The sequence below is a fragment of the Trachurus trachurus genome (assembly GCF_905171665.1).
Source record: "Trachurus trachurus genome assembly, chromosome: 6".
NCBI lineage: Eukaryota > Metazoa > Chordata > Actinopteri > Carangiformes > Carangidae > Trachurus > Trachurus trachurus.
In genome coordinates, this window is record NC_139897.1 from 28,827,033 (window position 1) to 28,887,980 (window position 60,948).

The 60,948-nt window shown below is 39.4% G+C and overlaps 7 protein-coding genes and 1 long non-coding RNA gene across 11 annotated transcripts in view; all 8 read left to right on the top strand.

The window, feature by feature from the left end:
- The window catches only part of LOC310987608 (troponin I, fast skeletal muscle-like), a 10,478-nt gene extending 4,936 nt beyond the window's left edge, over positions 1 to 5,542 (top strand). Inside the window, exons 2-7 of the mRNA XM_083973940.1 lie at positions 1,672 to 1,707; positions 2,689 to 2,725; positions 2,810 to 2,938; positions 3,274 to 3,363; positions 4,209 to 4,385; positions 4,510 to 5,542. Coding sequence (XP_083830066.1) covers positions 1,697 to 1,707; positions 2,689 to 2,725; positions 2,810 to 2,938; positions 3,274 to 3,363; positions 4,209 to 4,385; positions 4,510 to 4,590 — 525 coding nt within the window. The 5' untranslated portion in view covers positions 1,672 to 1,696 and the 3' untranslated portion in view covers positions 4,591 to 5,542. The remainder of the gene's footprint in view (positions 1 to 1,671; positions 1,708 to 2,688; positions 2,726 to 2,809; positions 2,939 to 3,273; positions 3,364 to 4,208; positions 4,386 to 4,509) is intronic.
- A 9,176-nt stretch (positions 5,543 to 14,718) lies between these two features.
- LOC310987609 (troponin I, fast skeletal muscle-like) lies at positions 14,719 to 21,947 on the top strand. Its single transcript, XM_083973941.1, has 7 exons — positions 14,719 to 14,898; positions 16,092 to 16,127; positions 16,678 to 16,714; positions 17,580 to 17,708; positions 18,765 to 18,854; positions 21,324 to 21,497; positions 21,592 to 21,947. The coding sequence occupies exons 2-7, from the start codon at positions 16,117 to 16,119 to the stop codon at positions 21,667 to 21,669; spliced, it is 519 nt and encodes a 172-aa protein (XP_083830067.1). The 5' UTR covers positions 14,719 to 14,898; positions 16,092 to 16,116; the 3' UTR covers positions 21,670 to 21,947.
- A 4,172-nt stretch (positions 21,948 to 26,119) lies between these two features.
- LOC310987615 (troponin I, fast skeletal muscle-like) lies at positions 26,120 to 29,120 on the top strand. Its single transcript, XM_083973950.1, has 6 exons — positions 26,120 to 26,142; positions 26,592 to 26,631; positions 26,866 to 26,994; positions 27,115 to 27,204; positions 28,595 to 28,768; positions 28,851 to 29,120. The coding sequence occupies exons 1-6, from the start codon at positions 26,135 to 26,137 to the stop codon at positions 28,923 to 28,925; spliced, it is 516 nt and encodes a 171-aa protein (XP_083830076.1). The 5' UTR covers positions 26,120 to 26,134; the 3' UTR covers positions 28,926 to 29,120.
- Positions 29,121 to 29,313: 193 nt separating this feature from the next.
- LOC310987639 lies at positions 29,314 to 35,996 on the top strand. Its single transcript, XR_014595459.1, has 2 exons — positions 29,314 to 29,535; positions 35,618 to 35,996. It is a non-coding gene; the product is annotated as an uncharacterized lncRNA (long non-coding RNA).
- On the top strand, positions 31,020 to 35,184 carry LOC310987612 (troponin I, fast skeletal muscle-like). The gene is made up of 7 exons (XM_083973945.1): positions 31,020 to 31,205; positions 32,053 to 32,088; positions 33,592 to 33,628; positions 33,735 to 33,863; positions 34,455 to 34,544; positions 34,721 to 34,894; positions 34,977 to 35,184. Exons 2-7 carry the CDS (start codon positions 32,078 to 32,080, stop codon positions 35,049 to 35,051), a joined length of 516 nt encoding a protein of 171 aa, XP_083830071.1. The 5' UTR covers positions 31,020 to 31,205; positions 32,053 to 32,077; the 3' UTR covers positions 35,052 to 35,184.
- A 919-nt stretch (positions 35,997 to 36,915) lies between the features above and the next one.
- LOC310987610 (troponin I, fast skeletal muscle-like) lies at positions 36,916 to 43,604 on the top strand. Of its 2 annotated transcripts, none has more exons than XM_083973942.1 (7): positions 36,916 to 37,102; positions 38,097 to 38,129; positions 39,628 to 39,664; positions 39,771 to 39,899; positions 42,896 to 42,985; positions 43,139 to 43,312; positions 43,395 to 43,604. In XM_083973942.1, the coding sequence occupies exons 2-7, from the start codon at positions 38,122 to 38,124 to the stop codon at positions 43,470 to 43,472; spliced, it is 516 nt and encodes a 171-aa protein (XP_083830068.1). In that variant the 5' UTR covers positions 36,916 to 37,102; positions 38,097 to 38,121; the 3' UTR covers positions 43,473 to 43,604. The 2 variants fall into 2 exon arrangements, with proteins under 2 accessions (XP_083830068.1, XP_083830069.1); XM_083973943.1 differs by having other exon boundaries at positions 37,011 to 37,147.
- Positions 43,605 to 44,949: 1,345 nt separating this feature from the next.
- LOC310987614 (troponin I, fast skeletal muscle-like) lies at positions 44,950 to 52,402 on the top strand. Of its 3 annotated transcripts, none has more exons than XM_083973949.1 (7): positions 44,950 to 45,125; positions 47,151 to 47,183; positions 49,181 to 49,217; positions 49,311 to 49,439; positions 50,023 to 50,112; positions 50,846 to 51,019; positions 52,051 to 52,402. In XM_083973949.1, the coding sequence occupies exons 2-7, from the start codon at positions 47,176 to 47,178 to the stop codon at positions 52,123 to 52,125; spliced, it is 513 nt and encodes a 170-aa protein (XP_083830075.1). In that variant the 5' UTR covers positions 44,950 to 45,125; positions 47,151 to 47,175; the 3' UTR covers positions 52,126 to 52,402. The 3 variants fall into 3 exon arrangements, with proteins under 3 accessions (XP_083830075.1, XP_083830074.1, XP_083830073.1); XM_083973948.1 differs by lacking the exon at positions 44,950 to 45,125 and adding an exon at positions 45,144 to 45,694; XM_083973947.1 differs by lacking the exon at positions 44,950 to 45,125 and adding an exon at positions 45,147 to 45,651.
- Positions 52,403 to 53,542: 1,140 nt separating this feature from the next.
- Positions 53,543 to 58,149, top strand: LOC310987613 (troponin I, fast skeletal muscle-like). The gene is made up of 7 exons (XM_083973946.1): positions 53,543 to 53,814; positions 55,069 to 55,101; positions 55,349 to 55,385; positions 55,495 to 55,623; positions 56,552 to 56,641; positions 56,725 to 56,898; positions 57,695 to 58,149. Exons 2-7 carry the CDS (start codon positions 55,094 to 55,096, stop codon positions 57,770 to 57,772), a joined length of 516 nt encoding a protein of 171 aa, XP_083830072.1. The 5' UTR covers positions 53,543 to 53,814; positions 55,069 to 55,093; the 3' UTR covers positions 57,773 to 58,149.
- Positions 58,150 to 60,948: the final 2,799 nt, after the last annotated feature.

The window sequence follows — 60,948 nt, forward strand, 5'->3', positions numbered from 1 at the left end:
ACTTCAGTACCACTAACCGCCACACACCCTCACTTCTCCTTACTGGTACCTCGTGACTGTGACTATACCCGCTTACCTGCGGACCTCCGTTACATTTGCATAGGTGGTCCTTCTTAAATGGCAACCTGTGCATGTTTCTTGGTGTAGGTAGAGTGATGTACACTGGTTGGGGCAAGAGAGGGAGATGAAAGGGCTTCAGCTTCTACAGTTGAGGCCATGCGATCTTGGGCAGGTCCCACTTTGTTTCGGCACCATGTGAACTGAGTTCCGCACCTCTGGACCTGCAGATGTTGGACTTCAGCTTGGATCAGATCTCTCATCTGCCTTGGGCTTGCTTTTACCCACTGATGGATGCTGGTTGTTCAAATTCTCTGTCTTCCTATGTAGGGCTTCCCAATGATGTTAATCAGCTTCAGTATGTATCACTGATCAATCAGCTAACCTCTCTTGTCCTGATCTTGTTGGAGGTTTCTTATCACTGGAGTCTCTGAACATCATCATCTGGGCCTATATTTAGCATGGAAATATGCTACAATTTGGCATGTTAGAATTAGCCTCCAAAGCCATTTAACACTTACAGAAAGGTATTCAGACCTTGCTTTTAGTTTTGAGGGTCATGCTGTGTCAAAACTTGGACAAGTGTAAATTTTGACCTCTTGGTGGCACTCAAAGACAAGTAATATGGAGGCGAGTGTCTGGACCAAATTTCAAGCCAATCCATCCCATAATTGACATGTAAGAGTCTAAACCACAGTGTTGGATCTCGGTGCCCTGAGCCAAGCTGTGTGGCTAAAAATAGGGCTTCGGTCCTTAAGGCATTAACACGTCCTGGGTTACAAAGTTCAGTTCCATGAAATTTCCTGGAATTAACATGATGCCTTAAGATAGTATCAACACAGTCCAAATGTGAAATGTGAGAGAGGTGGAGTTTCTACGGTAACAGAGGAACAAACGGAGGAGACGTGACCTCAAACGAAGTGAAGGAGTTTGTTATGAGGACAGGATGGTGGACTGGGACACTGGGATGAGAGATTATGGTCAAGAGTGGTTGAACATTTAAACTGTACAGGCGTCAGAAACTCTACTAACTTGGACTTTGTAGATATTTTTACTCCCACTGTCCTAACATTAAATTGTTGAAATAAGTGAAATATCTGATATAGAGTGAATGGATTCTGTTTTATCTCATTATAAATAGTTTTTGTAAGAGATACAGTGTCTCCGCTGTTCTTAGATCTTTTCCACTGGAGTGGAAAAAATGTAAAGTTTGTCATATTGCCAGAGGAAGAGGAGAAAAAGGGAGGCGGCCATGTTGTTTACATAAGAGGATGGGCAGTGTATTTATTTTCGTCTGTTATGACATCATATTGTTATAACCACACCCTGACCAGCCACATTGCTGCTGATTCCAGAGCGGCAGCAAGTTAAAGTGGGCAGCAGATGTCAGTACACAACCATGTTCCCACTCCCTGCATGGATAGGAAGTAAAAAGCCAAAACAGCATAGTTCTTTGTCTCATGCTTTAATCCATAAGGGAGTGCGTCATTTAAGTGTATCTGTTGTGTCTGTTGTGTGAGGTGATTGACAAATCTTTCAGAAACCTTCATGTATTATCATATATCAAAAGGTAAAAACATCATTTTAATACTGTCTTTTTTGTTTTTCCACCAGATAACATCAGGATCCTGCAGCCAACATGGCCACTGAGTAAGTACATATCATTGAATATAATATAATTTATCAGTAGTAGTATTTTCACTGCATCACTTACTGTATCTGTACTAGATAGCATTGCATGTGCATAATTGTTAGTTTTGAGGCAGATCCTCATCATGTTTTAAAGGAGCATTATCGCAAATACAGCAGTAATAGCATAAAATAAGATGAAATATGCAAAAGATGGGTCGGGGAGAGCCATAACTAAATGTACAAAAAAAATCGCCAACAGTATAGTGTCCGTGGGGCAAATGCAGCATTTGTCTTTGTTATGATCCAAGCCGACCCGGCGCTTGCTGCGTTAAAATGCACTCAGAACTCGCAAATCCGACCCCCGAACCGGACAAATATGCAACAGTAAGTAATGTAGCAGTGTTAGGGTGCTCACAGTCACTGAATCGCTGGTAGAACACTTTGTCTCCACGTCCCGTGTCTTTCTTCAGCTGTCCTCTCAGCGTTATTAAGGAGGAGGAAGTTGCAGTTGCTGTTGTCATTGTTGTGGTTGTGCACGACGTAGAGCTGCCGCTTCCACTAGCGAGTTTTCTTTTTCCCGCGATTTCACGTTCATTCAGCCTGGTGAGGGGGGAGGAGGGAGGAGGAGGGGGGAGGGGGGAGGGGGAGGACTAAACGAGGCTGCTCTCTCTCTCTGACAGCTGCCCACTTGTTTATATCTGATAAACTCCGCCGGGCTCCATCTAGTGGCCGAATTAAGGATTTGGATTTGCGATAATACTCCTTTAAAATTTCATATCATGTAACTTTCTACACACTGACACCATGTTTTTGACACAAATCTAATTTCTACTAAATAATCCAATAGATTTTGAAAGCAGCAAAAAAAAACAAAATGACAAAAACGCATTTCGTAACTTTTTATAAAACAGAATTATGAACCCCATCATTTGAGATGAATGATAATATCTACTTTAAGTTCCCTCGGTCTGATGAATAATTTCATGTCTCCGTCTGCAGGAAAAGACTGTCTGCGAGGCGTAAGCATACTCTGAAGGTAAGAGAAGGACAAATAGCAGAGAGAAGCGGATTCTTGTCTTTAAAGATGTATTTTGATAATGACGATGATGATGATCCACAGAGTTGTATGCTGGTGGTGGCGACTAACTTGTTGGATGCTGAAGCAACTGTGAAGGCCGACGAGAGGCAGAAGTTCCTGGAAGATAAATGTCCTCCTATCGACCTGCCACACTCCAAGGACGAGCTGCTGGTGAGACTGTTTGTGCTGTGACAAACTACCGTCAGGGTCATTAGGTCAAAGTCAAGGTTATGTTTATATAGCACATTTAAAAACAACCTATGTTGGGGTTAGCTCAGTGGGTTGAGCAGGCGCCCCATATGCAGAGTCAAATCCCGAAAATATACAAACAACCTATGTTGACCAATGGCTTTACGTAACTTAAATGTAGTACATCGGAAATATCATGGTAAATCCACCCTTATCAGCCAGTATATTGTAATGCTAATGTCCTGATTTAAGATCAGATCAATATGGTTTCAATAATCCAGCAAACTCAATATAATCTGTCTTTCTTTCCTCTGCAGGAGCTTTGCCAGAAGCTTCATGAGGAGGTCCACGTCAGTGAAGAGGAGAGATACTGTTTAGAGTTCAAGCTAAACATGGTTCTCAACGAGGTGAGACACTGTAAAAAGTTAGTTTTACTGTTTCATTTTCATTTAATTTGTTGTTTTTAGCCTTAGTGCTGAGTCTTTCAGAGCTACTTAGCCCAAACATGTGTTTCTATTGGCTGGTTTTGGGTTAGGGGTTAGGGTTAGGGTTAGGGTTTCAAAATCAATTTCAAAATGCAGTTTTCAAAACAGAAATAAAAAACTGAATTTCAAAATCAATTTCAAAGTGCATTTTGAAAAACAAATAAATAAATGAATTTGAAAACTGAATTAGAAAATACAACTTTTAAAAGTCTTTTAAAAGGGCGATTCTTTTTTCTCTTTGGTATTTCCATTTCCTAATTGCATTTTCAAATCTGATTTGAAAATGGATTTTCGAAAACAACCTTTGAAAAGCAGTGGCCCCTCTGCAATGCAAATGAGCTCTGAGTGGAGATGTAAGAAGCTTTCTGATTGGCTGTTACACCTGTGGTCCTCCATATCCTTGTTCAAAAATGTTGGTTGGTGTTGATTTTACATGCTAAGTAAAATGTGTCCAAGCTAATTTCCATCGGTTGAATTTCATGATATATTTAACATAGAAATATTCATAATATTTTATTGAAAACTGGTGTAATTATTGAACTAAACTTATGTATTGTATCATGGGTAGGCTGTACAGTGTGGGAGTAAAGGCTGAATTTCATTTATACAAACTGTCACAACATGACTATTTATCGTACTGACGGCAATTTGCTTGGACACACTTTAAGAAGACAAATTCACCCTCGTCCCACAGAATATTCCAAAAGTGTCATTAGAGCTTTAATAAGAGTCAATAATTGTCTCTTTTGTCTCGGATCCTCTTTAAGGTCAGGGATCTCAACATAAAGATTGTGGATCTGAGGGGAAAGTTCAAGAGACCTCGGCTGAAGAAAGTGCGTATGTCTGCTGACGCCATGCTGAAGGCCCTGCTGGGCTCCAAGCACACGGTCAACATGGACCTGAGGGCCAACCTGAAGCAGGTCAAGAAGGAGGTCAAGGAGGAGGTGAGCTGCCGGCCGCTTCATCCAGTCTTCAGTGCCCTACCTGGGCCACATAGTTCTGCACCAGTTATGATTTTAAGGATCATCATCTGCTTTTTCTAAAAATAAATATCATCTGTGTTCACAGGACAAGCAGCTGCGCGATGTCGGAGACTGGCGTAAGAACATTGAAGACAAGTCTGATAGGAAGAAGATGTTCGACAGTTAAACGTCGTCCGTCGCTGACTGTCGGGGCTCCAGAGTGATTTTCAGGACAGAGTTCAGGTCTAACGTCTTTGTAACTGAAGAGTTTTATTCCAAACTGCTGCACATCCACCTGCTTTGATTGAACAAGATGGAGGCAGAACGGGACGAGGAGGTTTTACTGGTTAACAGAGTGTGTTTGTAAGTGAAAAATGGCCTTTATCTCCTCAATGGGTTCACGTGTTTGTTCAAAAGTCTTGGTGCCACTAGCTGTTCTTCACTGAGGTTATCATCAACATCAAGTTTTTTATTCAAAGCATGAGTCCAGTTGCATGGATTTCTACTGATGTGAGAGGAGATGGATCAAGCAGGGTCGGGTTGTTTTTTTTGTTTTTTTTAGTTTTCGGATGTTTCACTTTGGAAAAAAACTCTTGAGTTGAAGTTGCCTTCTTCTGCTTTTGCCTGTATTGACACTTGTACTGTGATGTATTTGTACTGTATGTGCCGATGTCAGTTTGCTAGTTAATCAAACCGGCTAATGTTCTGTAAAGGCTGAGTTATACCTCTGCATCCAAATGTCACATTTTTTAGCTTCTGCATTGAAAAAAAAATCCCCTGAGCAAAAGTTTGTAGAAAAACATTTTTATGGAGGTTTAATTGAAATTTTTTTCCCCCAATTTTATTGTGTCCAAATGTCAAAGATATTTTTCATCCCAAACAATCCCCGCTGACAGATCCTCACTAATTAGTCGCAATGTTGTTGCACAAAGCTCCAAAGGGACAGAGCTAAATCCCTGCATTAGCATGACAAGCTAATGGATCGATAAAAAGCAAAATGACAAACCTCAGACAAAACAAAAGACGTTGCAGAAGTATAACCCAGTTCACAGTCTGTACTGAACAACATCATGTCATCTTTTCTAAACTGTTCAAACTGAAATGTGATTGACTTTTTCTCGTCTTGTTGCTGTCACATTAAATACGAAAGCTTCATGTTCATCTTGTTCGGAGTCTCGTTGAATTTGTAAATGTTTTCCCTGTTTCTGGTTCACAACTTTCTGAAGTTTCTTTGTATTGTATCACTTAAAAACGCTGGTATTTTGACAAAGTTGTGACATTTAGAGTCTAGACAAATGTAGGGGATGTTAGTGATATGCTAAACATGAGGAAATACCAACAAGAGCTGCTGTAAAAGCTTTCAATCTTTCCAGGCTTGATTGAAATGTCTGATAAAGTAAATTGAAAATGTCAACTTTTCTCAATCCCTTTACAACTTTAGAGCTAATGCTACAACCTTTATCTGTTGTATTAGCTTGATAATAAACCTAAGCTAATACTACATTTATTAATGAAAATATCTATTTAAACTAAATTCCAAGGCACCAGATTCTGAACCAATACTGATTATTGATCTGTCATCTGTAACAACAAATTTATAGACAAAAGTGATTTTGGTGCAAATCCTAAAATAAAGGAACTCATCACTTTAACCTTTGCAATCAGGTATTTATTGAATTAATTCATGATCTATCTGAAACTATTTGACATCATGAATGGAGAAATCTTATCCTTGTTTCCAGTTTTAGAAGATGAGGTGAGTTAATTACACAAGCAAAAACAGTTTTTAGTTTTGGTCACGTTTTCTACAATAATCAAAGGGCTTTATGTCTTCTTTCTTCCAGATCGATGCACTCAACGAAGTCGCAGACCGGATGTTATTTGGTTCGCTGCAGAGGTGAGTTCGCTCCGTCTCCTGTCGCCGTCAGATAAACTCAGGTCATAACTTTTCAGCCATTCTTGTGGTTTGACAGGCAATAAAATCAAGAAGCAATAAAACAAGAATAACTCTTTTGAAGGGTTATTTATGTCCAAGCTGGGGGGTGGATTCAGTTACAGCTGCTCTTTTGCTCTGAGAGGGAAAGCCCCATAAAGAAAGATGTGACTTTTTTTTTTTTACTTGTCACAAAATATATCAAACCCCTGATTACATGGCAGTTATTGTTGTATACCAATAATGTATTTAAGCACATTATACGGCATTATACTGTATCTTGTGTCTTCTTCTGTAATGGTTTCATGGCACTACCGGGAGAATTAGCTCCACCACCTGTTTATCTCCATGAACTGACAGTTAGTGACTGGAAATGTCAGTTTTTTCTACAGAATATAAGAACATTTTGTTTGAATTCATGCAAAATTTAGATTTAAAAAAAAATTTGACACAACCACAACAACCTCATTCTCACATGCTGTACTTATGATGTAGTAGATAACTTTTGGTTTTTCCTTTCCCTCACTCTGAAGAAGGCCGAGCTTCTATGTGAATTATGGTTGTTTGACAAGCAAAAATTCAAAATATATGTATTACATTGCTATCTGCAGTATTTCTGCTGAGCAAACAGCCATATATCAGAGCCAGTGATGGCTGAAGATATGAAACAACTGTCAGACTGTCAGACATTCGGTCTATGGGCTCAGGTTTCCTCTGGCTCGTCCCGGTCTCAGCCGTACAGTGTTACAGCGCTGAAATCCCACGGTAATCCTGATCACGACAGCCTCTTATCTACACTGACAGCAGAGTATGAGATGGTTTTCATGACAAAAACATTGATGTGATTTATGGAGGTAGTACCTGGTTGAGTAGCTATTCTCGATGAGATGATAACAGTAATCTGTGTGTTTTACTGTACTGGTTTCATTTCATTCTGCACCAGTTCTCTTTAGCACTTAGCACCAGTGCTTGACAGTCTCAACAATGTCTTGTGTATGTGGCTGCTCATTCCCCAGAGTTACCGCAAGTTATATTTGACCTCTGCTGACGGCTGTATCATATCCTCAGATGACAGCTGTCTCTTCACTTAGTCTCACACCAGACAGAATTAGAAATGATAGAACAGAGCAGGAGATCCATCTGGAGAGAGGAACGCTACAACGGTTTACCTTATGTAATGTCCAGAGCACTGACCTATATACAGTATTTAAGTCTGGTATTTAACCTTTGGTAGAATCCATGTCTGATCTGTTTAATGATAAAGGCTTCAATTGATCTCTTCCAGGAGGTGAACTATCTCTGTCCTGCTCTCAATGAAAAATGTCCTCATGATTTACAGGTAAGAGGCTCCTGAGAAAAAAAAAAACTCATTAAAGCTCCATACAGTATAAAGGTAGATGTTTGTGTTAAAGCTCCATACAGTATAAAGGTAGATGTCCATGTGTAGTGTGATTATAAAGCAGCTCTAGGTTCTATATTAATACTGTGAAAGTATCAAAGCCTCAGTCCACAGAGAAATGCACACAGCCTGTATTCAGAAACTGAGCCTTAAAACCAGCCGTCAGGACTTCCTGTCACTTTGTGATGTCACAACAAAGCCCCGCCCCCTCACCACCTGGACCCACCATCCAACAACTTGCAGGATTTGGTTTCTCTGTGTGTTTTATTCTGAAATCTGCTTTATTTTGTATTGGAGCACTCAGAAAACAATCAGCCAATCAGAAAAGAGGCTCATGGCCTCCTCTCTTCTGATTGGCTGACACCAACCTGTTGTTACTAGAGCTGTTGGACTAACTGTGTTTGTTATTTATCAGTAAAATGCTGCAGGTAGAAGGATAGTTGTGTCTATATGACTTTTTCTAAATTTCTCTAGACTTCTGAGCTTTTTGAGATCATTCAGCAGTATTTACATCATTTAGCAGTGTTGTGTTAAAGACAGGCACAGCCATCCTCCCTGCAGATTTGTGCTACAATCAAACAGCATAGCAGCTAATGTCACTGATTAGTCCGTCCTCTCTGAACGAAGGCTGTTAATCAGTGAAATCAGCTGCTCTCAATGTCACATCCTTTAGCACCTCTAAATTAAACAAGCACTTTGCAACCAGCTCTGGCGTTAAAGCGTTACATGACGGTCATTGGGTGACACTTTTAATCACAGTTAGATATCAGTGCGGCATTTTGAACGCTGTGAGACGGGTTTGAACACAAAGACTTTGTCATGTCATGTAGAAACATAATCATCATATTCAGCATTCATTCTGTGAAGGTTCTCATTCAGGTCATATTTGTCTGAAAAAGTTGGTTCTAGGTCAACGTGACTATGTTGAGCAGGTCCAGTTGACCTAGTTTCAATTTTTTCCACATTCAATAAAGGAGCTGTATTTTTATTTCATTTAATATCTATTCTTCCCCTTCTGACCAGGTGACAGCACTGACCAGATGAAGAAGAAGGAGGTTAAATGGCAGGTGAGTCTCATGACATCAGACACATCCAGAGAAACTCTGTGGTGTCATTTAGTCTGATGTCAGCTTCTATCCTTGGGTTTTATTGTCCCAAAATGATTTGGTTCTTAGAAATAAGCCAAACAGCAGCAGCAGCAGCAATGGTCAGACGTTTGTATGGCTTTGATTGCAGTTCTTCATTTTGCCACTAGATGCTGCTCCATAACCTCCAAAATATGACAGTCTGAATGTATGGACAAAGTTTCCACTTTACCCTGCTAAGAAAAGTCAACGCATATTTTCCACAACACATTTGGCTCATAACAGGTAATGCAGTCTTTTTTAAGTAAGTCAGTTCATGCATGGGCCAATAGCGTCAGCTGCGGTGGAGGCTATTGGCCCCCAAACTGGAGACTGACTCAACATATTCAAATCCTACTACTACGCAGAGCAGAGTTTTTAGATGCTTGTAAATGTCACTCTCAGCAGAACATAAAAGTATTTTCAGGGATCATGCAGTAATAATGTATGAAAGTTATTGCGTGGTAAAAACCTGTCATCTGATATTTCTCTAATAATAGATCTTAAACTGACTTAAACCTGATAATGTGCCTAACAGACAAATGCAATTGCAAATGCACTTTTCAGTTGACTTTATGCATTTCTAAACTCTAAAAACTCACACAAACTCACAGCAAGGAGGCTCTATCATTGCCAACAACAGTTTTGCTTCACACATCTGAAAGCTTTTCATTGTCTGCCTGTGATACGGAGCACTGATGTAATTTACCTCCACAGTGAGTACCTACTGTACTGTAGGTGTTGCTGTGATCCATCAGCTGGTCATTTCTGGCATTCATCATGATTGAGAGATTAGCAATAAGAGTTCTTGGTTTGATTCAGTTGACTCAAACCTTAATGAAGCATCTTTATTTCACTGTGTCTTGATGCAAAGATATTTATATAGAAGCAGACTTCAACTTAGTTCCAAACTATCTGCACATCCACCGGAAAGGAAATCTGCCCTACAAAGGCAAAGTGCAGTATCTGTAAAAATGCCAAACTGAGAAAAACAGCTTTTTGTGTTTTTCATTATCAGGTTTAAGCTTCAAATTATGAATAATAAAAACCAATTTTGACAGTTTTATGGCAGATACTGCACTTTTGCCTTGGTTTTGGTGCAGATACTGCACTTTGCCTTGGTTCCACAGTGCTTTTTTTGGATGGACAGCAAAATAAAAAGCCCAATAACACTTTTGATTGGTCAAAAAAGAAAAAGAAAAAAGAAAAAATGCAGATACTGCACTTTGCCTTTGTAGGGCAGAAATGAAGACAGATGTTAGAGCAGTGCAAGTGTATACCCTTGTTTATGCTCATTGGCCGAGGGAATGCAGTGAGATTTATTCAATTGTGTTTTGCTGTTGCTGTTGTTTGATTTATGTCAAGTTCTGTCTGATTGTAACACAGCAGCTGCACAGAACTTTCTCGTATTGGGAAACACGACAAGTAATAAATCCATCCGCCGACCATCTCTGCGAGTGGCAACGCGGCAAACTTCGTCCACGCTTCAAACACAACCACATGATCACACACAAGGTCTAAAAACAAAACTACTCCCAGCATCAGGATATGAATCAAACTCCATGTAAATATACACATATTATTGCTTTCGCATGGTGAGGAAAGGCTACACGCTTCTCTCGCATTTCTCAGCTCTGACCTGCCGTACAGGGCATTCCTGAGGCTCGAGTTGTTCCGGGTATAAAACACCTGGCCGTCTCCCTGACAGAACCATGAACCCGACCCCCCAGCATCACCCTCTGCCGCTACATTCCCAGCATGATTCAGACTCCATCATCTCTGCTGTCTGCACCTCACTCAGATCCGTCAACACCCACACCCCCCCCCCCCCCCCCCCCCCCACCCCTCCCCTCTGCCTTCACTCCTATAGAGCTGCTAAATGCTTATAGCTCTGATGACACTTTTCACCAGTCAGTGATTAGCGAAGAAGCCTTAACAAGGAGATCTATTGCTTACAAGGATGCAAACAGGATTAACCTCCTGATTAGTTTGGCTTGATTACTGTTTTTTTTTTTCATATTGATGTCTCTGCACTTTAATATGTTAAAGGACAAAAAACTGACAGTTTCGGGTTTGTGAAAACAGCATTGTTCCTGTATATTTGCGCTGGTGCTTTATTCAATGAGTGACCACCTTCATTATCTATCTGCTGGTGTGTTAGATGATATACTGTATGCTTGTTCAAACAGAAACCTGCTGGATGAAGACCGTCTGGTCACATCTTTGTCAAAACATTCGTTCGCTCCATTTTTGGAATTTTTTTGTTGCTCCCAGCCACATCTCATAGTCGTCAGCAGTATCCTATTTATAGAGTTTTTAAAATGTGTTTTTCAAAGTGTAGCTATTTCTGAAAAGACATTGTGTTAATATTTTAATAGAATATCTAGAGTTACTTTCACTAACAAAGCAGTCTGCTGCTGTACAGTTAATCTGCACAGGTGTATGTGAGTATTATTACTGATATTGACCTATACCACAGCCAAGTGATCCTAAACATGTCTAAATTATTATCAGGATCTGCACCATATTGAAGTCATAGACTTGAATATAATTTATTATAAATTATAATTTTCCACATCAATATCTACATATATTTTTCGCCACCAAAAACAACAACAACAACAGAAACCTTACAACAAATCTATACAAATAATACAAATGTTCAGGAAAAAGATTAAAAGTCCATGATGAACCCTGTCTGCCCCAAATACATGACTCTCTGGATGAAGTACTGTACATCTACAAAGATGTCAATTGGAGTTCATGATCTCATTGTCGCTACAGAATCTTTGCTGAACCCGGTTGTTGTCATGTAAACGAACCAGACAAATGGCCAAATCGCCGCCGCTGGATACAGTTAATGAGGTCATAAAACCGGCGGACCATTTGTAGTTCAAAGTCCTTTTTTTCCAAACTGAGTGAAGAATGTCTACTGTACTGTAGCCTATGTGACCAACAGCTCGTGCACGGTGCCGCTACATTCAACAACTGAAAAACTTTCAGTAACAATTTTTTTTCCTTTCACTTCGGTTTGTGTAAAGCGCTCAAAGGTTAGGTAAAGGTATTTTTAATTTTCTGCATTGGTATCCCAGAGGATGGTAGCTTATACACTAAAAAGACAAATCTAAATAAATATCTAAGTTGAGAGGCCTACATCTTATTGTTATTATTGACAGTCAAGACTTTTATTAAGCAGTTATTGTGTTTGGACATCTCACTTAGCCTAAGTCAAAATTTCCTGGTCTGTTTACAGATAATTCAGCACATTTTGAGTAACATCTTAACAGATTTGCTTTTTATTTTTGTTCAATCAAACAGGATGAAGAAAATGGAGTGTACTGTGTTGCCAGTGGTGCCGGTGCTTTGAAGGTAAATGACAAACAGAACATGATAAAGCTGAGACTACATGCCAATGATTAGCATCTTACTTTAGAGACCTTTGCTAATTAGCAGTAAAAACCCAGAATGCAGCAAAGGTTGTTGGTGATATTGGTTTTGCAGGTATTTTGGTCATGTAAACAAGTACATTACATTTTGTGGCACTAGAGAAAACATGTGGAAGAAGTTTTGTGCCAATCCCACTATAGCTTGTAGCATTCCTAGCATTGTTTGTTTGGGAAAACGACCACAATCTTTTGTTTTCATCTCAACTGGAGGACACTACCAGTTAACCTACTTTTTGATCAATTACGTGTATTTACATAATGACATCAATGTAAGATGAACCAAATCCTACACTGTTTTTGTTCCAGCCACCTGCAAATTGCGGCTCAGGTAAATTCTCCTTGACATAGTACTGTAAATCCGAAGCAGCTGAATAAGTGTTTATGAGTCAGTCTCGAAGTAACGTTATCTTCATGGAAATCTGCCTTCTTGCCTACCTGAAATCATGCCCACATATTTTTATAGCTCAAGTGTTAATATGAGACGGTCCTCAGCAGCCAGAGAAAAATCTGGAAGCCGTTCTGAGGGCAGATTCACAGCTCAGGGCAGGTCCAATCCAAAATGAAACGCTAACCAGGGCCAGTTGGCGATTACATGATATTTATAGACGGCATAAAAGCGAGCTTGCTAAGCACTTTATTTGCAGCAATAGTTAAAGTAATATCAAAGTTTCACCTGTGGTTTCTCTCTTTTGGCGCCTGTTTCTGAAGTGGCAGGACACTGAAGGGTCGCCGCGCCTTCGGTTCTGATATTCGCAAAGATGAATTACTTATTTTTTTTAGCTGCATGACTATGTTTAATGTGTTTTTACATAAAGATATCAATAAGGAACTTTAAATACAAATTAAAAGACGTTGTAGATTAGAGATGCTTTTGCAGTTGAACGATCCCAGAAGTTTCATCTTCCAAAACCAGGTAAACACGAGTCTTGGATGAAATTACATTTTTATGCATTTGATGTACAGAACCTACCACTGTAATGGATGTCTACAGATGACCTCGTTATTCTCCTTCGACGATTTGGGATCTGTCTCCTCAACATCCTTAATAGGAACCTCAATCATCTGTTTAGAGATGTAACTTAGGATCCTTTAAGTTGCTGTATGTAACACTTAAAAGCACAAGGGACAAGCTGCCGCGTATAGAAATATTTATATATAGATCGTAAGGTAGTTTTTATTTCAAGTCCGGTTCATCCCACATGGGATTACAAGACACCATCACATCAGCAGTTTTTATAGATAGTTCTCTCATCCCCCTTTCTTTTGACAGGTGGAATAGCCAATTTAATCATATGCAGTAAGTTTTTATCTGCTTTTATTTAAACCAAAATGAAACAAAACAAAACTTCAACCATAAGTGGGAGCATCTCAGATGAGCATATAGGGATCGCTATGTATGTATGTGTGTTTATATATATATATACCTACAAGTGAGTGGTAACAGTAGAAGTAGTTATTCCATAAACACTAAGACCTGATGCACAAACAAGGCTGTAAAGAAGGTTCAAGAGTTTCTAATCTTCTCATGTATGTGTTGGGCAGTTTGAACTCTCTCCTGGTGGTTATCAGTCTGAAAACCTCACCACAGTTCAGCCGTGTCAATCAGCTGTGGAGAATGAGACTCTGCTGTTTATTTCCTCCAGGAAAACAACCTGAGTCCAAACTCCACAGCTGAGCTATGCAAGTGCAGGTGGTGGCGATGGCGATGAGACGCTGAGACCTGAGTTCCTGCCAGCTTTGAAGGACGCGTCCTTTGTGGGAACTCTGCCCCTATAATTACCTGTGAGATGTTCGTGTTTCTGACCTAAGCTGCGATCCGGCTCATTATAGGTCACACGGAGGTTTACTGTCCCATACATTCTTGAAAGGGACGCCAAAAAAAAAAAAAGCTTGCAGATCATGAAATTTGATGCTAATGAGTGCCAAGAATGATGCAAAGCCTTAGCTGGTGTCCGGTTTGTGGACTTAAATTAGATCTGTTGGAAACAAAGATGAAGGATTTTAGCAAATCTGAGACCTTTTGACCAAATCAAGACCTAAATCTCTGTTTTTTATTAAATAAAAAACGGAGATTTAGGTCTTGATTCATCTCTTGAAATCTTGTTTGTCTGTGCAAACTAAAATTTAGTGCAGACAAGATGTTGTTGTTGATGTTGTTGTTTACAAACAAGATTTCAAGAGATAAAAACAACAAATAATCCACCATTATTTCCTTCAAGATGCCTTTAACTCCTACAGTGTGGACTTATATCCATCACTTTCAGCACCAGAACAAACCAGAAACAATGTGAAGCATCATCAAACTTTCCTCCCTTTTATAGCTGCCTGCATGGTGGCACCGATCAGAGACTGAAAACGATCTCAGGCTCCTCCTCGGCGATGCCAGATTTACAGAGTGAAGCTGGCAGCACTCGATGATATTTCAGGATCTTGCCGGCCGATTGGTCTGAGGATCCTGTATTTCCATAAACAGGAGCTCCATATCCATATCTGAGCCCTCGTATATATACACCCACAGGGGCTGATTTCCTCCCATTGCCCCTGGCCACCGTCGCTGCTGCCCTCATCCTCTGGACTTTTCATCTCATCGTAGGTGAGACCACTTACCTTTCCCTCCTCCCCCCTTCTGCACCTCATCCTCCTTTCTGCATCTCTGGACGGAGCTGGTAAAGAGACAGGAAGCGGCCGCGTGGAGTCTGGTAGAGTCTTTTTTGAGGAGACCTGTTGGTTAAGTGCTAAGGTGATGAAAGTCCTGACCTCTGGGGTTTGTTAATAAGTGAAGAGAAACGTGATCCAGGACGAAGGAGATGGCTGAACACCGATGTTTACAATTCGTAGTTGACCGTTCATAATTGTTAGATCTTGGTTTTGAAGCATCTGGAGTCTGGAAAAGTTTGGAAATTTGACTTTCTCATAAAACCTTTTGAAATGTTGCGTTTGTGAAATGTGAGTTTAGACACTTGATTTCACCGCTTTGGGACTATTTTCTCTTGGATGCTTCTTTGGATTTGACAGAGGATGGAGTGATTGCATTGCTTTTTAAAAATGCACTGTAAAAAATCTTCTTATGTTAGAATCAAATTATTTTACAAAGCAAGACCAAAATCTGGCCTGGATGTTGACATATTTCCAGTCTTGTTAGATTGTGTTGAACTCCGCTGTGAGTTTTTATGTTTTTTTAAAAAAGTTTTTGTTAAAGTTTTAGAGATGTGACTACTGCACTGGCAGGTTTGGTCGTGTTTCTCATTTTCATTGATTTTCCGAAGGTTTGACCATGATCCCTTCTCTTCTCTCTCTGTTCTCTGTTGTATCTCAAGCTCCTTACGTTCCTTACCTCATTAGACTCATTAGACGAGATGGAAGAAAGTATTTCTAGTAAAAATAACTTCTGAAATCGGATTCTGCAGCTGAGCGACTTGTTTGGACAGGTTTGTTTTTGCAGCGTGTGATGGTTTGCATGTATGTTAGCGTTGGCAGCTAACGTGCTGTCGCTGCACATTCTGCCGCAGGGATTCTTCTCCGCGAAAGGAATTGAAGTGTTAACTCCCGGGGGATATTTGGTGTTGAACACCTGTAACGGAGCTTATCGCAGGCGTCAGTGGCGACACTCGACCCAAAGTCCAAACTTAGCTCTGTCACTATTCACCCACTCATCAACTGTTTGAATCGCAGATCGCGTTTCATACCAAGGAGAGCCGCTGTCTGATATTTAGGCAGAGAGCTTATTGAAACTTCTTTTATTCTCAATGAGTTTCTCATATTCTCTGTTTGTTTCTCCTCCAACAGGCTGTGAAGAAAAGAAACTGCCAACATGTCGCACGAGTAAGTTCTCTCTCCATTATCATTTAGAGAAACTCAGAAACTTAAGTGGTGGGAAATTTGTTTTCATTGTGTTTGTAGATAATAAATAGATACAATTAAAGGGTCAAGATTAGATAGAGAGAGAGAAAGAAAGACAAGTGCATTAAGGGAGGATGGATGGAAGGATGATGACAAGGAGAGTAAAATGAGAGACAGAAGAAATGAGGAAAGGATGAAGAAAGAAAAAGACATGAAAAGGGAAAAGAAAGTCAGAAAGAGAGAACAGCAGCTATTTTTGTGTCTTCTAGCTTTTCATTATGAAAAGATGGAAAGAAAGGTAGGAGAAAAAAGGAAGTAATGATTTAAATGAAAGAAAGACAAGAATACAGAACTGGAAAACAGGAGATGAAGAAAAGGGAGAAAAAAAGAGAAAGGTTAAAGAAAGAGAAAAAAGAAATTAAAATGACAGAAAGATGAGATGGAAGAAAATAAATTAGGATGAAGAAAGATCTGAAATAAAAGAGAGAGAACAACAAGCAACAGACTGAGGATGTGTTTTTACTCTTCACAGTAAGAAGATGTCATCGAGCCGCAAGCATCACCTAAAGGTACGACAGCGTCCCAGCTGCAGTTGGTCACTTTTTCAACCAGACGGATTTCATATTTGTTAATTATTCATGATGTAGAGTACAACAACAGTAGACAGCTGCATTTGTGTTTTTTCTTTCGTCTAAGAGTATATGGGCATGAGTTTGGATGATGTGTGTGTTTACAAAACAGTTTCCAGCAGGTGGTTGATACAAAAGGTTTGAGTGTTGGTTGGATAAATACAGTATTTACTGTAGTTGAAGTGTTTGTTCTTGTTTCTTTGTGTAATGATGTAGACTGACTGTCATTTGAAGGCTCTGAGGCGCCACCTGCTGGTCACATCTGTCGAACACACACAAAGTGTTGCTGCTTAGGATTACATTTGAATCTGTTGAATAAAATAGAAACTGTAACAAAAGACAACAAACAACAAACGGAACAGATATTAAAATACGATTTACCCTTCACTTAAACAAGAATGTGTCATGTTAATTCAACAAAAAAGATAAATAATCCATAATTATGATATAAAGAAATCAAAATGTTAAACAGAGCAGAAATAGCAAGAGAGTTTATATGATGCAGGCTTGTCTGATGTGCATCATCTGTGTAACTACGGTAACTGATGTGGGCACAGATGATGTGTTTGCTGCTAATTAAAGTTTATTTCCAAATGTTTTATTAATGGTCCGTGTTTAAAGCTCAAATGCAGCATAACAACAATCATGATGAGGAGATGGACATGAACCCTGTTTGTTTGGACTTTTTTTTAAGTTAATTAAATTAAACCCACACATTTGATTGTGAGTTTAATCACATGAAAGCAACAACGCTGCTGGTAGTTTCCTCCTTGGGCTGACTGGTGACTTTGTTTCCCTCCTGCAGAGCGTGATGCTGTCGATCGCGGCCGGCTGGCTCGCGCAGGAGAAGAAGGACATTGCAGCGGCCAAGCAGGCCTACATGGCCGAGAGCTGTCCCGCACCCAGCCTGGGAGGAGACCAAGCTACACTCATGGTGAGAAACTCGTCATGTTAGACGCTTCACGCTTGAGGTTTTTCACATCTTTGTAAGGTCAGGGCTCCAGACTGACTTTTTTTTACTACTTTACTTTATTTGTTTATTTGAATGGGACAGTGCACATTAATGGACAAAAAAAAACATGTAAATGTGCCGGATTATAGCAACATCCGGAGTCCCATAAACATAAAAACAGTTCAATAACAGTGCACATAATAATGTAGACAATACAAAAAGACAAAAAGGCAACTATGACAATGAAGAACATATTGATGAACACATTCCACAGGTAGGGGGACCATAAGAGTTTTGTGCATAAGTGCTGGGTTAAAGTGACAAGTGCTAAAGTGCAGGAGCGCATAGGTACCAGGTTGTATTGCACGATGCCCTAAAAGAGTATAAGTGCTAGACAGTATTGCACAAGGCCCTTAAGTGCACATCAGTTTAAAGTGCCAGGTTGTATTGCACAGGGGCCTAAAAATTTTAGGAGTGCACACCCTAAATCGACTTGCAAAGCAAATATTCACCTTTTCATTCTTGATACTCGCACACATTGGCCTGCCACCTGTAATCACAGATTCCAGATTTTTTAAGTCACCCTTTCCACATATAACCAGGTAAAACCAGTGAAATTAAAAACAACAACAACATATATACCAGTTGCACATGTGCAAGTAGATGTATTTATTGTTTTTCTGATCAAATGCAGTGTAATTTGTGTTTTTCAGTGTTTAACTTGTTTTTTTTTTACTGTCACTGCACTACATTGTCAACAATATTGTAATTATATATTAAAAAACATCTGAAACCCGATACTAATACAACATTATAATCAATATGTTAACAAGGGGAGGTAAAGTAGCTACAGGGATCAGGGTTCTGATTTTGTTTCTGTATCATACTTCATGCTGATGATGTTATACTTTGCGTCATTATCAGAAACTTGAATATTAGCCGCCTATTGTTATATTGTTGTCAGCTCTTTAAAGTGTGTGGTTGTTGTGATGGTTGTGGACATTACAGAGACATGTTGTCTGTCTTGCCTTTCCCCAGGAAACCTGCAAAAAGATGCACGCCCTCATCGACAAAGTGGATGAGTTGAGGTACGACCTGCTGATGAAGATTGGAAAAGGGGACAAAGAGGTATGGGTCCTGAGCTGTGTCCACATGACTGTGACTGAGGAAATGAGAGGTTGTGTAAACAGATACAGGAAGCTTTATAACTAATTTTTATAGTTAATACTTTCCAAATGATGATGTTAAAGCATAAATTACTTGGCTGTTACCATAAAAGTCCTGTGCAGTTTGCAGTTTGCTGGTACATCTTTTTAACACTGTCAATTTGATGATTATGAACATATAATGTCTGTATTTACACCAAACTGTACACAATGAAACACTGTGGATTGAAAGAAAGTAAAAACTCAATGATGAAAATGAGAGATCAAATGTTGAATCCAGTGATTAACAGATTAATAATGTAAGTGAGCGACTGGTTTTCATTTTAAGTTGTTGATTGTTTGTTTGATTTCATGTCTTCTGAAGTCGTACCTGTCCAGCTATTTGAGCAGACTTGAGCCTGTTTTATGCATCTGCGTCAAGTCGACGGTTTGTTGAGGAAACGCAGACTGCAAGGGCTGTGATTGGTCCGCTCAGAATGTCATTTCCAGCATTTTCCAGCGTTTGTTGTTCCATATCTCCAACGCCAAAAACAGCTCTTTCCACTTCGGTTGCCATTGAAAGAACGAAGCAGGAACATAATTTGAAAGAACACAGGAAGTGTTGAGTTTGTAGTGACGCTGTGGTGCAGTGAATTTAAAAAGACAAACAAGAGTGAATCAAAACCATCAAAATGTGGCTTCTTATTCAAATAGCCTATTACCAATTTCCCATTGAAACATATGAGATTGGGGAAAACATGCCAATTAGCTTAGCTTTGGCAGTTTAAGGCAATAATGATGGTGATGGCTCCAGTCACTATTTTAGTAAAATGATAAATGTCTGTAAAGGTCACTCAATTAAAGGTAGTTTTATCACTTTTATTACCCCTTGCAATTACACAAAGTGCCACTAGGGGTCCGAGTGCCCCAGGTTGAGAAACACTCTTATGAACTATTGCTAGGAACTTTTTTATTCTGCACAAGGAAAGAAAGTAAGTATCAGTTTCTACAGTCATTACGAACCTGCACTTGTTATGTAAAGTTTTGGTAACACTTTACTTGAATACGTGTTCATAAGACTGACATTACACTGTCATAAGGCAAGGCAAGGCAAGGCAAGGCAATTTTATTTGTATAGCCCGTTTTTACAAACAGTTTGTCACAAAGGGCTTTACATGGCATCACAACAACATCCTCTGCCCTTAGACCCTCACATCGACTGAGGAAAAACTCCATGGAAAACCCTTTTAACAGGGGAAAATCGGAGAAACCTCAGGGTGAGCAACAGAGGAGGGATCCCTCACCCAGGCTGGGCAGACGTGCAATAGATTTTGTTACAGACAAGAAAACAGTTTATAGTTTATGACACAGAATGTGGGAAACATGGAAAAGTTAAGGAGAGCTGATGGAGGCAGCTTCCGGTGGGAGGAGAGGCAGGGAGAGCAGGAACAGCTTAAAGCAGAAGTAAGCGGAATGTTTGTGTTAATATAAGTCTTAAATAGTTATATCTTCCGACAGCAATCACTTACATAGAGTGTTTGGTCCGAAACACGGGTCTGTCAGTCACTCTGCTCTGCTGTAAGCCGAGGAGAAAACTTTCCTTGTATCCTACAACCTTTATCCAATGAGGAGAGAGAACGGCATGAAGGGCTGTGTGTGCAGCCAACGGATGCGCATCAATGTGGTGACGTAGGGACGAGGACCAATAGATCCATGACGAGGGCGGGGGCTGGTAACTCCATCGGCTGACAAAAAGTTAGCCAAAACAACCGGATCGCTTACTTCTGCTTTAATGGGAGGACTGGATGGCAGACTGGTTCATGGGAAGGGAGGGTAGGCCGATTTAACAGCAGGGATAAGGGCGGGAAGGGGGCGATGCAGGCGGCTGCTGGTAACCATTACATGACACCTGTAATAAACACCTATGAATACTTATGACAGCTGTCGTTAAGTGTCATTCAGTAAGTTATGTCACTTTTAATGCAAAGTTGACATTGTTTAAAATGTCTTTGTTATGACAACTTGACATAATTTTTGAAGTTTGGCAATTAGGTCTGCTATGACAGGTGATGTTGTCTTTATGTCAAGCTGTCATAACAAGGACATCTCAAACAATGTCAACTTTGCATCAAAAGTGACACTTAACTTGTCATAATTGATAATAATAATTGAATAATAATTGAATTTCCTTCAGGATTAATAAAGTAAATCTATCTATAAGTATTCATTGATGTTTATGATAGGTGTCATGTCATGGTTATGACATTGTTATGTCAGTCTTATGTACACGTATTCAAGTAAAGTGTTACCAAAGTTTTTAACGCACTTTGATTGATCAGTGTCTTTGTAGTAAGTGTTTGGGTGATAATGGAGCTCTTAGTTCACTTACATGGACAGTACTTTAGTGTTTTTTCATGTAATTTATCAAAGCAACAACCTTGTTCTCTCTCAGATCGAGGACCTGAGGATCAAAGTGGTCGACCTGGCTGGAGTGAAGAAACCCGCCCTGAAGAAGGTGCGTATGTCGGCCGACGCCATGCTGAAGGCTCTGCTGGGCTCCAAACACACGGTCAACATGGACCTGAGGTCCAACCTGAAGCAGGTGAAGAAGGAGGTGAAGGAGGAGGTGAGTGTTGATGAGACGCCCGTCACACAGGTAATGAGAGTGAGGTGAGGTGGTGGTGGACAGCTGCTGACTGGGAACTGTTTGTGTCCTGCAGCCTGCCGAGGCCGTCGGCGACTGGCGTAAGAACATTGAGGACAAGGCCGACAGGAAGAAGATGTTCGAGACCTCCTAAAGAAGTTCAACTCCGCTCTCTTAGTTGCTCCGGGGCTGTTTAGCGCTTTTCATGGAATTTTATGGAAGTTTTTCATTCAAGTGAAATTTGTTTCATTAAATCTGTAAGTTTCAGCTTTGGTCTGTTGTTTTAAGTGAGTCAAGAAGGGAAACGGCTCTTTTTTACAAGTATCAGGCTTTTACTTTGTAGTATGACTTCCTGTTTGGCTCTGTACTGATGTTCACCCTTGACAACCTCCTGCTCTTAGTGTTTTTGTAATAAATGTGTTGTGTTTCCTACGTCTGCTCTCATGAGGTATTCTGTCTTTGACTCTGTGATGCACAACACTGCAGAGGAAGCACACCACACAAACAAAAGGCCAAAACAAGGACGCTGCTGTTGAGCTCAGTCATTTTCTGTGTTTGTTTGTTTTTTTTTTACGTCAAACGTTAAAGCAAAATCTTCCTTTAAACAGAATTCATGCTCAGAGTTAATGATTAAAAATAGTCTCAGATGAAACGGTTGATCGATCGATCAAACTGTCTTTGGCAGATCATTGAGACTGAACTTTGTGCTGAGATGGGTTCTGTTTGAGGGCGGGTTGCAGCTTTAACAAGGTCGTGTTGTGCTCTTTCTTTGTAGTGCTGTGCGTGTCAGTGACGGACAAGACACAATATCCATGTTTGCTGCTTTTGTCAAACCCCAGAAATTATGTTTATATATGTGTTTATTTATAAGATGCATTCACTGTACATGTGCTTTGTAGAAACTGTGACGCTGACTGGATTCTGTTCTCTACTAACATCCAGAGAACATGTTAATGTATTCTTAATTAATCCATCCGAAACGTAGATCATTTACATTTCATTTGTTTTCTGACTGAATAATCTGATACTGCAGGACAAAATCCACTTGTTTGAATCCAACTTTATCAAACTGAACATGAAACAAAACATCAATATTAACGTTCAACTAAAAACACATCATGTCTCTCTAACCTGAACCTGTTGTATCCTAAACTACTAGACCACTAACATGATGTCAGTTTGTCCTTAATTGACTAAAAGTTGCATGTGAACATAATCCAGCCAGCTATTACATTGCCACGACAGCACAATTTTAAAAACCATTATCCATATTTATATATATAAACATAATTTGTAGGAGAAAGTTTTCTATGTTCAGACAGCTGTGAAAAGTGAATGTTTGCAGAAATACTGAATTCCAAAAAAACATGTTGACATCTGAACAAGGTTTACTGAAGAAGCCTGAGATACAGTTTGAAAGCTCTGAAACAATAGTAAGTGAACACTGAGTTCAGATTATTGAATTTGCTATGTTCGCCCTTTTCTTTTTAAGAGCTTGTTTTATCAGTTCACATGGACAGAACCTCTGTGGGAGGTTTCTGCTCTGTCAGAACCACCGGGTCACGTGACGGTGTCCAGAACGTCAGGGACACGGTGCAGCAGACTCACAGCGACCACACGGGGTCAGCAGAGGTCTTCGTGTCCTCGTCCTGTTCACCGTCTCCAGGAGACACCTCAGTACTACATTTAATCTTTGTTTCCAAAAGAAGTGTTTGGTTTTTTTAATTTGGTAAAAAAAAAACTCCAACTTTAATCAATTTTTAATTAACGGTTTAATAGAAATATTTGATTATTGCTAATGGGTGAGAACAAACATGTTGGAGATCTCTGCTGACTGTGGTCACTGAAAAGTATCTGCTGTATGTTCTCTTTCTTTTTTTTTCCTTTTTTTTCCCTGTGATCATTTTCAAATGGACCAGTCACACATGGAAACTGTCGGTCACACACAAGGTGAGTGTGATGTTTCAATTTCTTTGTGTCCTTACGAGGCTGAAATGAAAGGTCCTTTATTGTGTTTGTGTTGTTTTTCTGAATTTGTCTTTCTTGTCTTTCAGTTGCTGCGTCTAAATCCAGGATGAACGGCAGCAGCAACATATAAGGTTTGTCTTTAAAGAAATATAAATATAACCATTAATATTACCTCTTTTTTGTTTTACTTGCGATGAATGTTCACATCATTCCCTGCAGCTAGCAACAAACATGGACTCTGTAAGAAAACTGGGGCAGAAATATGTTCTTAAACCTTTTAAATTACAATATGTATCTCGTTTTTACTAGGAATTTGGTTTCCTGATTACTTTTGGTTGATTTTTGTGATCTCTGCCTTGTTAAAGTAAAGAGCTGCCCTTCATTGTTTTTACAAGAAATGTGTAAATGTTGATGATGATGTCACATCAGCTACACTGCAAAAACTCAAACTCTTACCAAGAATATTTGTCTTTTTCTAGCCAAAACAAATCTCTTTATACTTAAAATAAGACTCATAGTAGCTTATTTTTAGACACTTCTTACTTCTTTCAAGCATATTTGCACTTGAAATAAGTAGAAAAATCAGAAAGTGGAGCAAGTTTTTCTTCACTGGCAGATTTTTCTACTTATTTCAAGTGAAAATGTGTTTGAAACAAGTGAAAAGGATCTAAAAACAAGATCATTTTTAGGTGATGAGTCTTATTTTAAGTGGAAAGAGATTAGTTTTGAGTAGAAATTAGACATCTTAACAAGAAATAAGGCTGAGTTTTTGCAGTGTACAGTCCATTGTTTAAATGAATTAAATGCTTATATTCATTAACAAGACATAACTGGTAACATCTAAGGGAGGGAGGACTTTGACCAAAAGATGTTGCTCTTCCTTTTGCTTATCAATCCATTGAAAGTTTGCGTTTGAAACAAATCTTTGTTACTTGTCATTTGCAGATCTGCTCATCCCCCGTTCGATCCTGTCTCCACTGAGGACTGCTGACCACCTCGGACCGGCCAGACATCAATCCTGAAGGATTTATGGCCTGAGCAGGTCAAAGGATGAAGGTATTTTGGGAGCTCATTGGCCTGGTTAGGCTCAGAGTTCCTCATGGCCATAAAGAGGAAGCACCAAACCCCCATCCAAGCCCATATATACCCCCCAAAAAGAAGCCATGTTTTAGTCTGTGACTCCCTCACTGTGTCCCAGTCCTTCAGTCCGTCTCTGCTGCCTCCTCATCGTCACTTTGTAGGTGAGAAACCTTGTTTTGTTTTGTGGGTTTAGTGGATAAAAGAGAAAAGTGATGCTCAGTAGCAAACAAAGTGATGGATCTGTACCAATCAGTATTTTCTGTTTAGATAAATGTATTTACAAGTGTATGGACAGGGGCTCAGTTGTTGGATATTTTTCCTTCTTTTTTTTTTTTTTTTTACAAAAATGTACCACAAACATTTTAAGTTATTTGATATTAATCGTAACATTTCAGGTCCTTTTTTGATTGTTTCAGCACAATGATCTTCTCAGTAGTTTACACAAACAGAAAAAAAGTTCATTGGAAGATTTCCAAACTTTTCCCATGTGAATTTGCATTGGAAATGAAAATGTTGAAAATGTCTTTAGTTCTTATTCTTGGTCTTTATAATGTAGAGTTTTAACCAAATACTTCTCACGAAGTCTTGAACACGACTTGTAGAAAAACAAAAACCTTTGGGTTTGTACAAAGTGTCTCCACTGTGTCATTTAACTCTTCATGTATCCAATTACGTTTGAGTGGAAAATAACCCAAATATCAGATTACTGCTGACTGACCTGACCCGTGAAGTCAGAGAGAAAACAGTGATGTCATCGCAGATAAAGATCTGGAGATGAAGCAAGAGTTAAAAAAAAATAAAAATTTGTCAAAATATTAAGGAAATTTGTTTTTAAAATTGTGAAATTTACTTTATTTCTTTTCCCATGTTGCATCTCATCATTGACCTTTGACCCCAACCTTGGGCAATAACCTCATTTGATGGGTTAGGGTTACATACTGAATAAAAGTTTTAACATGCTGTTCTTGATTTCACTTTCACATTTTTACAGTTTGTTGAATGCAATAATTTGTTTTTTTTTTATATCACTATCTTTACTTTAAGGAGAACATTTACTAAATGTCTCTTTGTTGATACAACAAACCAAACAATCTTTTGGCTAGCAGATATTAGTAAAACAAGTTTAGAAATAACAAAAAGTCAATCTCAATATTGTCTAACCACAACACTATTGAATAATATGAGTATTGATAATAAAAAAAATAGAGACTGAATATTTCTCCATACCTTTACAGTGTGTGTATTGTATTTCAGTCAATTCAGTTAATTTATCAGCCAAACAATGTTTAAAACATGAAAGTGCTGAGTTGGCGAATGGCACTAAAAAAAAAAAAAAAACAGGTGCACTTTTCCTCCCGTCAATCAAAGAGTCAGGTTTGTGACTGAGGGGTGAAAGGTTAAACGTCTGGTCGAGATGTAAAATGAGGTTGAGTGTCACAAAGTGTAAAACTTGTTGTTCAGTGTCAAACTAACTTAATCACTTGAGATCAGCTCAGTTTTTTCTGTTAATTTCCTAATTGTCTTTTAATTGTGTTTTTTTTTATAGAGTCTGAAACCAACAAAAAGCCAAGATGTCTGAGTAAGTCTGAGTTTATCAGTTCTTTAAATCACAGTGAAAACATCAAATTCGAAGTCAATTTGCTACAAGACGAACTAAAACTGTTTAACAATTGAATTAAGGTTGAAAACTGATAAGTTAATCAACAGACCAATAATCAATGGGTCATCTTTAAAGCATAGTGTGTTTTATAGTCTGTATTCAAAGTCATATTAAATAATGTTATTACTGTGCATTATAATACTCCATTCAGTATTTTGTATGTATTTTTATATCATATTTGATTACTTTGGAATTATCCGGTGATTTTTTTACTCTGTATTCAAATTTCTAAATTCTTCTGTTGTAGCTTCTCATGAGGCAAAATTCACAACTAAATAATTTTTCAGATAATAATTGACTTCATATATATTGATACTGAAAATATTGTTTGTTGTTGTTGTTTATATCATGTTTTCAATTAATTGCAGAGGAAAGAAGATGACATCGAGCCGCAGGCATCACCTCAAGGTAAGACTTAATATCAATAAAACTTTTTTATTATCCAGAGCAAAACAAATTAGATTTAGTTTGATTAAGAGCTATGCTAACCAGTTAGCTTAAATAGGTTAATTAGCTAGATAACAGGCTACATCAGAAAAATGAGATACCGCAACTTAAAAGACATTAAAACTAAAAATATAAGGACAACAACAAAAAATACCAACGTCAGAATGTCTGTGTCTGTTTGTTGTCATCCTGCAGAGTCTGATGCTGCAGATCGCCGCCAACTGGCTCGAGCAGGAAACTAAAGATATCACTGCTGCCAAAGAAGCTTATATGGAGGAGACTTGCCCCGCCCCCGACCTGAGCGGAGACCAGGCCGCTATGCAGGCATGTGCACACTTTTATTTTGCACTTACACTCACATGATTTTTTTCTGCAAGCCATGTTAATGTGCACCCAATACCATATTAGCCTTAGCCTTAACACTTCCTCTTTTTTTACTGACAGGAAATCTGCAAGAAGCTGCAACAAGCCATCGACAAGATCGATGAGGACAGATACGATGCCGAGGCCAAAGTGGCAAAGACCGACAAAGAGGTAGAGACGTTGTTCTTTTGATTTCCTTTGGGGTCCAACTTTCTTCAATGTCTTCAGCTGTTGTTCAGCTTGAGCTGAAGTGCACCAAAAGCTGGAATAGTCTCCAGCCTTTAACGATAAGCAGCATGGAGAATGGATGGATCTATGTAATTAGATGGACATTATCCATTCAGATGGAGCACTGTAGACCTCAACATCTTAAATACCTACCTTTGGTTCTGTCTAGGTCCTAGACAGAACCAAAGCCATGTTAGGCATTTCTCGTAGAAACAGTCCATCAGCTGCTGGTCTGGTCAGTCTCCTCATCTTCAGGTTCACTCTTACCCGTCTTCCACCGAGCTGGTCACCAGTTGGCTCCTAGCTCTCAAACATGGTTCCAGACTCGCTGGTCTCGAGCCAAGAACCGATCACGTCTCGCCTCACAAATCGACCGTAAGACCATCTATAGAATCACTGAATACATAGATGTTATCAAATATCTTCTTACGTATGTTTGCTTAATCGATGCAAGCATAGTTGAAGCTGTTGTGAAGAGTTGTATCCATGTTTTTTTCTAACTGTTCTTTTTCTACTGCCCATCCCGAATGAGGGATCCCTCCTCTGTTGCTCACCCTGAGGTTTCTCCAACTTTTTCCCTGTTAAAAGGGTTTTCTTGGGAATTTTTCCTCATTCGATGTGAGGGTCTAAGGGCAGAGGATGTTGCTTTTCCTAAGTAGCCGAGCTACAGGCTGTGGTTAACAACAACGGCTAATGTTCATCAAAGAATCAAAACGTCTTTGATAATGACCTCTCTCCTCAAACGCAGTCGAGATTTGCTGTGATTCCGGCCAAGTAATACTTGGTTTTTCCAGCTCTGGATCGGGATGTAGGCCTCAAAGAACCCATCCACGCGGATACGGGTTTCAGTTTCAGTTTTTTATTGTTTCAGTGTTCGGCAGACAGATGGAAACAGTGTTTTGGGGCGTGTCAAAATTGTATTTTTTAGAAACGGGTCCCTGGGTTTTCGTGTAGGCACCCAAAATGGATCTTTTGTGAAACGATGATGTCATACCCCCCACCACTCTAACCTGTAACTGAGCCACACCGTTAGACGTTACAGTCTATGGTGTAACGTAACAACAACAACATTAACCAACTACAGTTGGGTCCCTCGGACACTGCGGATGAATCACGCCCGTTAAATCATCACTGATCGTCATATTTCAAAAGGGATAAGAAGGGATGAAGCTTTGTTTCCGTGTGGACAAGGGTAAAGACAGGAGCAGCACCTTCATGGGGCATTAACTCCTTCCCAGTGGAAGAGCAGACCGGTTCTTTGGAGGCAGGCCAGTGGAACCAGCCTATGACTTGGCACCAGCATCAAGTTCTTTTTGATCTTCTGTGTTTCCAGATCGAGGACCTGAAGCTGAGGGTGGTGGAGCTGGCTGGAGTGAAGAAGCCCGCCCTGAAGAAGGTGCGCATGTCTGCCGACGCCATGCTGCAGGCCCTGCTGGGAGGCAAGCACAAGGTGACCATGGACCTGAGGTCCAACCTGAAGCAGGTCAAGAAGGAGGTCAAGGAGGAGGTGAGGAGTTGCTTTCTTATTCATTTCAATCTTTCACCTTCATCGTCACGTCGGTTCTTTAACGCCTTCATTCGTCCTTCAGGCTACAGAGGCCGGTGACTGGCGTAAGAACATTGAGGACAAAGCCGACAGGAAGAAGATGTTCGAGACCTCCTAAAGACTTTCAAACTCAACTCTGCCCCTTTCCCTTCCTGTGGGCTGCCACATCTCACCCCTCTGTCACATCTGTCACATCTGGCCTTTTTCATGGAATTGGAAAAACTCTTGCAATTAAATTTCTTTTTTTTGGAATAAGGCAATGCTGTCGCACTCCATTTTTATTTAATCCGTACACACATTTTAAAGACTTAATTCATTTTAATCTTCATGTTGTTTTATTTACTTTAAACCAGATCTGTATCTAAGATAAAATCTTTGACAGAACTAGAAACTTCCCAATCTGGAGCCGTTTACATTAAGAATAACTCTTTAAACGTGCAGTATAATGATGATAATGATAATGATAATGATAATGATAATGATAATGATGATGATGATGATGAGTGCTGTGTTGGCCCTGAGCCACCAGAGGTCAGCAGAGAGCCTTCCGCCCTCTCTGCTTTCTGCTGGTTTTTCCTCCTGCACATCGTCTCTCTGTAGTTTCAGACACAAATCAAAATAACAAACATTTTGATAAAATCACATTGGTAATCCTTGGGTTCATGTTGTCATCACATTTAATGATTGTCGCCAACAAAAGCTGCAGCGACATGAAGTTCAACAAACGGGTGAGTAACGACTTCCTCTTTTTGCCTTCTTTGTGTTTGTTTCGTTTTCAGTTTCCTCAACGTCATTAAATCTTAACTGTATATTGAGTTTTTCTTCTGAAAGTAACTTGTGAATGATTTTCATGACATTAAATCATTTTAGACGCCTTCCTCCTTAAAGGGATAGTTCACCCAAAATTTAAATTGCACTCATTATCTACTCACCCTGGGAGAAGTTTCAGAGTGATCCGTGGCTTCTCTGAGTTACAGGGGGTCTCGGCGTAGCAGTGCATGTCCATATAACGGTTGCAAATGGATACCAACTGTCTTCGTAACAAAAGGACACACCAAAAAACATCCAAATACCTCCATGCTGCTCGTATGTAATGTCTGTCTTGTATTGAAGCCCCGAAATGCGAAATTGTCCCGAAAAAAATTAAGTAAGTCTATATTTCAAGCCTGTTTGTAGCGGAAGCTCCTCATCCCAGTTCGTCCAAATTTGACGAACCGGGAAGAGGAGCTTCGAGAAGCTTCCGCTACAAAACAAGCTGAGACCCCCTGTAACTCAGAGAAGCCACGGATAACTGGTGACATATTTGGTATCTTTTGAAAACTGAAAATTAAATTTATGAAGATTTTCAGTGAGTTCTGCTGATTGGCGGCAGTGGCTCAGGTGGTAGCTCTGTCCCGGTTGCCGGGGACACCTTACCCACCTTGCTCCTGATGGGTCGTGGTTTGCGCCTTGCATGGCAGCTTCCGCCATCAGTGTGTGAATGTGTGTGTGAATGGGTGAATGTGATGTACTGTAAAGCGCTTTGGGTATCGTTTCAGGTAGAAAAGCGCTATATAAATACAGACCATTTACCATTGATTTGAAGGTGCGCACTGTTAATCAATTAAACACATGACTGAATAGAAAGAGAAGATAAGAAAAGATAAATATTTCCCTCCAGGTTTAATGTCCGTCTTCATCTCCACAAAACCATGGAGTCAGTTTACCAAACCCAAAACCTAAAGGCTCTATACAGTATGAAGGTAGATCAGAGCATCTTTTCTTCTCATTGGCTCATTGACCTGACAAAAATAGATGGTTTTTGCCTCTTAATATCACAAATATATGTTCTTACAGATCAGCACATGAACTAAAACACAGAAGAGTAAGATATTGAACCTTAAAACAGCTTGTTGAAACTAAATGTACTCGTCAGCTCTAATCTTTCCTCCTGTCTCACTTTTTTCCCCCAGCCTCTAGAAGTGATGGAGGATGAAATCCACTCCTGGGTTTGAAAGTTCAGGGTCAACTGAGGCTGCAGCCGCCTGAGCCAGGTAAGTGAGTCTGCAGTGAGGAAATGTTAACGTGCAAATGTCCAGTTTGATTTGTTTGACTGTGGCTTCTGCAGCGTCATCTTTCTGAAACCAGAGCTGCACTTAATTTTAAATAAAACCTTGTTTGTGGGCGTGACCGACGGCTTCAGCTTCATCACCACACACTTTGGCCCATTGGTCTGAAGTGGCTCTGTTACCATAAAAAGGGCGGGCTTTTCTGCTGAGCGAGCACTTCACACTCTATATACCCTGTTTAATCTTTTCTGTTAGGGACTTTGCTGTGTCTCCCCCTACTTCCTCACTCGTCTCCGTCAGGTTCAGTGTGCGAGTCTCTTTCTTTCTGCAGCTCGGCTTCTTTCTCTCTGGTAGGAAAAACAATGCACTGAGCCACACTCAGGTCTGGTTAGCAGGTGGGAATTTGGTTTATATCCACCCACATACACTCACAGAGGTGATTTTTCAGTGTTTGGGACAGAGGCTTGCTGCAAGTGTGAATAAGCTGATATAGTGATTGGTGAATTGTTGTTGAAATTTGGAGGTTTGATATTCAAAAAGATTTTAAAAAAAAAATACATTTGGCAAATATTTGGGGATATTTTACCTCAAAATCTCAAATGAAATTTCTGAACACATTCAAAAAAAAATTATAATATTAACAATTTATATTAGATCCACAACATAGTTCAGCTAATTATCACAACAATGGAAAGAAAATCCTCATGAAAACATTCAGATATTTGTTATTCCAAATGTATTCGTTCATATATTTTTGAAATAATCAGGCGAAGTTCATGTTTTGCATGTTCAGACTCATCAATTATCTGTTTGGAAACTATTAATTAACACTTGGTTTTTCCTTTGATTGACCCCCAAATTCGATTCTTTAGGAGTGAGAATTGATTTTTCCGTCATTATCTTGTTCTGTTTGTGGCTTTAGTTGGATATTTTTGTGGACACTAGTGTCAATTAGCCGTCTTGGGGCAACTGTTTGTGCTTGACCATCCAACTACCCCACCCGTCCCAAATTAGCTGATTTGTGATCGCTGGCGTCCTTTTCCATGATAATAAAAAGTCTCGTGTTTCGGGTCAAAGGGGCGCAGGTTGATAATGTCGGGGGGAGGGACAGTCGAGCTGCTGGACAGAGTCGGTGAGTTTTATATAAAACCTGTCCTGTCTCAGGTTTGACTCACAAGTGTTTTCTGTCTCGAACAGGGTGTGAAGATCCAAAACAGCCAACATGTCTCACGAGTGAGTACCTTCTTCTTTTTCTTCTTCTTCATCCTAGAAGCATCCAAAATTTAATCTGATCATAACCTGACTATTTGTTTCATTGCGCTGCTTTAAAATAACTTCATTCTTAAAAAGATATTTTAGTTAAATCTGGTGTCTCTACTTCCAGGATGAGTGATTGATAGATCAGGAAAGAGTTTAGCATCATTGACCTTGTGGGTCTGAATTAAAATCCAATCACAACCATCTTATAGATTTAGTAAGTTTAAGAAGCTAACACTTGTTTTGGAGGATTAGAAACCATCAGTTTGTCAGAACCATCGATTTAATTTGATTTACTTGCGGTGGGAAATGTGAGATTTCTTGCTTTTATGTAAACTTCTTGGTTCCCAGAGTAACTTCATGCTTATATCTCTCAAATTAATCTTCACTGAATATTTGAAACCTTTTGTTGCCAGATCTGCTTAAAAAAAATATGTGTTAAATGGTAGCCTAATTGGCTTAAATTTATGACCATGAGCATCAACGCCTTTGATCCTATAAATACTGTCGTTGCAACTCGAAGCCATGAGGAATCTTGGATCAAAGGTTTAATAATTTTAATGTTGTAAATCCATCCTTGTCAACTTCAACCAACACAACGCCAACATGCATTCAAGTGTAAGACTAAAATACTATTCAAACAATATAGCGCTCTCTCTATATATTCATTTATTAGAGGCACCAAGTATCACATGAAAAGACATAAAAAGTGTTAAAAGCATAGAAAATGATGGAATAAAAATGAAATAAAAGCAACTGAAGAGTAAACAATTCATCAGCTGATTAACAATTAGCATGTTAGCATTAATGTTTGAGTTTGACAGAAGTCCATCTCTATTTTCTGACTGAATAAATGTAAAACTAAAGAGTGGGACACTCAATGATTCATCCTGGAGGAAACGTTGTTGTTGTTATTGTCTGTTCAAGACAAATAGTTGAGGAGGTGATAAGATGTTTCTCTCTGCGTCTTTGAGCTGAAGTTAAACTGATGTGAACACATGCGAGCTCAGAGGATGACCGACAGTTTAAAGGTCGACCTTTAGCCTCAGATGTCGACTTGGCCGAAGTTAATGAAATAATAACGTATCAGTGATTTCAGTCTCCCGGAGTTAGATCTTTTACTGGCAGCTTGTGAGTTTAGCTTAGTTTAGGTCATCTTAGTTTAGCATAAAGAATGAAAACAGAGGGAAACACAACAAAACACATCATATATTGATGATTTAATCTGCACAAAATCAAAGCGTGAAAAACGTTTTTCACTTTTGGGAAATGTCTCCGGACGGAGCTCGGCTCCCCCTGTTTCCAGTCCATATGCTAAGCTAAGCTAACAAACTGCTGCTTTAGTATATTTGACATACAAATCTGTAGATTCAATACAAAAAAAAGTATTTTTAAACTTTTCCTTTAAGAAAACAAAGATTTTCTCTGATGAATCGTCTTCATCCGTCCTGATATGAACTTTTAATATTTGTGTCACAGTAAGAAGATGACATCCAGCCGCAAGCATCATCTGAAGGTGAGTGCTTCTCGTCAGAGCTTTCGTTGGCAAAGTCAACGTCAAAGTGTTGGAGAAATGTTTATTTTACATGTTAATGTTTGTTTTCTTCTTCTCCTCGCTGCAGAGTTTGATGCTGCAGATCGCGGCCGGCTGGATCGAGCAGGAGAAGAAGGACATTGCAGCCGCCAAGGTGGCCTACCTGGCCGAGACCTGCCCCAAGCCCAACGCCAGCGGAGACCAGGCCGCCCTCATGGTGAGACAGGGACATTAGCCGTTAGCCATTAGCTGTTAGTTGCTGGAGCTCCTTTGAATGCTCTCCAATTTTTAATCCCAGAAAGTGAAATATATTTTATCTCACTGTGGTGTAGAAGGTGTTTTACATCTGACGGTCAGGGCTTCATTAAAATCAGGGAAATCAGCTTCTCATGGTGGAATGAGAATTGGTCTGCAATAAAAGTGGGAATAGATTAAGTTAAAATGAAGAAGTGGATCTGTCAACTCTGACTCATAAAATAGGTGTTAATAAAACAGACAAACCAGACAGAAGTAGCCTATTGAAATCTGTTTGTAAAAGCACTCATAATGACGAAAAGTTCAAAAATGAAAAGTAGCTACAGTACTGGCAGTAAAATGTATTTTAAGTATAACAACTAAAAATATCTAATGTTATATGCAAACAACAATTTTCAATTGTAAATAAAATCATCTCAAAAGTGCAATAGAAAATACAAACTCCTCCGAAACGAGGTGGAATTGCAGCGTTTACATGAGTCACATGTGAAATGTAACAGCTGAGGGAGTGTGTTAAACATGTTTACACCCTTGTTTGTTTGTTTGTCAACAGGACATCTGCAAGAAGATCCATGCTTCCATCGACAAGATCGATGAGGCGAGGTACGACGCCGAGGTCAAGGTGAAGAAGGCCGACAAAGAGGTGAGACACAGGAGGGGAGGTGTTTGTTACAGCTTTGTAGTTCATCATGACATCAGAGATTGAGACTTAAATTATATCAATGCATGCTGGGAAAATGAATTAAAAGTATCCCGACTTGTTGTGTATAAATACATTAAGACAACACATTTGTTTTGGACTGATTCTCCTCCTTCCAGATCGAGGACCTGAAGATGAAGGTGGTGGAGCTGGCTGGAGTGAAGAAGCCCGCCCTGAAGAGGGTGCGCATGTCGGCCGACGCCATGTTGCACGCCCTGCTGGGAGGCAAGCACAAGGTGACCATGGACCTGAGGTCCAACCTGAAGCAGGTCAAGAAGGAGGTCAAGGAGGAGGTGAGGAGTTGCTTTCTTATTCATTTCAATCTTTCACCTTCATCGTCACATCAGTTCTTTAACGCCTTCTTTCGTCCTTCAGGCTACAGAGGCCGGTGACTGGCGTAAGAACATTGAGGACAAAGCCGACAGGAAGAAGATGTTCGAGACCACCTAAAGACTTTCAAACTCAACTCTGCCCCTTTCCCTTCCTGTGGGCTGCCACATCTCACCCCTCTGTCACATCTGGCCTCCTTCATGGAATTGGAAAAACTTGTGCAATTAAATTTATTTTTTTTGGAATAAGGCAATGCTGTCGCACTCCATTTTTATTTAATCCCTACACACATTTTAAAGACTTAATTCATTTTAATCTTTTAATTTTATTTATTTTAAACCAGATCTGTATCTAAAAGATAAAAATCTTTGACAGAAATAGACATAACTTCCCAATCTGGAGCCGTTTACATTAAGAATAACTCTTTAAACGTGCAGTATAATGATCTCCAGGTGAACTGAGTGCTGTGTTGGTCCTGAGCCACCAGAGGTCAGCAGAGAGCCTTCTGCCCTCTCTGCTTTCTGCTGGTTTTTCCTCCTGCACATCGTCTCTCTGTAGTTTCAGACACAAATCAAAATAACAAACATTTTGATGAAATCACATTGGTAATCCTTGGGTTCATGTTGTCATCACATTTCATGATTGTCCCCAACAAAAGCTGCAGCAACATGAAGTTCAACAAACAGGTGAGTAACAACTTCCTCTTTTTGTCTTTTTTGTGTCTTTTTTCAGTTTCCTCAACGTCATGAAATCTTTACTGTATATTTTAGTTTTTCATCATTCAAGTTGTGAATGATTTTCATGAAGTTAAATCATTTTAGACGCCTTCCTCCTTAAACCCAAAGTGACATATTTGGTATCTTTTGAAAACAGAAAATCGCATTTATGAAGATTTGCAAGTGAGAGATTCAGAATTTACTTTTTTCTGTGATGTGCACCACTAATCAATTAGAAAGAGAAAAGAGATAAATATTTCCCTCCAGGTTTAATGTCCGTCTTCATCTTCACAAAACCATGAAGTCAGTTTACCAAACCCAAAACCTAAAAGCTCCATACAGAATAAAGGTAGATGTTTGTATTAAAGTAGAGTAGAGTAGAGTAGAGTAGAGAACTTTATTCATCCCTAGGAGGGAAATTCAAATTAGTCCAGTAGCTCACACGACAATGACTCAAAACATAAAGAAAGATGGAGCATGGCCGCAAGATGGAGCAAGGCCACCGGATGGAGCAGGGCCGGCAGGTGGAGCAGGGCCACCGGATGGAGCAGGGCCGGCAGGTGGAACAGGGCCACCGGATGGAGAAGGGCTGCAGGTGGAGCAGGGCCACCGGATGGAGCAGGACCGCCAGGTGGAGCAGGGCCGCCGGATGGAGCAAGGCCACCGGATGGGGCAGGGCCACCGGATTGAGCAGGGCCGCCGGGTGGAGCAAGGCCACCGGGTGGAGCAGGGCCACCGGATGGAGAAGGGCCGCAGGTGGAGCAGGGCCACCGGATGGAGCAGGACCGCCAGGTGGAGCAGGGCCGCCGGATGGAGCAGGGCCACCGGATGGAGCAGGGCCACCGGACTACTTTTTTGCCTCTTAATATCACAAATATATGGTCTTACAGATCAGCACATGGAATAAAACACAGAAGTAGAGTAAGATATTGAACCTTAAAACAGCTTGTTGAAACTAAATGTTCTCGTCAGCTCTAATCTTTCCTCCTGTCTCACTTTTTCCCCCCAGCCTCTAGAAGTGATGGAGGATGAAATCCACTCCTGGGTTTGAAAGTTCGGGGTCAACTGAGGCTGCAGCCGCCTGAGCCAGGTAAGTGAGTCTGCAGTGAGGAAATGTTAACGTGCAAATGTCCAGTTTGATTTGTTTGACTGTGGCTGCTGCAGCGTCATCTTTCTGAAACCAGAGCTGCATTTAATTTTAAATGACACCTTGTTTGTGGGCGTGACCGACGGCTTCAGCTTCATCACCACACACTTTGGCCCATTGGTCTGAAGTGGCTCTGTTACCATAAAGAGGGCGGGCTTTTCTGCTGAGCGAGCACTTCACACTCTATATACCCTGTTTAATCTTATCTGTTAGGGACTTGGCAGTGTCTCCCCCCCCTTCCTCGCTCGTCTCCGTCAGGTTCAGTGTGCAAGTCTCTTTCTTCCTGCAGCTCGGCTTCTTTCTCTCTGGTAGGAAAAACAATGCACTGAGCCACACTCAGGTCTGGTTAGCAGGTGGGGATTTGGTTTATATCCACCCACATACACTCACAGAGGTGATTTTTTTTAGTGTTTGGGACAGAGGCTTGCTGCAGGTGTGACCTCTGACCCCTGAAGTTTAGAGGTAGGACCAGGGGAGCAGCTGAACCGTGAAATCAATGCTGGACGTTCGTGTTTGTTCATGATTTGGAGGCTAAACGTTTTGGTCTTTTATTTTGACGGGGTTCTCAGGAAGTGTCATTAAGATGATATAGGGATTGGTGAATTGTTGTTGAAATTTGGAGGTTTGATATTCAAAAAGATAAAAAAAAAAAAAATACATTTGGCAAATATTTGGGGATATTTTACCTCAAAATCTCAAATGAAATTTCTGAACACATTCAAAACATTTTTTATAATATTAACATTTTATATTAGCCCCGCAACATAGTTCAGCTAATTATCACAACAATGGAAAGAAAATCCTCATGAAAACATTCAGAAATGTGTTATTCCAAATGTATAAATGTTCATATATTTTTTAAATAATCAGGTAAAGTTCATGTTTTGCATGTTCAGACTCATCAATTATCTGTTTGGAAACTATTAATTAACACTTGGTTTTTCCTTTGATTGACCCCCAAATCCGATTCTTTAGTAGTGAGTATTGATTTTTCCGTTATTATCTTGTTCTGTTTGTGGCTTTCGTTGGATATTTTTGTGGACACTAGTGTTAATTAGCCGTCTTGGGGCAACTGTTTGAGCTTGACCATCCAACCCCACCCGTCCCAAATTAGCTGGTTTGTGATCGCTGGCGTCCTTTTCCATGATAATAAAAAGTGTCGTGTTTCGGGTCAAAGGGGCGCAGGTTGATCATGTCGGGGGGAGGGGGGGGGGAGTCGAGCTGCTGGACAGAGTCAGTGTGTTTTATATAAAACCTGTCCTGTCTCAGGTTTAACTCACAAGTGTTTTCTGTCTCGAACAGGGTGTGAAGATCCAAAACAGCCAACATGTCTGAGTGAGTACCTTCTTCTTTTTCTTCTTCATCCTAGAAGCATCCAAAATGTAATCTGATCATAACCTGACTATTTGTTTCATTGCGCTGCTTTAAAATAACTGAATAACTTCATTCTTAAAAAGATATTTTAGTTAAATCTGGTGTCTCTACTTCCAGGATGAGTGATTGACAGATCAGGAAAGAGTTCAGCATCATTGACCTTGTGGGTCTGAATTAAAATCCAATCACAACCATCTTATAGATTTAGTAAATTTAAGAAGCTAACACTTGTTTTGGAGGATTAGAAACCATCAGTTTGTCAGAAACATCAATTTAATTTGATTTAATTACAGTGGAAAGTGTGAGATTTCTTGCTTTTATGCACACTTGTTGGTTTCCAGAGTAACTTCCTGCTTATATCTCTCAAATTAATCTTCACTTAATATTTGAAACCTACGTTTGTTGCCAGATCTCCTATCCTATAAATACTGTCGTTGCAACTCGAAGCCATGAGGAAACTATGAGTCTCTTAAAATAAACTGTTAGAAAACTTGGATCAAAGGTTTAATCATTTTAATGTTGTAAATCCATCCTTGTCAACTTCAACCAACACAACGCCAACATGCATTCAGGTGTAGTGTTTTAAAACGTAAAAAAAACTATTCAAACAATATATATAGCGCTCTCTCTCTATATTCATTTATTAGAGGCACCAAGTATCACATGAAAAGACATAAAGTGTTAAAAGCATCGAAAATGATGGAATAAAAATGAAATAAAAGCAACTGAAGAGTAAACAATTCATCAGCTGATTAACAATTAGCATGTTAGCATTAATGTTTGAGTTTGACAGAAGTCCATCTCTATTTTCTGACTGAATAAATGTAAAACTAAAGAGTGGGACACTCAATGATTCATCCTGGAGGAAACGTTGTTGTTGTTATTGTCTGTTCAAGACAAATAGTTGAGGAGGTGATAAGATGTTTCTCTCTGGGTCTTTGAGCTGAAGTTAAACTGATGTGAACACATGCGAGCTCAGAGGATGACCGACAGTTTAAAGGTCGACCTTAAGCCTCAGATGTCGACTTGGCCGAAGTTAATGAAATAATAACGTATCAGTGATTTCAGTCTCCTGGAGTCAGATCTTTTACTGGCAGCTTGTGAGTTTAGCTTAGCTGAGGGTTATTTTAGCTTAGCATAAAGAATGAAAACAGAGGGAAACACAGCAAAACACATCATATATTGTTGATTTAATCTGCACAAAATCAAAGCGTGAAAAACATTTGTTTTTCACTTTTGGTAAATGTCTCCGGACGGAGCTCGGCTCCCCCTGTTTCCAGTCCTTATGCTAAGCTAAGCTAACAAACTGCTGCTTTAGTATATTTGACATAAAAATCTGTAGATCTTTTAAATACAAAAAAAAAGTATTTTCAAAACTTTTCCTTTAAGAAAACAAAGATTTTCTCTGATGAATCGTCTTCATCTGTCCTGATATGAACTTTAAATATTTGTGTCACAGTAAGAAGATGACATCCAGCCGCAAGCATCATCTGAAGGTGAGTGCTTCTCGTCAGAGCTTTCGTTGGCAAAGTCAACGTCAAAGTGTCGGAGAAATGTTTATTTTACATGGAAATGTTTGTTTTCTTCTTCTCCTCGCTGCAGAGTTTGATGCTGCAGATCGCGGCCGGCTGGATCGAGCAGGAGAAGAAGGACATCGCAGCCGCCAAGGTGGCCTACCTGGCCGAGACCTGCCCCAAGCCCAACGCCAGCGGAGACCAGGCTGCCCTCATGGTGAGACAGGGACATTAGCCGTTAGCCATTAGCTGTTAGTTGCTGGAGCTCCTTTGAATGCTCTCCAATTTTTAATCCCAGAAAGTGAAATATATTTTATCTCACTGTGGTGTAGAAGGTGTTTTACATCTGAGGGTCAGGGCTTCATTAAAATCAGGGAAATCAGCTTCTCATGGTGGAATGAGAATTGGTCTGCAATAAAAGTGGGAATAGATTAAGTTAAAATGAACAAGTGGATCTGTCAAGTCTGACTCATAAAATAGGTGTTAATGAAACAGACAAACCAGACAGAAGTATTGAAATCTGTTCGTAAAAACACTCAAAATGTATTTTAAGTATAGCTTACAACTAAAAGTATAGCTGCTGCGCAACAATGGGTTTGGTCCGGGCTATCTGTTGGCAAATTTAGGCAAATTCTGAGCAACAAACAGGAGAATAGGAAGACGGGACAGTTGACCTTATAATGTTCAATTTGCACCAGTTCAGGATTGAACTCGCAACTTCTAGAACCAAAGACCATTGTCTATCGCACTGAGCTATTTGGCAAGTGGCAGTTCAACAGTGGCTTCACAAACTGAGTAAGCCATTCACTGTTGTGCAGGCAGATTTTAAACCACTGTAAAAAGAAAATTCAGTTTTTGAGGTAAGATTCTATTCTATTCTAGATATTTTGTACATTTGTTTCACAAAGACCATCTGGTATTTTACTGTGTTATCATCAACTCCTTGGGTTTTGAACACACATCCTCTGACACCAAGAACCAGCTCCTAACTCACTGAGCTAATTGTCTGTGAGTGAGCCCAGCGTTTACACCACCACTAATAATAACAAAATAACGATAGAGACAAAACGATATATTTATCGAAAATGGGCCCATTAACAAGTGTGGGTAACGTATTGTTCTTCTGTTCGGCCATTTTCTTCTGCCTTTTTACGGTCTTCTTCTAGTCCTTCATACTTTGTGCTATTTCAACAATTCATATATCAAAACGTGCAGCTTTTTCTGGACTTTATCGGATGTATTCAAATTTTTCATACTTTTTATACTTTTTCAAATATTTAACTTTTTCTGATTTTTTTTCCCCCCATAGAGAATGCATTGGAACAGTCTTCAAATTCTTCAAATCTTCTTACTTCTTTCAGCCACTAAAGCTTCACCATACTTTCTGCTAGAGACTTCATTCAAATTCTGAGCTGTAGACAAACTTCTAATGTATTCATCCTGTGTGTACAACTTTTTCATAGCTTGTACCGTTTTTGAGATAAATCCTTTAAAAGCACATGAGGATTTCTGACAAATTTCACACTTTTCAATGAGTGTGTATGGGGTTGGATCAGAGTGGGTGACGTCATCGTAGAGTGAAGGAGATCCAAAAAAGCGACTGGAACTTTTCTTCTGAAACTGCCAGCAAAGCTACAAATGACACTCTACACTGATTGATGATTTTGGAAACAGTTTGTAGCCACGCTTGTCTTCTTTCTCACAATGCCGTCAAAAATGCACAGAGACTCAGAGAATAATTTAAAATATTTTTTAAATGCAGCCTGGGTGCTCTCTCTCTGCCATTCAGCCCAATGCAATTTTCTTCACAGCAGAGTAGCAGGAGCTCAACTTTTTAATTCGCTGGAATGGCCATTACACTTTGTATAATTTCATCAAAAAATAGTCACAAGTCACAAAAAAGTCCTCTGCTTACTTGTTGTGGCTCATTTCTACTCTTTTCTTTTTTTTTAAGCATCATTGAAAAATCTCACATTCATCAAAGTCTCAACCTCTTTTCTCTACAACTCCATTGTAGTGTAGTGGCCAACCTCAAGGTCACTGGTTCGAATCCAAGTGGAGCACGCTTGTTATGTTATGTTGAATTCTGCTCCCCTCCCCCACCCTCAATTGGTTACAGGTGTTCGTTAAGAGACTCATTCATTCCTAGTGCCACAGTTTGCAGCACATCATCAGATTACAATCAATGACAACTTTCTTATGTGTGTGCTCTCTGTGGCGAAGTGGCAGAGTAAAGGTTTATTGATCATGAGGTCATGGGTTTGATTCCTGCATCATTCATGTTGTACTTTCTGATAGAGACTTCATTCAAATTCTGATCTGTAGACAAACTTCTAATGGCTCATTTATACTCTTTTCTTTCTTTTTTTTAAGCATTATTGAAAAATCTCACATTCATCAAAGTCTCAACCTCTCTTCAGAAGTCAGTGAGCCTCTTATACAGGGATTTCTTTTACTTTTCTCTCATCTAATGTAACTATGGTGAAGTGGTTAGATCAGTGGGCTGATGTACTGAAGGTTGTGGGTTCAATTCCTTCCTTGGACATGTTTCTTGTATGCCATTCCGCATGTCTTTGTCAATTTATTCTGCTAATTCAACATGGTTCAGCAATGGCTTTCAGCATTCACACCATTTCCATTTTTGGAAATGCTTTTTCTAGTTCACATTAATATGAGACTTTTTTTTTATTGTCGCGGAAGTTTTCGTTCTGCCGATGGAGAAACTCCTTGTCCCTTTAAACACTTATTGTAAAATTCTGTTATGTTTTTGTCAAACATCATCTACCATGACTCTAAAATGTTGTACAAAGACTATCTGGTATGTTGATGTAATATCCTTATCACCTTTGCTGGGGCTTGAACCCACACCGACTGGCACCAAGAACCAGCTCCTAACTCACTGAGCTAATTGTCTGGAAGTGCATTTATGTGTGTGTCTTCTCAAATAGACTCAGAGACGAGGCAGCAGTTGTCAAGGCAGATTTCAAAAATTGTCAGAATGTCAGAAACAGCAGCTAGGACCCTAAATATCTAATGCTGATATATGCAAACAACAATTTTCAATTGTAAATAAAATCACCTCAAAAGTGCAATAGAAAATACAAACTCCTCTGAAACAAATGAAACGATGAGTCACATGTGAAATGTAACAGCTGAGGGAGTGTGTTAAACATGTTTACACCCTTGTTTGTTTGTTTGTTTGTTTGTCAACAGGACATCTGCAAGAAGATCCATGCTGCCCTCGACAAGATCGATGAGGCGAGGTACGACGCCGAGTCCAAGGTGACGAAGGCCGACAAAGAGGTGAGACACAGGAGGGGAGGAGGTGTTTGTTACAGCTTTGTGATTCATCATGACGTCAGAGATTGAGACTAAATTAATTAAAAGTATCCAGACTTGTTGTGAATAAATACATAACACAACAAATTTGTTTTGAACTGATTCTCCTCCTTCCAGATCGAGGACCTGAAGATGAAGGTGGTGGAGCTGGCCGGAGTGAAGAAGCCCGCCCTGAAGAAGGTGCGCATGTCGGCCGACGCCATGCTGCAGGCCCTGCTGGGAGGCAAGCACAAGGTGACCATGGACCTGAGGTCCAACCTGAAGCAGGTCAAGAAGGAGGTCAAGGAGGAGGTGAGGAGTTGCTTTCTTATTCATTTCAATCTTTCTCCTTCATCGTCACATCAGTTCTTTAACGCCTTCATTCGTCCTTCAGCCTACAGAGGCCGTTGGCGACTGGCGTAAGAACATTGAGGACAAAGCTGACAGGAAGAAGATGTTCGAGACCTCCTAAAGACTTTCAAACTCAACCTGCCCCTTTCCCTTCCTGTGGGCTGCCACATCTCACCCCTCTGTCACATCTGGCCTTTTTCATGGAATTGGAAAAACTTGTGCAATTAAATTTCTTTTTTTTGGAATAAGGCAATGCTGTCGCACTCCATTTTTATTTAATCCCTACACACATTTTAAAGACTTCATTTTAATCTTTTAGTTTTATTTACTTTAAACCAGATCTGTATCTAAGATAAAATCTTAGAATAACTCTTTAAACGTGCAGTATAATGATCTCCAGGTGAACTGAGTGCTGTGTTGGTCCTGAGCCACCAGAGGTCAGCAGAGAGCCTTCTGCCCTCTCTGCTTTCTGCTGGTTTTTCCTCCTGCACATCGTCTCTCGGTAGTTTCAGACACAAATCAAAATAACAAACATTTTGATAAAATCACATTGGTAATCCTTGGGTTCATGTTGTCATCACATTAATTAATGATTGTCGCCAACAAAAGCTGCAGCAACATGAAGTTCAACAAACGGGTGAGTAACGACTTCCTCTTTTTGTCTTTGTCATCTGTTTTCAGTTTTAAAATCTTTACTGTATACTGAGTTTTTCATCATTCAAGTTGTGAAGTTTCATGATGTTAAATCATTTTAGACGCCTTCCTCCCTAAACCCAAGGTGACATATTTGGTATCTTTTGAAAACTGAAAATTAAATTTATAAAGATTTACAAGTGAGAGATTCAGAATTTTCTTTTTTCTGTGAGTTCTGCTGATTGACTAAAGGTGCGCACCGTTAATCAATTAAACATGACTGAATAGAAAGAGAAAAAGAGATAAATATTTCCCTCCAGGTTTGGTGTCAGTTTGGGGCGTCTTCATCTCCACAAAACCAGGTGATAACATGAGCTCCATACAGTATAAAGGTAGACGTTTGTGTTAAAGCTCCTTCAAAATAAAGGTAGATGTTTGTGTTAAAGCTCCATACAGTATAAAGGTAGATCAGAGCATCGTCTCTTCTGATTGGCTCATTGACCTGATGAAAACAGATTTTTGCCTCTTAATATCACAAATGTATGGTCTTACAGATCAGCACATTAAAGGGACAACGAGGAGTTTCTATTTGGTTATAAAAAAGTCTAAAGTTAATGTGGATGAATCTACGTTACCCACACTTGTTAATGGGCCCATTTTCGATAAATATATCGTTTTGTCTCTATCGTTATTTTGTTATTATTAGTGGTGGTGGAAATGCTGAGCCGACCAGCGTTTCTTTACTTTCGGTTTCGTGGCGAGTCATGAGAATAACACCGCCGAATCACCATTTATGGTCGGAACTACGACGGTATCTGATCGTCTTCGAACCTCTGACTTTAATTATTGATGAATGAAAACATGAGTCTGTCTTGCGCCGGTCAAAGAACTTCACGGTTTGCGCGGAGGCTCATAAATGTAGTGTGAAAACGCTTCGCTTTTCCAAAACTCCTCGTAGTCCCTTTAAGTAAAACACAGACGAGTAAGATATTGAACCTTAAAACAGCTTGTTGAAACTAAGTGTTCTCATCAGCTCTAATCTTTCCTCCTGTCTCACTTTTTTCCCCCAGTCTCTAGAAGTGATGGAGGATGAAATCCACTCCAGGGTTTGAAAGTTCGGGGTCAACTGAGGCTGAGCCAGGTAAGTGAGTCTGCAGTGAGGAAATGTTAACGTGCAAATGTCCAGTTTGATTTGTTTGACTGTGGCTGCTGCAGCGTCATCTTTCTGAAACCTGAGCTGCACTTAATTTTAAATGACACCTTGTTTTGTGGGCGTGACCGACGGTTTCAGCTTCATCACCACACACTCTGCTTGCTGGGCCCTGATAAGCCACTTGTGTAAAGAGACACTTGTGAGTGTGTGTGAGCGTTAATCATGTCGCACAATCGCTTCAACCATGAGGGAGGGAACGCGGTTACGTCCCCGTCCAAGGAGGCGACTTCGACTTTGACTTCCTGTGGCAGAAATTTACGATGTTCCTCGGAGAGCCGTGGTATTTCTGGAGCCTGCCGGCCCATTGGTCTGAAGTGGCTCTGCTACCATAAAGAGGGCGGGCTTTTCTGCTGAGCGAGCACTTCACACTCTATATACCCTGTTTAATCTTTTCTGTTAGGGACTTGGCAGTGTCTCCCCCCCCTTCCTCGCTCGTCTCCGTCAGGTTCAGTAGGTGCGAGTCTCTTTCTTTCTGCAGCTCGGCTTCTTTCTCTCTGGTAGGAAAAACAATGCACTGAGCCACACTCAGGTCTGGTTAGCAGGTGGGGATTTGGTTTATATCCACCCACATACACTCACAGAGGTGATTTTTTTTAGTGTTTGGGACAGAGGCTTGCTGCAGGTGTGACCTCTGACCCCTGAAGTTTAGAGGTATAGGACCAGGGGAGCAGCTGAACCGTGAAATCAATGCTGGACGTTCGTGTTTGTTCATGATTTGGAGGCTAATTTGTCGTTTTGGTCTTTTATTTTGACGGGGTTCTCAGGAAGTGTCATTAAGCTGATATAGTGATTGGTGAATTGAAATTTGGGAGGTTTGATATTCAAAAAGATTAAAAAAAAAATACATTTGGCAAATATCTGGGGATATTTTACCTCTAAATCTCATGTGTAATTTCTGAACACATTCAAAAAAATATTATAATATTAAAAAGCTAACACTTCATATTAGACCCACAACATAATTCAGCTAATTATCACAACAATGGAAGGAAAATCCTCATGAAAACATCCAGATATTTGTTATTCCAAATGTATTTGTTAATGTATTTTTAAACTAATAAGGCAAATTTCCTGTTTTGCATGTTCATACTCATCAATTATCTGTTTGGAAACTATTAATTAACACTTTACATGAAAATGACCTGTAAAATCAAAGACTGTGTCAGAGCTTTGGTTTAAAAGACTAAAATGTGATTCTTTCGGAGTGAGAATTGATTTTTTTTTTTGTCATTATCTTGTTCTGTTTGTGGCTGTACATTGGCTTGGACATTTTGTGGACAGGACACTCGTGTTAATTAGCCATCTTGTTATCCAGGGATGAATTTACAGTTATGTTAATGATCCCACACGAGGAGCTTGTAGTTTTCTAGTTGTCATTCTTCTTTTAAACGTTTTATTTGCCTCTGTTTTTAAAGTGTGAGGATGTTTTTTTTAGATTGTGAGATTCTGTATATTGTGTTATGGTGCTAGTGGGGGGGTTGTGGACACCCCCGCCGTCCGTTTGCATGCCTGCAGGATGTCGGATTTGCTGTTAACGCCTCTCGCTGCGTGCTTTGAGCCACATTTGGTTCCTCAGCTGGAGACGTGTTCGTGCCCAGATCTTTGCTTCGGTCCAGGACATTAAATACCAGGCACAATGTCTTGGGGGTGGCGGGGGGGGGGCAGGTCGGAGGAGGAGGGGGGGTGGGTGCGTGGGTGGGTTGGGGCAACTGTTTGAGCTTGAGCATCCGACCCCACCCGTCCCAAATTAGCTGGTTTCTGATCGCTGGCGTCCTTTTCCATGATAGTAAAAAGTGTCGTGTTTCGGGTCAATGGGGCGCAGGTTGATAACGTTTGGGGGGGGGGGGGCGACAGGACGTGGGGGCAGTTGAGCTGCTAGACAGAGTCAGTGTGTTTTATGTAAAACCTGTGCTGTCTCAGGTTTGACTCACAAGTGTTTTCTGTCTCGAACAGGGTGTGAAGATCCAAAACAGCCAACATGTCTGAGTGAGTACCTTCTTCTTTTTCTTCTTCTTCATCCTAGAAGCATCCAAGATTTAATCTGGTCATAACCTGACTATTTGTTTCATCGCACTGCTTTAAAATAACTTCATTCTTAACTAGATATTTTATTTATTGCTCCGTCTGGTGTCTCTACTTCCAGGATGAGTGATTAATAGAACAGGAAAGAGTTCAGCATCATTGACCTTGTGGGTCTGAATTAAAATCCAATCACAACCATCTTATAGATTTAGTAAGTTTAAGAAGCTAACACTTGTTTTTGAAGATTAGAAATAATCATTTTGTCAGAAACATCAATTTAATTTGATTTAATTACAGTGGCAAGTGTGAGATTTCTTGCTTTTATCCACACTTGTTGGTTTCTAGAGTAACTTCCTGCTTATATCTCTCAAATTAATCTTCACTTGATATTTGAAACCTACTTTTGTTGCCAGATCTGCTTAAAAAAAAAAGTGTTTACTGTGGTAATTAGCTTAAATTTATGACCATGAGCATCAACGCCTTTAATCCTATAAATACTGTCGTTGCAACTCGAAGCCATGAGGAAACTATGAGTCTCTTAAAATAAACTGTTAGAAAACTTGGATCAAAGGTTTAATCATTTTAATGTTGTAAATCCATCCTTGTCAACTTCAACCAACACAACGCCAACATGCATTCAGGTGTAGTGTTTTAAGACGTAAAAAACTATACAATCATAGCGCTCTATATATATATTCATTTATTAGAGGCACCAAGTATCACATGGAAAGACAAAAAGTGGTAAAAGCATCGGAAATGATGGAATAAAAATAGTGGAAACTCAATGATTCATCCTGGAGGAAACGTTGCTGTTGTTGTCTGTTCAAGACAAAGAGTTGAGGGGGTGATGAGATGTTTCTCTCGGGATCATCCCTATGTTCCCCGGGTTTTTTTAGAAAATGGGTCCTATGTTCCCCACTTTTTTCCAAAAGTTTTTGGTCCCATACCTGGAAGTGCAGTTGTGACTTTGCAGATTATTGCCTATTTCTGAATGAGAGTTGAGTTGTGACTTTGAGCGAGAAGTGGAATTGTCCCATTGGTTGGGTTTAGGCAATGAAGAAAGGAGTTGGTTAAGTTAAGTATAGAGGCTAGACAGGCCAGATAGATAGAGAGAGCCCATCGACCAGCAACAGCGGGGAACATAGGATTCTTTTTTAGAAAAGGGGTCCTATGTTCCCCAGTATGTATTGCGACCGGGGAGCATAGGACCCTTTTTGGGAAAAATGGGGAGCATAGGACCCTTTTTCAAAAAGAAGGAACTTTGGTACGCTCCCTTTCTCTCTGGGTCTTTGAGCTGAAGTTTAACTGATGTGAACACATGCGAGCTCAGAGGATGACCGACAGTTTAAAGGTCGACCTTTAGCCTCAGATGACAGCGGCGTTGGAGGCGTCGCTGGCAGGTGTGAGGGGGGGGGGGGGGGGGGGGGGGGGGGGGCACGTTAACGCAGGCAGACGGGAAGCATGTAGCATATAGCATACCTCCATCAATCTGCCTCGACTTGGCCGAAGTTAATGACATAATAAGGTATCAGTGATTTCAGTCTCCTGGAGTCAGATTAGTCTCTTTAAGTGTTGATGGATCTTTTACCGGCAGCTTGTGAGTTTAGTTTAGTTTAGTTTAGCTTAGCTTAGTTTAGCTGAGTTTAGCTTAGCTTAACTTAGCATAAAGAATGAAAACAGAGGGAAACACAGCAAAACACATCATATATTGTTGATTTAATCTGCACAAAATAAAAGTGTGAAAAACATTTGTTTCCCCCTGTTCCCAGTCCTTATGCTAAGCTAAACTAACAAACTGCTGCTTTAGTAGCCTATATAAGACATGAAAAATCTGTAGATTCAGTGTTTTAAATACAAAAAAAAGTATTTTCAAAACTATTCCTTTAAGAAAACAATGATCTTCTCTGATGAATCGTCTTCATCCGTCCTGATATGAAATTTAAATATTTGTTTTTACACAGAAAGAAGATGACATCCAGCCGCAGGCATCATCTGAAGGTGAGTGCTTCTCCTTCATTGGCAGCACCAAAGTGTTGGAGAAATGTTTATTTTACATGGAAATGTTTTTTTTTCTTCTTCTCCTCGCTGCAGAGTTTGATGCTGCAGATCGCGGCCGGCTGGATCGAGCAGGAGAAGAAGGACATCGTAGCAGCCAAGGAGGCCTACATGTCCGATACCTGCCCCAAGCCCGACGCCAGCGGAGACCAGGCCGCCCTCATGGTGAGACAGGGACATTAGCCATTAGCTTCTATTTTGTGCTAAATCTCAGCTAAAAATGACAATTTTTAATCCCAGAAAGTGAAATATATTTGATCTCACTGTGGTGTAGAAGGTGTTTTACATCTGAGGGTCAGGGCTTCATTAAAATCGGGGAAATCAGCTTCTCATGGTGGAATGAGAATTGGTCTGCAATAAAAGTGGGAATAGATTAAGTTAAAATGAACAAGTGGATCTGTCAAGTCTGATGCATAAAATAGGTGTTAATGAAACAGACAAACCAGACAGAAGTATTGAAATCTGTTCGTAAAAGCACTCATAATGACGAAAAGTTCAAAAATGAAAAGTAGCTACAGTACTGGCAGCAAAATGTATTTTAAGTATAACAACTAAAAATATATAATGTTGATATATGTAAACAACAATTTTCAATTGTAAATAAAATCATCTCAAAAGTGCAATAGAAAATACAAACTCCTCCGAAAGGAGGTGGAATTAGTTTACATGAGTCAGATGTGAAATGTAGCAGCTGAGAGAGTGTGTTAAACATGTTTACACCTTTGTTTGTTTGTTTGCATGTCAACAGGAATTCTGCAAGAAGCTCCATGCTGCCATCGACAAGATCGATGAGGAGAGGTACGACGCCGAGTCCAAGGTGACGAAGGCCAATAAAGAGGTGAGACACAGGAGGAGAGGAGGTGTTTGTTACAGCTTTGTAGTTCATCATGACATCAGAGATTGAGACTTAAAGGGATAGTAGCATTTTTTTTAAAGTGGGGTTGTATGATCTACAAATAGCCCCTAAGTACTTTAATTGCAGTAGAAGACTCTCTGCACTCCTCCCGTTAGCAATGCCAGCCCATAATAGCCCTGCCCAGAGATTTACAACATACAGTGTTGTGAACAGACCCAAAGAAACAGCCTATTTTCGCGGCCTAAAAGAGGTTTTACCTGGAAAAAAATACACAGTTCCATTGTTCGCTATAATATAATTTTTTCCAGCCCCTCAAAGTGCAGGAAAAACGCAGTTTTTATTTGGACCAAACCAACTACTGATCGGCGGGCGCTAACCCTGGGCGGAGGGATACGTGAGTTGGTTGGGTCCAAATAAAAACTGCATTTTTCCTGCACTTTGAATAGGCCATTTCTTTGGGTCTGTTCACAACACTGTATGTTGTAAATCTCTGGGCAGGGCTATGGGCTGGCGTTGCTAACGGGAGGAGTGCAGAGAGTCTTCTACTCATACAACCCCACTTTTTAAAAAAATGCTACTATCCCTTTAAATTATCTCAATTCATGCTGGGAAAATAAATTAAAAGTATCCAGACTTTTTTTCCTGCGTGTTTTTCTCTTGTGTATAAATACATTAACACAACAAATTTGTTTTGGACTGATTCTCCTCCTTCCAGATTGAGGACCTGAAGATGAAGGTGGTGGAGCTGGCCGGAGTGAAGAAACCCGCCCTGAAGAAGGTGCGCATGTCGGCCGACGCCATGCTGCAGGCCCTGCTGGGAGGCAAGCACAAGGTGACAATGGATCTGAGGTCCAACCTGAAGCAGGTCAAGAAGGAGGTCAAGGAGGAGGTGAGCTGACCACATCACATCACTGGTTCCTCCAGGCTGCAGGAGAAACTCACATCTGGTTTAAGATTGTTGTTTTCCTGATCAAACAAACATCTGTGAAGTGTCCTGATGTTAAACTCTAATCAACACATTTGTTTTCAGATCTGTGGAAGATTATAATCTGTGAAGAATAGAAAATATAAAGTACATTGGTGTTTTATAATAATGATAATGATGATATTCATCGCTCAGGATAACAAGTGCTTCACACAAGGAAGCAAAGTCTAAAATCACATATAATCTCAACAAATGGAGATCTAAGCTAATATTAAAAAGGAAATAAAGAAGCAATGGGCTTTATGCACAGCTCCACTACTTCCTGAAATAAGACAGCTCATTTATTTCCTGTCTTACATTATTGGACAAACTGATTAATCCAGGTGTGTCTGACCTCACAACAATGGTCAGGCACACCTGGATTAATCAGTTTGTCCAATAATGTAAGACAGGAAATAAATGAGCTGGCTTATTTCAGGAAGTAGTGGAGCTGTGCATAAAGCCCATTCATAAAATTTCCCCAAAAAGTAAAAGAACCAGAATACAATTGGACAAACGGATTAATCCAGGTGTTTCTGACCATTGTGACCATTCAGACACACCTGGATTAATCAGTTTGTCCAATAATGTAAGACAGGAAATAAAGGAGCTGGCTTAAGTTCAGGAAGTAGTGGAGCTGTGCAAAGAGCCCATTTGTCCTCAGACACAAAGACAAAACATAGAAAGACTTAGTGTGGACCCAAATCTGCAATATCCTGTAAAATAATGATGAGAGTAACATTAATAGAGAAAAAAAAACTGTAGGTCAACAATAGTGAAATAAAAGACTGTGGTTTAAATGTACCTGGCTTTATACTGAAGTGAAATGAATGGAAACAGAAAAACATTCACTAGTCAATAGAAAAGAGTCGATACAAAGATTTATAGCCACATATTGTTGCAGCACTGTTTGTGTGTCTTTGTGTTAATGTGTGTGTGTGCCCTTGTGTCTTCAGGCTACAGAGGCCGGTGACTGGCGTAAGAACATTGAGGACAAAGCTGACAGGAAGAAGATGTTCGAGACTTCCTAAACCTCCTGGACCGACGAGGAAGACCGTGGGGAGACGTCTCCGTCCGAGGTCTGAGTGACTGAATGTGTCTCTGAGTCCCAGCGGGACCAACAGGGACGAGGGTTTAGACACTTTTCTTTTCCTTTCTTTTGTTATTTTTTTTCTTCTTTTTTTTTTTTTGATCCCGTCGGCCTGAGACTGAACTGAAACAAACAGTAGAAACCATCTGACAGAGAAACACAAGCTCGACATGTGCAGAGTTTCATGGAGTCATTAGAAATAAATGTTTTGAAATAAGGATTAATTTGTTTGCCACTTTTATCTGTGTTTTTAATCATTCTTCATTTTTTGCTCTTCCCAGATCACACGACATCAAACTGACACAAAAAACAACAACAACAACATGACACACACTGAGATGATCAGTCTTTACAAACCAGTTACTGTATTTAAGACAAACTCTGATCTGTTTCATTTGAATTAACTAGAAAATAAAACAGAGTTGAAAGCTTCACAAAAACCTGATAAGAAAAGCTTGAGTTTAGTCAAACTGACTTTAAATATTCATACCTGCAAGATTTTTAAAGTGAAATTATGAAAATAATGTTCACAGAGAAAGACAATTCAATATGAAAGATCCAAATATCAGTGTCACTGAGCCTCAAACTTCCTGTTTTCTTAAAAGAAATGAAAAAATATAATTATATTTTAAGTGTTTTTTCAGTTGGCACCAATATCCTGAAGGAAGATGTTAATTTGACGGAAAATATTCAGTGATAAAACAACAAAATGGACAGAAAAACTGTAAAATATCAATAAATAATATTTCAAAGGGGGAGATAAATGATCAATCATAATATGACATGTACAATTAGATGCTGAAATGTGACAAAGGTAGCAGAAAATGTATGTTTATTTTAGTAGTTAGCTTAGTTTAGCTTAGCTTAGCTTAGCTTAGCATAAAGACTGGAAGCAGGGGGCCACAACATGATGTCACCATTTCTCTATGTCCCTAAAAACTGAACTGTCTTTAACTTCAGAAAGTTCATGGTGAAACAGCTGCTTTGTGTTTTTATCTCTTAATAACTGGTAAAGAAAAAAAGAAAAAGTAGTTTGAACTAGTGAAACTGAGACGACATAGGTCGAACTCACAACTTTATTTTTGTCTAGTATTGTATAAAATGGATCAAACTGAGACATTGCTGAGCGTAAATTCACTGTATTTGGTTTTAATTGATGATATTTATTTTCTAAGAACCTGAATCAAAGCTGCTTTACTTGAACAAACAGAGAGTGAGTGAGTGTGTGTGTGTGTGTGTGTGTGTGTATGTGTGTGTGTGTGTGTGTGTGTGTGTGTGTGTGTGTGTGTGTGTGTGTGTCTTTCAGCCTCTGAGCTTCATTTATATCCTGTTAAACTCCCTCCATATACAGTGAATCTGCATTTTTAAGCCTTCAGATGATCAGCGTGAGGTGGTCTCACCGGGGAGGGCGGTTAGCAGAGCGGGGCTGGGCCGGGTGTATTTCAGGAGCTCGCCGGCCCATTGGTCTGTCCGGGAATCCACTTCCATAAAGAGGATCTGGGCATTTTGCTGAGGCATCACTGCCCACCATATATACCCTATTTCATTTTTCACTGTCTGTGGCTTTGGCAGTGTCTCATTTTCTTCCACCCAGTGTGTCTTGTCCTCTTCTTCATCCTCCTCTCAATAGGTGAGACCTTTTCCTTATTTTATTTATTTATTTATTTTTTTTTCCATCTCCTCTCTGAGAGCAGCATCTTCTTTTTATTTACTGACCTCCTCAATCAATCCTACCACCCAGAATCTACATTTAAAAACAGCAACAGCAATAGATCACAGTCGTTTCGGTTCCTTCACATTTGACCCGTCCTGACATCTTGAACTCACTTCGTCCACGTTTTGTCACATTTGACCTTTTCCATGTCAGACTGAATTTACGACGTTGAAGTTCAGCTCCTGCTCTGTTGTGTTTTATGGTCCTGAGATGTTCGGAGGTTAGGATCTGTTTGTAAAACCTGGCAAGTGGAGGAAAAGTCTTAAACCTGTCTCAGCTCTCAGCTGCTGAATTATTGATCTGAAATGTCGTCATGTTTTTTTTTTCTCTGAGCAGCTGTTTTAAAAAGAGTGAGACACAGTGGTTAGTGGGTTTGATTTAACATCTTTTTGTTGTATTTGAATCTGAAATCCATTAGAATTTGTGCATTTTTGAGGATATTTTTTATCTTATTGGCAATATTTATGGGAATATTTTACTTTCCAACACATAATGGACAAACTCTATGACTCTGCACTGCTTAATTAACCTTTTAAATAGCATGAATTTCAGTTTTATGGTGTTATTTATGGATTAATAAGTCTTTAAGTTAATTTAGCTGCATCTATTTGCACATTTGAAATATTTTCTTGGCTGTTGTTCATTATAATACAGTGTCACTTTGTTTAAAATGTGAATTCAGGTCGAGAATGAAAAATTGAAAAACTGAAATTGAAAAATGTTCTTCTAAAATCCAGAATAACTCAAGTTTAAACATTTTACTCTTGACTTTATTAAAAAAAGAAGAACTTTGACTCGGACTTTGACTCGGTTTTGCCATTTAAAGTTATTTCCAGACGTGCAGGATGGACTTGACTTGATGATGATATTTCACCGAGGAATTTTTTCTTCCAAATTAACCCTTCACGCTCGAAACTGTGGAGGTGCGACAGCGACACTCGATCCCCGAGCCTCCCAGTTTAGTTCAGTCGAAGTCGCTGCTCTTCAGCTGTGGCCTCAGATCACGTTACGGCACAAATAAATTTCTCCCCCGTCCATCCATCCATCAGAGCGGCAGAACATGCTGATCTCAGAGAATCCACACCGATACCGAGTGGCTGCAGCATTCAGCAGAGGTCACAAATCACTCAGTCTGCTCTCGTCTGTTTCTTCTGCTTCTTCTTTTCGCAGGTGGTGAACCGAAAAAGCCGCGAAGATGTCTGAGTAAGTCTGAGCAGCGGCAGCACGATCCCATCCACTGCACATGGAGAATTTCTCTGTCTACAAGCACAAAGTCATTATTTACCCTAAGATATTCTCCTGCACACAACAAGTTAGCGTTTTCTTATAATCCTAAAACTAGAGCATAGAAATCTGCTTTATTCCATCACACTGACTCAAAACTTATTTTTTCTTGGAAATGTTGAATTTCACAATGAATGATTTGTATATAAAACTTCCTCCCAAACAGGAAAAAGATGACCTCCAGCCGCAGGCATCACCTCAAGGTAAACAGCCTTGTCTTCAAATCCCACAAAGATTTGCTCAGCTCCATATAAAAGCTTTGTGTTGAAGTAAACAACACTGACCTGGTGTTTGTTGTTGCTGCTGCTGCAGAGTGTGATCCTGCAGATCGCTCTGAACTGGCTGGAGCAGGAGAAGAAGGATCTGGTCGTAGCCAAGCAGAACTACATGGCCGAGCACTGTCCCTCCCCAGACGTCCCTGGAGACCAGGCTGCTCTCATGGTGAGAGGAGAAAAGGAGCATCAGTGTTTGTTTCCACTGGAGAATGAACAGAGAGAGAGAGCGGCAGCCATTTTTGGAGGAACTTTGATTTTCTTTTTGATTTGTAGGTTTATGAAGTGAAACACAGGCTGAGACTGATTCAATGAGACTTACAAAACAACTTGACCCAGTTCCACAACCCTGATCTGACCCATATATCATAAATAATATATAATTGTAAGATATGACCTTCTCATCTGGATAGTAGCCTATGTCCAGATGTGGAAGGCTCAGGTCGAGGATGCAGACAGACATCGGGCCAGAAGTTTCATATTGCTACCTTCACAGGATAAAAATCCAGGCTAATTATATTTTCAGTGGTGACATTCAATATTCAATATAATCATCAATATATCAATTCAAAAAGGTCGCTCATACATTATTAAACTAATATTTAAAACTACTATTGGAGCACTATTGGAAACTGATTCAGTTCATTCAACTGATTGAATGCCCTTAGATAAAGATAAAAAAAATTTAACTGTGAGAATTGGTAACGGAAAAAACAAAAAACAAAACATGAAAACATATAATTTAATTTTTTTTAAATAAAACCCAAAAGAGTAAAAACTAGACTAAAACAGAGCATAAAATATGAGTTTAAAGTAACCATCTTTGATGAATTAGCATTGAAGCTAGTTAGCTAGCTAGTTAGCTAGCCAGTTAGCCTGCCGCTGCTTGCATATCTTAGCTAACCACAGACAGGATATGTGGAGCGCTGAAGTAGCATTTAAATTAGCTCACGAGGTTAGCATTGTTAGCACAGAGGTTTGGCAACATTAACATCATACATTTCTTCACATATCAGTAGAAAATGTTGTGTATTTATTATACTTATACATCACAGCACCAGAAATATAACATGACATCTGTGTTTGTTTGTCAACAGGAACTCTGCAAGAAGATCCACGGTATCATCGACAAGATCGATGAGGAGAGGTACGACGTGCACTCCAAAGTGCAGAAGGCCGACAAAGAGGTAATTGATGTCATCTAAAAAAAAACTTCTCATCACCGACTGAGGGACGGAGAGCTGAGACTAAAACCCTGTCCCCGTCACAGATTGAAGACCTGAAGATCAAGGTGGTGGACCTGATTGGCGTGAAGAAGCCCGCCCTGAAGAAGGTCCGTATGTCGGCCGACACCATGCTGCAGGCCCTGCTCGGCTCCAAACACAAGGTGACCATGGACCTGAGGTCCAACCTGAAGCAGGTCAAGAAGGAGGTCAAGGAGGAGGTGAGTGTCCGGCTTTGTTTCTTTCTTTTTTTTAACCTACGTATTTTTAGCTGGAGGCTTCTTCCTTATAAGAAAAGTAGGTTGAAGGTCAAGTCACAATCTCTGGATCTCTGGTTTGACTCTGGGTTTGAATTTCATCTGTAGATACAGTTGATGTTGTTGGACTTTGATCAGTCCAGTAGTAGTTTGAAGATGTCATTGTTTTCTTTCCTAATAATAATAATAATTCCAAAATGATCCACAGTGATAATAATTACTGTGATAAAAAGAAACTTCTCATCAGATGGACATCTGTGGTCTAATGTCATCTTGCTTTAAATAACATTGATTCTGCTGAATGCTATTAATATGTTAAATTTTATATAGTCCAATCAATCACACATTAACAATTACAAACGAAACCAATAATGTCTAATTTCCTACAAAATAGTTTAACTTAAGTAACTATCTATACTTTCTTCCATTCCAATATCTGATAATAAACAATGATAATATTATTTTTTAATGCATTATTAATATAATGTACAATAATATTAATATATTATTAATATTCTAAAACAATTAATATTATATAGTTTGATGCATGATAAATGTAATGTTTACCATGCATCAAACTATGTAATACTAATATACACAGGTCTAAATGCTAATAATAGTGATTATTTTATCTTATGTAAATACTATTTGAATTCCAAAAGTGCTGGAACCAGCTCACAAGATGTGTATTTTCTTTTTTTCTGGTAAAAAAATGAAATGAGGCTTTAACAACAACTGACTGATGTTGTCTCCTCTGCAGCCGACAGAAGCCGTCGGCGACTGGCGTAAGAACATTGAGGATAAGGCTGACAGGAAGAAGATGTTCGAGACCTCCTAAATGTTGCCGCTGCTGTTTGTTTCTTTTCTGTTTCTATGAACTCCACGTGTCTTATATATATTCTGTATGTTGGTGGAACCAGGCGGTCGGTTTATGGTTGAACAGCAGGTTAGCAACAGTGTCTGTCTGAGAGGAGTCGCGCTGCAGGAGAGTCGAGGTATCTGAAGGTTGTTTGGGTTTTTTTTCTTCTCCTTCGTCTTCTTCTTCTTCTTCTTCTCTCTTTTGCACTTTGTTCTGTACGGAGGGAAGAGGAGGAGTGTGGAGAGGTTCTGCAGGTTCACACACCAACACACAACAGCTTCAAGTCTTAAACTCCACACATCCAGGAAAACATCCACACAAACTGAACCATGTCAAATAAAACCAATAAAGTCAACTGTGGAAGAAAAAGTGTTTGTTTGTTGTTATTTTTTTGTCTATTTTCCTCTATAAGAGCTTATACAGAAATATTATTATAAAGTTAGATGTTTATATTAAAGCTCCATACAGTATAAAGGTAGATGTTTATGTTAAAGCTCCATACAGTATAAAGGTAGATGTTTGTGTTAAAGCTCCATACAGTATAAAGGTAGATGTTTGTGTTAAAGCTCCATACAGTATAAAAGTAGATATCCATGTGTAGTGTGATTATAAAGCAGGTCTAGGTTCTGTATTAATACTGTGAAAGTATCAAAGCCTCAGTCCACATGCACACAGCCTGTATTCAGAAACTGAGCCTTAAAACCAGCCGTCAGGACTTCCTGTCACTTCGTGATGTCACAACAGAGCAGCCCCGCCCACCACCTGGACCCACCATCCAACACAATGCAGGATTTAGTTTCTCTAGGGTTCTATTCATAAATCTGCTCTATTTTTATTGGATCAACTACAAAAAAAAGTCAGTAAAGAGTCTAAAAAATATTGACATATGGCTGTGTAATATGATTCAATCAATGTCCTCAATGTTAAACATCCTTGTATATTTATAGTACTAAGAGCTGTAAACTGAAATTAGTGTAATAAATTAAGAGCACTTTACTTAGACTTAAGGAAAATAGTTTCAAAACCCCATTTTATTATTTGTGTTTTATTATTAGGGTTTTGCACATTATGTCAGGAATGATGTAGTAATCATTACTTAAAACAAGACGTGAAATCTGTACTTGAATTGAATTGTCATATTACAATATCCCACCTCAGTGTCTTAATTATTTTTCTATTGATGCAAGTACATGAAAAACATAGATATGATGCTAACATCGATAGCAGAAAGTGTATCATGACTATTTTGTATATTTAATGGCAAATTTAAATGCTGCTACATGCTGCTGTCTGATCTACTTATTGATCATCAGGACGTTATTAGTTGATTGTCTCTGTTAAAACAGCGTGTCCTCACTTTATATAGAGGTTTCAGCTGTCATTGGTTTGGTTGACTCATTCAGTCCTGGTACTCATGTCTCATGTATTAATGTTACATCTGAGTCACAATGTTGAACATGTTTTTCTTAAAAATAAATGAATACCTTATGATGTAAATAATAAATGAAACACATCACCACTGTCCAAAAAAAAGAACTGTTTTAATCTTTGGTCTTGATTAAAAGACTTGGGTGAAAAATGTGATGACTTTTTCATCCCTTTTCTTGTCTGTGCTCTGTGTTTGTCCACGGCAGCTGATTCAGAATAACTCTGACATAGTTGTTGTAGCTCGAGCTAACAGGTGCTAACTGCTAAATCTGGGAGCAGTTGTTGAGTTTCCCTATCTTAAGAGGCAGGAGACGTGTGATTGGCTGAAAGCTGAGACCACGGCCATGAAATGATGTCATGACATAAAAAATGTGATTTTGAAATAAAATTGTTTATAATTTAAGAATATAATAGAATTGTTAGTATGAAAACGACATTGAATAACTTACATACCAGATAACATAATATATTTAATATTGAAAAGTTTGGTTCCCTACAATATCCTGAACTGGTTCAGGAGTCAAACTTTAAAGTTTCTATTTAAATTGTAAAATTAGATATTAGAAATTGGCATTTTGTGTATGAACAAAACACAAACAAAACAGAGACTTGTTTAGTTATATGACTTTATTATATCATTATTGTTTCTGTTAATAAGTACATAATCTGTACCTTAATGAATGTAAGTACAGTATATTATTATTTTGGCTGTTAAACATGCAGGAATTGACATTGAGGAGGACGACTGATTCCAGGAAGCTCAATGTTGGTAATAAGTTGACTGATTTATGTAGTTGGTGATGAAATATGTAATATTGTAATGAGATGAGATAAGATTTATTAGTCACATACACAATTATACATAGCACAATGCACAGTGAAATGTTTTTCTGTGTCTTCTTCCAGAAATAATAAATAAGACATAAGAATATAATGTATTTACATACAAATTATTTAAAAAAAAATAACAGCTATTATCTAGCGTAAAAGTACTATAATATATATGTGTATAAAGTAACAGTGCTGAAGTTTAAAAACATATTAATATATGAAATGTAGAATAACTTAAAATTCATGGTCCCATTTTTGCAAAAATAAAAACAGACACAAAAGAATACTCATGAAATACTTGAAATCTGAATATTTTCTTAATATTGACAAACACTTTATATCTAACAAATATAAGAATTTATATTGATGTATGTAGTGTTATATTTTTCACATATGTTGTATAAATATACTCTCCCCTAAATCAATGTTGATATTCGTAGGATACAAATGTAAAACATTTAACATCTAATTAAAACCAATATTGCTTTAATGAGCCTACCTTTGTAAGTTATGTAATTGGACATCAGCTTTACTTTATATATTTTACATTATTGATCCTGCAGTTCTCATGTTAAATGATGCGCCATGCGACCTGTCGCTGTGTTTTTCAACCTTAGATTCTTGTGCATAATTCATCTTTTTGTCTTGATGTCAGTGTCATTGTTTTGTGAAACTATAAAATTAAAACTGTGTTTTCTCTGTGAACTTCAGAGGCACTTAGCGAAGGACGGCGATTAATGATCCAGAGTCCCATTAAGATGCTGTGGCTCTTTAATGATTTAACTCACGACTGGTTTGAAATTAGCCTCGCCCTCCTCACACACACACACAAACACACACACACACACACACACGCACAGGTGCCCTCACACTCCTTGTATGGTGCTCTGAGCCTC

What these genes read in the sequence shown, in the direction of transcription:
- LOC310987613 (XM_083973946.1), top strand. An exon ending in GAGACCAGGCTGCTCTCATG is followed by an intron (nt 55,624 to 56,551) that starts GTGAGAGGAGAA and finishes GTTTGTCAACAG; the next exon opens with GAACTCTGCAAGAAGATCCA. An exon ending in TGCAGAAGGCCGACAAAGAG is followed by an intron (nt 56,642 to 56,724) that starts GTAATTGATGTC and finishes TCCCCGTCACAG; the next exon opens with ATTGAAGACCTGAAGATCAA.
- LOC310987612 (XM_083973945.1), top strand. An exon ending in GCCGCAAGCATCATCTGAAG is followed by an intron (nt 33,629 to 33,734) that starts GTGAGTGCTTCT and finishes TCCTCGCTGCAG; the next exon opens with AGTTTGATGCTGCAGATCGC. An exon ending in TGAAGAAGGCCGACAAAGAG is followed by an intron (nt 34,545 to 34,720) that starts GTGAGACACAGG and finishes TCCTCCTTCCAG; the next exon opens with ATCGAGGACCTGAAGATGAA.
- LOC310987610 (XM_083973942.1), top strand. An exon ending in GCCGCAAGCATCATCTGAAG is followed by an intron (nt 39,665 to 39,770) that starts GTGAGTGCTTCT and finishes TCCTCGCTGCAG; the next exon opens with AGTTTGATGCTGCAGATCGC. An exon ending in AGAAGGAGGTCAAGGAGGAG is followed by an intron (nt 43,313 to 43,394) that starts GTGAGGAGTTGC and finishes TTCGTCCTTCAG; the next exon opens with CCTACAGAGGCCGTTGGCGA.
- LOC310987615 (XM_083973950.1), top strand. An exon ending in GAGACCAGGCCGCTATGCAG is followed by an intron (nt 26,995 to 27,114) that starts GCATGTGCACAC and finishes TTTTACTGACAG; the next exon opens with GAAATCTGCAAGAAGCTGCA. An exon ending in AGAAGGAGGTCAAGGAGGAG is followed by an intron (nt 28,769 to 28,850) that starts GTGAGGAGTTGC and finishes TTCGTCCTTCAG; the next exon opens with GCTACAGAGGCCGGTGACTG.
- LOC310987609 (XM_083973941.1), top strand. An exon ending in GAGACCAAGCTACACTCATG is followed by an intron (nt 17,709 to 18,764) that starts GTGAGAAACTCG and finishes GCCTTTCCCCAG; the next exon opens with GAAACCTGCAAAAAGATGCA. An exon ending in TTGGAAAAGGGGACAAAGAG is followed by an intron (nt 18,855 to 21,323) that starts GTATGGGTCCTG and finishes GTTCTCTCTCAG; the next exon opens with ATCGAGGACCTGAGGATCAA.
- LOC310987614 (XM_083973949.1), top strand. An exon ending in GAGACCAGGCCGCCCTCATG is followed by an intron (nt 49,440 to 50,022) that starts GTGAGACAGGGA and finishes GCATGTCAACAG; the next exon opens with GAATTCTGCAAGAAGCTCCA. An exon ending in TGACGAAGGCCAATAAAGAG is followed by an intron (nt 50,113 to 50,845) that starts GTGAGACACAGG and finishes TCCTCCTTCCAG; the next exon opens with ATTGAGGACCTGAAGATGAA.